At 53.9% G+C, this 55,880-nt stretch overlaps 6 protein-coding genes across 6 annotated transcripts; 3 read left to right on the top strand and 3 right to left on the bottom strand.

The window, feature by feature from the left end:
* Positions 1–6,375: 6,375 nt before the first annotated feature.
* On the bottom strand, positions 6,376–21,720 carry CSUI_002984 (uncharacterized protein). Its single transcript, XM_068063182.1, has 14 exons — positions 19,117–21,720; positions 17,748–18,218; positions 17,164–17,275; positions 16,508–16,620; positions 16,099–16,168; positions 15,145–15,272; positions 14,658–14,727; positions 14,294–14,412; positions 13,472–13,549; positions 12,908–13,052; positions 12,301–12,461; positions 11,672–11,755; positions 9,957–11,234; positions 6,376–9,528 (listed from the first exon to the last, which is right to left on the bottom strand). Exons 1-14 carry the CDS (start codon positions 20,200–20,202, stop codon positions 7,510–7,512), a joined length of 5,934 nt encoding a protein of 1,977 aa, XP_067924847.1. The 5' UTR covers positions 20,203–21,720; the 3' UTR covers positions 6,376–7,509.
* Positions 21,721–24,635: 2,915 nt separating this feature from the next.
* On the top strand, positions 24,636–28,186 carry CSUI_002983 (rhoptry protein rop12). The gene is made up of 5 exons (XM_068063181.1): positions 24,636–24,793; positions 26,004–26,827; positions 27,012–27,053; positions 27,516–27,711; positions 27,911–28,186. The coding sequence occupies exons 2-5, from the start codon at positions 26,350–26,352 to the stop codon at positions 28,155–28,157; spliced, it is 963 nt and encodes a 320-aa protein (XP_067924846.1). The 5' UTR covers positions 24,636–24,793; positions 26,004–26,349; the 3' UTR covers positions 28,158–28,186.
* A 1,087-nt stretch (positions 28,187–29,273) lies between these two features.
* On the bottom strand, positions 29,274–31,589 carry CSUI_002982 (60s ribosomal protein; the record flags this gene model as incomplete). Its single annotated transcript, XM_068063180.1, has 4 exons — positions 31,401–31,589; positions 30,418–30,678; positions 29,808–30,038; positions 29,274–29,548 (listed from the first exon to the last, which is right to left on the bottom strand). Exons 1-4 carry the CDS (start codon positions 31,417–31,419, stop codon positions 29,274–29,276), a joined length of 786 nt encoding a protein of 261 aa, XP_067924845.1. The 5' UTR covers positions 31,420–31,589.
* A 130-nt stretch (positions 31,590–31,719) lies between these two features.
* On the top strand, positions 31,720–39,980 carry CSUI_002981 (presenilin). The gene is made up of 5 exons (XM_068063179.1): positions 31,720–33,799; positions 34,529–35,732; positions 36,572–36,626; positions 37,418–37,540; positions 38,455–39,980. The coding sequence occupies exons 1-5, from the start codon at positions 32,665–32,667 to the stop codon at positions 38,488–38,490; spliced, it is 2,553 nt and encodes an 850-aa protein (XP_067924844.1). The 5' UTR covers positions 31,720–32,664; the 3' UTR covers positions 38,491–39,980.
* A 713-nt stretch (positions 39,981–40,693) lies between these two features.
* CSUI_002980 (subtilisin sub1) lies at positions 40,694–46,946 on the top strand. Its single transcript, XM_068063178.1, has 8 exons — positions 40,694–42,058; positions 42,337–42,503; positions 43,052–43,205; positions 43,660–43,808; positions 44,196–44,507; positions 44,692–44,848; positions 45,229–45,501; positions 45,789–46,946. The coding sequence occupies exons 1-8, from the start codon at positions 41,686–41,688 to the stop codon at positions 46,064–46,066; spliced, it is 1,863 nt and encodes a 620-aa protein (XP_067924843.1). The 5' UTR covers positions 40,694–41,685; the 3' UTR covers positions 46,067–46,946.
* A 5,333-nt stretch (positions 46,947–52,279) lies between these two features.
* On the bottom strand, positions 52,280–55,858 carry CSUI_002979 (snare domain-containing protein). The gene is made up of 5 exons (XM_068063177.1): positions 55,814–55,858; positions 55,266–55,325; positions 54,164–54,264; positions 53,386–53,442; positions 52,280–52,720 (listed from the first exon to the last, which is right to left on the bottom strand). The coding sequence occupies exons 1-5, from the start codon at positions 55,847–55,849 to the stop codon at positions 52,339–52,341; spliced, it is 636 nt and encodes a 211-aa protein (XP_067924842.1). The 5' UTR covers positions 55,850–55,858; the 3' UTR covers positions 52,280–52,338.
* Positions 55,859–55,880: the final 22 nt, after the last annotated feature.

Here is a 55,880-nt window from a genome sequence, read left to right as displayed (position 1 = left end):
CTACCCCGCAACTCAGTGGGGATGCCCCTAGTAGTCACCCCGCAACTTATGGGCGGGGATAGCAAGGCTAACGCTGCAGCTCGTCGCTAGCTAGTACCTCGAGCGACATCCTGTCTGGGTATGCAGACTGAGAGTGGCTCCCTCGGGGCAAGCGTGAGGGCTCAACTACCCTCTTCATCGCCTTTCGGGGTCGGTGTCACCACACATCAGGAATCTTGGCCACCGCGGGCTACAAAGGCGCCGCCTTTCCAGTGTTCGATACTCATTTGCCGAGCACACGTCCCGGTCTCCGGAACACCAAACGCGGCAGCTGGTGCACGACATGAGACGCACGATGTCAACCTTCAGCGAACAAAACGATCACGCTAGACGGAACAGTACCTTCCTTGACATTCACGTGCAAATCCAGTTACGAAGTGTTGCTCCGCGAGTGCAACCACCCATTAAAACAGAGGCCGCAAAAATAGACGCCCGCCATGAGCGCATCGAATGCCCTTGTAGTCCTCGCCGTGGTCTTTTCCCTGAACGCGGCTGCGTGCCCAGCACCGGGTCCCCGACGGTATAGCTGTTGCCTCAAGGATGCCGACTTTCGGAATGCCCCTTGATCCGGCAGCTGGACCGAGGCCGGAGTCGAGAACAGTAGTTGCATAGACCTAGTGTACAAACGTAAATCCAAGGCTAGTGTATGCAGACAGACACCACGTCCGTGACCTCCAGTGACACCCACGAACAGAAAATCACTTGCATGGGGGACACAAGCGAGGGTGTACACTTACCAGCTGCTTGGCACAAATGCTGCCCGCGCTCACACGTTCTGCCGTTAGGATCCTTCGAATATCCACCGGGTGATGAAGTGGTGAAGACTTTTCTTGTAGTGTATGCTCCTCACACCCAGGTGATCACCAGAATGTGTGTTGGATGGCGCTATGTGCGCCGCTCACGCTTGCTGATAACCTGTGCTCCGTGAGTGGCATCCAACACGACATTTTCTCAAAAACGTCGCCGTGCATGTTTTCCAACAAAAGGTTCAAAGGCTCGAAGATTGCGACGCAATCTTCGAGCCTTTGAACCTTTTCTCTGAGGCAGTTATGCGGGACTGAAACACTCTCGCCGCCCGGCCCAGCCCGTCCGGGCATTCCTACCATGATGTACCACCCCTCACCGTATTCATGGCACTGGCGTTGACTCCTCGGCTGTCAGTCGCGCCATAAGCGGCAAGCCTGTGACACCATAGCTGGAGAGCAGTGGGTTTCCGCGCGGTCGGGCACCGTGGGGCAAGGGAAATTGGTTTACTCCGGTGCTGTACTCCGGGTAACGGACCAGGGGCATCGTCGACTGTGTTAGGACGCCTCTGCCCAGAGCAGCCGCGTAGTTGTGAGGATTCAAAATTCGACGCAACGCGTGGCGCGAGAGTGGCCGCCCGTGCGCTCCTACGCTGGCCACTAGCCAGGAGCGCGCAAAACTCAGACGCCGAAGTAGCGGCCGCAGTGACAGCCTGTAGTCCCCAGAAGAACCGAAGTAGTACCCAGTTGGTTTCTTGAAACCGGGAGAAGCAGACGCTGTCGTCGTATTCGGGTCTCCCGCGGGCCTCAGCACACAACGTTTCCAGTTTTAGTCGGAGAAATCTGTTGAACTACGGAAGTCGTATGTAATCCTGGCGTTCCCTCCGGACCCTTGAGAACCAAAGCAACCCCGCGAGAGGAAGCAGCAGACCGCCAGCTGCTGCAGCACCGGTAACGCGGGCGTCGTGTGTGGCTTGGTGAACAGCAAGTACCACCACGGATAAGACGACGAGCCAAGCTGTTATGGCAAGACCCCGGAAAACATAGCGCAGGTTTCGATGCCGCCTCCTAACTGATGAACTAGGTGACAGGAGGGGCGAGCGCTCATCACCAGGAAGCAGAGTCTGCTCAACCTGTATTAGACAGTTTATCGCACGTCTGTCCGCGGCTTCCCTCGAGTCTTCCGCTCGTGGCCCGGTTTGTAACACAGCCACTCCCCCCGGCGAGACCAGGCTCCCCGCGTTGCCAACCTGCGAGACGTGGATCCGGAGGAGATTCTGTCGCGCGTGGCTTTACGCACAGTTGACGCTTCCAGACAAGAAAAGAAGCGGACTGACACCACGGAGATTAAGAATATGCCCAAAGCTGTGGCAGCAAGCACAGCCTTGGGAATTCCAAGCAGAGACACAGACTTCGGGTGCAGTTGGCCAGAGCGCTTTCTCGTGCTTTCTGGCTTCCTACGCCTCGCAGAATTCACTCCGGAATTATCCCCACCTTCTTCAAGAGGACGATGAGAAGAGCCCGCGTTCCCACTCGACCCAGAGGAATGGAGAACAGTTGTCCTCTCCTCTGCCATTCCCTGGGCGGGAAACTCTGCTACAGACGCTGCCATCTTGAGTGCGTGAACAGGACGCCGCTTTTTACCCGCGCAACCTAAAAACTTGGTCAGCTGCTCGATGGAATATAACAGGGGGAGTCACCGAGACTGTGCAGCGCGCCGGCACCCCGTGCCATTGCAAACGCTGGGTGTCTCTCAACGGGGACCGGATGCCCGGCCGCCACTGGGGCACGCCCGGCTGGACGGCCCTGCTGGGTACCGAGGGAGGGACAGGCGGGCCGCTTGAGCGCGGGGCCACCGTACGGACGGACATCTGGACACCCGGAGACTGGAATAAATGCGCATAGCCAGACTTTTTACGTCATAGATCTCCCTGCGCAAGCGAGAGGACGCTACGATTCTTACATGTCCTCAAGGCTAGAGTTGACACGGATATAGCTGCTACAGGAGCCGCGGCCACTGAAGCACATTCAAAGGGCTGCAGCCTGTGATCCGAGAATCTAGCTGCGACTTTTTGTCCCTGCAGTTCAGAAGCGCCCACCAGTGCAGAAATGTCTAGCTACTACCTTACCGAATCTGCTAGAGTCCATCGGATTTACAGGTCACCACATTTCTATACTGCCCTAAAAGCAGGGCCGCGTCTGAGGGCCCGGTCTCAACAACGGGCTTGTACGCGAATCCAGTTTCGGTTTCACAACCGCAGTACAGCAGAGAGACACCGTGCACTGTTAGCAACTGGTTGCCTCCCACCTCTGGATCTCCCTGCTTGCAGCGCCGTCCGGACACTGCAGTCCTAGTCGCCTCTGCGGAGTTATACACACGAGATTCTACCCATATTCCTGTAAGCAAGGATGTGCCACTCAACTCATCGGGAGTGGACACGCAAGCCACGAACAAGCTTGACGACCGTAGGCGTTCTCGCAAGCAACGTGAACATTTGTACACACAGTCCGGAAGCAGCCCTCCAGTCGAGGACTGTCTAGCTATTACCCTACTGAATGTGTAGAAGAAAACTGACCAGCGCCGCAGGTTGAAAGCTGTAGGTCTCGAGTGCACAGTTTTCTCCAGGTAGGCCCTTTATGTCTCGATCTCCTCGAAAAGCAGGGTCCGAAGGGTCCTCCTTTCCATAGAACCTTCTTTCGTAAACCCGGTTCCTTCGTTGCTTAGGCACAGTCAACTAGGATGCGTAACACTTAGGAGCATGTCGGGCCCCAGCACAAACCGCCGACTTCAGTGTCTGTAGTTATACGAGAAGCGCTTCATATGTTCTTTGTCGATGGCCCATACTTCCTCTGTTTTCGAGTACCCCATGAAAATACAGTTCACCAGCTGCCCTGCCCTTCAGGGGCGGCAGACCGGAGTCCGCGTGTGGTCACGTGAGTCGCCAGGACCGGACTAGCTACTGCTTGGCCGCTCACCCCTCTGTGCCGCGTGGGGGCGATGGCTTTTCCTGTGAGGGATGCTCTGCAATGATGTTCCGTGGCGAGGCTGTTTTCTGTTTGAGCAAACACCTTCGCTACAAAGCACTGGACACGACGGCGGGAAAGCTAGATCTGATCACGGCATCAGGCCACCCCCCGGCACATATACCGCGAACCTGGAGGACGAGCAATATCCCGCAGTGCTTTTCTGTCACTCAGCAGCAGCGTCCGGGCTCAACCTGGACATGCCCTGGACAATGGGAGCGGTTTGCTAGTCAACCATCAGCTAACAGGTTTTCACGAACCGTTCGCTGCCGCCCTCGCCTTCCAGATGTGTGTTGAAACTGGACACCGTTGTCCGCCAAAGGCCGAACATGCGTCAGCAGCATTTCATGTCTCTCATCTAGAGGTGCAGTTCAAAGCGTACGACCTGGGTTACGGCGTTGTGAGACGCTGTCGCGCCAGCAGTGCGGTGATGTCCTGAGCTAGTCACGGAAACAACGCGAACTCACATACACACGATGCGGCCGGCTGGAGCCGGATTTTGCATTCGAGCAGCACCATGAGATGCACTCAATAGAACTGTCCGGACAGGAAAAAGCAGGCTCAGTGGCGCTGACTCTGGCAACCGCCGGAAAAGTAGGGCAGGTTGCTGAAAGGCAGGTCTCCCGTGAGACAACGCTCGCGCGTGCAGATACAGTTTGAGGAGACGCAAGCAAGCCCGGCCCCTCCCAGTTGCACACGCTCAGACAGAGGAAGTCGAAGCACACCGTACCCTTCGCGGATTACTTATCTTCCTGGCCGCTCTTCCCCGCCAGCTTGTACGAGAGAGCATCTCGGCACATTCAAGTACCGCCCATCACGTCCCCTCACCGCTTCTCGCCTTATCCAACCACCATCTTGTTTCTCTTGAGAGGCCATACCTCTCTGCCCCTTCTCTTGAAAAGAGCACCACAGAAATGGCACACAATGTCGTTTTCGCTGATACCAAAACAGCATACCCAGCACCAGATGACGGCTCATGCTTTCACTCTTCACCAGGGTGCGAATCCAGACGCGGTCACACGGTTTCTTCCACACTACTTCCCGGCCCGTGGCCCGAGTATACGGGCAACTCCTAAGCCGCCCGGATATGTCGCGTCATTCGGGAGATGTCAGGTCTCTCGTCAGCCGCAGTGAGACTGTCTTACGCCGCCCAGCAGCGAAGTCGGAACTCCTTCCCGTGCTCTCACCGCTCCTAGACGAGTAGCTGGTGCCTGGCCTCCGAAAAAACCGAGCTCTTCTCAGTACCATGGATGTCCCGCATCGCAAGAAAACAACTTCACCCTTAAGCAAGCCTCGGCCTTCGCTTGCAACTTGCTCTCAAATGCCTACAAGCACTCCTCTTTCAAAATGACAGATGCGGGGCTTGCCACAGTAATGCCAGCACTGTCTGGGTCCGCCTATCATGCAGCCCCTGTTGCGACAGAAACGGTTCGAGACCCAACTACATACGTGAACGAAGAAATGCTGAGGTAATCCACCTGCACATCTCCGTAACACACACACCACATGTGGCGACGTGCAAGGGACTTTCTGCAATCCTCTCCCACAAGCCAGCTAGGAAGAAACCCCGTACAAGTGTCTGTTCTGATATTCAATGGTCATCCGTCTGCGACAACACGCGTGCCCTCCTGAGGCAAACAGCAGTCTTCGAGAACCCACAATCCACTGCACACGGCCGAAGACAGCAGCAGACCCCCCCCTTTCCCCCCCTCATCACTAGCACACATTCTGTAGGGCACATGCGAATTCGTTCGTAATCGTTACGAGCAAACGTCGTAACACCTACTCAAAGGGCGCCGGGGGACAGCACCAATCACTTGCTCTCCCACATCCCAAGAGCTTATCTCTGCAATACGCCTCACATCCTACGGAGACGCAAGATGCGCTCAGCTACGGCGAGCGAGTGCACCCACCTCACTCCTCTTTTCACCTATGCCTCTGAAACGGCTGGGAAGAGGGTCGGAATGAAGAAAGGTAACAATGTGTTACAATGCGATACCACATAGCTACCGAAGAGGGACGACGTCTGGCGGGGATGGTCTGCATCGCCTTGCCCTTTACTCTCAGTACGCTGACGTTCCGCGTAGGGAATCTATGATCAAAAAAGGTGTGAAGAAATGCACACGGATGCTGCAAACCTCTGGTCATGACGTATGCAGTCCAATTTTACCTACGCGAAAGTTCACCGAAACTGAAGCGAAAGCCCTGCCGCGCATGCCAGTCCCCCAAAAGTCGCCGACAGCTACTCAACTATGCCGAGGCACCGCGACAACGGCCTCCGACGCCCTACTACTGCAACCGGAAAGACTGCCTTCGCGTCAGGGTAGAAGAACACCATTCCCCTAACACTAGCTACCTATGTATGTGATCCGGCAGCTAAAAACGTGCATTTCCGGCGACGCTGACACTGCAGCGATAAACGCACAAACGGGTTGGTATTTCTATGCCAAGAGGAGAGAGGCTGTTTGAGAGAGCCGCCTGTGGGCTTCAGAGGTCAGCGGCTGGAAACGCAGAATCTTGAACGTGGCTGTTCAACGTCCTCGGCTGGCCTGTTTCGCCGGTCACTCACTGCAGCTCCGATGAGTCTCGGTAGTTCCAGTCCCCTTACATAGCCACAACCACCGCCGTTCATTGGCCGAGGAACGGAGAGCATGAAGACACGCTCTCACCAGGAAGCAGCTACCACACACTGGGCCTCTCTTTCTCNNCCCCCCCCCCAACTGAAAGTCTCCTCTTCCACTCGTCTCGAAAAAAAAAATCTGTCCCTTCGAACATCCAACGCAATTCAGCATCCTTTTCTCTCTTCGCTCTGCGTCACATGGAGGCCCGTCCGGCTTGAAACAAACTGCGACACGAGAGCCGCTTCTGTCGCTGGTGGAGCTCTATGAGCAGCCCACAATCGTGGCATCCCCCCGACCTGAAGGCCGCTGATTCACTCCAAGCAACTTCATTCCTCTTTTGCGCTTTGTAAAGGCTCTTGCCAGACACGATGGCTGTCCAGAGGCGCCCCTGATCATATCTCCCTCTCCTGCGGTAGCACTCATTGACTGTCTGTAACTCTTTTCGTCGTGGATGCCAACGAAGAAGTCTTCACAACGCATCCATCCGCCGCCCACATTCTTCGTTCATCTTCTCGCATAGAGGACCTTCCTCTGTCTGACTCTTTCCTGACCCACCACCACCGGGAGCAGGAACCTGCCCACCACGCGGGAATTACTTTTCCTGACGAATCCGGAAGAAAGGACGGCCAGGGGAAGCTTTTTCCAAGCGCTGATAAGAAACAACAGATGCGGTTGACTCCACGCCAGTCCCCGTATGGTCGGAAGTCACGTTACAAGGATGAGAATACGCAACAAAACTACAAAATCCTACCGTTTGTTTCTCTGGCGAGACCGTCAGGAAGGCGCTTTATAGTGTTCGATCCCTGGTGAAAAAACAACGATTCACGCGCCCTTAGGCAACCCGTGCGGAAAGCGCTTGCTGACCACGACTATCTTTTGGCTCTCCGCAGCAGCTTCTCTCAAGTAGCGAACCCACTCATAACCCTTTCCAGACCACACCAAAGGAGATTCTTCTTCGCCCTGAATGGACGCTCGGCGACTGCACCGGAGGGAGCTGCCCTGCACCGCCATGTTTACGAAAATGTGCCTGCCCCGCCTCGGCGGGAAGTGTGAAAGCTTAATTGGCCCTTCCTAGAGCCGCTTCACTGCAGGCGTTGTTGCTGACAATGTTGCACTGCAGGCTGCTGCATTAATGGCTGCTGGTGGTCTTGCTGGCGAAGTCCAAGCAACACTGCTTGCTGCTGCTGCTGCCCTAAAACACTTTGGCCGTAGCACCCTACGAACTTGTCTCCTTCACTACGCCCCACTCCCCACTGCGACTGTTGATGCTGCAGGGCTGCTGTTAGCTGTTGCTGGTGAATCTGCTGCTGCTGTTGTAAGTGCTGAGCTTGCAATGCCTGTTGCTGCTGTTGTTGTTGTGCAGCTGCCAACATCTCGGGAGTCGGGACCCCTCCTGAAGGTAACTGTTGGTCATTGCGGTTCAGTTGTCGGCCATCAGCAGCTTCCGGTGCAGAAGACGGTTTGAGCGGTTGCTGAGAGGAGTTTCCTCCAGTCGTTTTGTCGCTCATCTGCTGGTCTCCCTGCAGTACCGCCACTCCATCCCGTCCCACTGTCTGTTGAGGAGACGTCATACTACTGCCCGCTGCTCCCTCGACTACGGCGACATTACTTTGGCCTGGACCCCCTGCTCCTAGAGTAGCTGCCAGCGTACCGACTCGGCCTCCCAGCATTGAAGGAGAGGAGGTATTGAACTGTTGCTGTTGCTGTATCTGTTGCTGTTGCATCTGTTGCTGTTGCTGCTGCATCTGTTGCTGTTGCTGTTGCATCTGCTGCTGGATCTGCTGTTGCACCTGTTGCTGTTGCATCTGCTGCTGCTGTTGCATCTGTTGCTGTTGCATCTGCTGCTGAATCTGCTGTTGTTGTTGTTGCTGTTGCATCTGCTGCTGTTGCTGGGATTGATGCATGAACTGCATGTGCTGTTGAATCTGCAAAATTTGCTGCTGATCCTGCAGATTTCTTTGCTCAAAGTAGAGCTGCTGCACTTGAAGTTGCAAGTGCTGCAGCTGTAATTGACGTAGCTGCTGGACTTGCTCGGCGGTCATACTCATTCCGCTCGGCCAACCCGGCCCCCCGGTCGGATTGGAACCCCCGCTGGCTGGGTTGCCTCTGGCAACGACCACCTGCTGCATCTGGAGTTGCAGCTGCTGAAGCTGCTGTTGAAAACGAACTTTCTGCTGCTGCAACTGCAGCTGAAGGCTCTGAAGAAACTGGATCTGTGATGGGGTCATATTCTGTTGTTGCTGACTTAGCTGATGGACTTGCATGCGCAGCGGAGCTAAAAGCTGTTGTCGTAGTAGTACCTGCTGCTGCAGCAGTTGCATCTGCTGGTCTGCATTAGCAGCGGGCGCGGCTGTTGCAGCAACAGGAGCAGACGCTGCTCCCCCTAGAGGGCCTGAGCTTGCCCCCGCGTTGCTTAAAGTGCCTGTTAGGTCAGTACCTATCAGCGCCGGTGTCTGCTGTGGTAACTGTAATGAACCCGGCAGTGGAGCAGTCTGCGTAACGGCGCCAAACTGAGAGCAAGGCGCGTTAGAGGCAGGCTGGGGGGTCGCTTGGCTTGAAAAAGTAGACCCTGAATTCATAGACATCGACACATCTCCTCCAGAGCTGCTTGACGGACTCTGGCGCTGGCCGCCTGGAGCTGAGAGCACTCCGCCGTAACTCAGGTTAGATGTCTGAGACAAACTCGAAGCACCGGTCTCACCAACCCCCCTTCCACCTGAGGGCATTGCAGAAAGATTCCCGTCCTTTGGCTGCTGCGAACCTAGACGGACTTCATTTTCCTCCAGTAAGTCTGCCCCTGCCTTCGCGACCGTAAGCAGAGCAGGCGGCAATGAGACGCGTGCATCAACGAAGTCCTTAGCAGCAGTGTTCATTGAAGTCTCTCCATCTGCTGGAGATGATGTCTTGCCCACCTCAGCACCTGCTGATCTGGTTTTACTCTCCACCTCGCCACCTGTGGGCAACGAAGTCTCCTTCTCACCGAGGGCGGATGGCTGCTCTCCTTGCATGGCGCTTTTTTTCTCTGAGGATTCACCTGACAATCCTGAGGTCCCCTCTGTCTCTAAGCGAGTCGTCGACAAGGTTTTAAAGAATGACAGAACCTGAGCAAACAGTCCAGCCCACAACATATCACCTCACAACTAACAGTCTATTGATTGTCTTTGGAATCTCCTGAGCGAGAAAAAAATAGTGCGTGCCTGCTTGCATGGGTACCTTCACCATGTCATCCACTAATCACGTTGATCTCATCCCCGCAGAACCGCCATAACACAGTTCAGCATCAACCGCCTGCGATGGAAGGTCAACAGGTCAAATGACGTCTGGCCGAGGGCTGTCGCACTGGTATACTGATTACACGGGAATAAGGAACCACAACGGGGGGATCGATTTCCTAGTGAAGAAGCAACGCAAGTCGAATAGATAACAGAGCCGATCGAGCTCGGTGCCTGTCGACCGAGCATAAACTGGTTCATCTACTTTGACTAGTATACTCATTTGCACCACCACTACTTCGGATGACTAGACGTACATCGTAAGCAGTGAAAACGCGTCGTGAAGTTCGTCCGTTGTCTCCTCCAGGGTCTCCTTCCTTTGACGACTCGCGAGATGCTACGGTGCTTTCTCCTTGTTCCCTGTGCTGCTGAACTTCGTTCTTCCCTTTCGTCCCCCGCCCTTCCACGGCAGCATCTGCTCCGCTACCTTCTCCCTGGGAAGAACCGCCCGAACTGTTCACTTCCCTCGTCCTTTCTCTTGTTGTTGAGTCACCACCTTCCGCTCCTCTATTAGAATCACAACTCTCTCCTTTTCTACCGCCCTCATCACCTTCTCTTGTCCCACTGACACTCACCCGGAGTGCCTCCAACTGACTTAACATACCGGCGACGTTAACGAGCTGATCCTCGACAGCCTCTCGAATCTTCGCTGCCGCTTGTCTCCTTCGCCCCCCTCTGTCGTCCTTCTCCGGACTTGCCTCATCTTTCATTCCAGCATAACCCTCCGAACTACTGCCATCAACCGGAGTCGCCTCATCCAACTCACCCGCTTCTTCCTGTCTAACACGGTCAGTCCCTGACTCCTTCACTTCTTCAACATCTCCTGCTGTCGGACCCTCTCCTTGTTGGAGAAGCTGAAGGGGAGGCGCCGGTGGTGGAAAGGTCATCAAGGCAAGATGCATAGCCGAATAGACAGCATTACCAGCCATCAGTTGTGTCGGCCCCAAAGGCACCCCGGCTCCTGCGTTGGAGCCCCACAAGGATACCTGCTGCTGACTGCCTGTACCGAGTACACCCGCTGCGCCGCCACCGGCTCCGACAACAAAATTTCCTAGCATGCTTCCGTACTGCTGTTGAATAGCAAATGTAGATAGAAGAAGAGGACAGTGAGGTAGTAAAGGAGCAGACACACCCCCTCCCCCTGAAACCGCAGCAGCTGCGCCCGCTGCCAGAGCTGCAGCTGCAGCCGCTGCAGCCGCTGCTGCTGCAGGAGTTCCTCCTGCTGAAGACATCCCTGCAGAGGATGCTAACGCCAATGCTGATGACAGCGAATAAGGAGGACCAGATGTCGTTACAGAGGAAGAAGAAGAAGACGAAGGAGTGGGTCCGCCTGTGACTTGCTGCTGTTGCTGCAGTTGTTGAGGAGCTAGTCCACCAGGATACTGAGACGACGGCACAACGGTCGTACCAAACGGTGACGCGGAGAATGGATGAGACGACGAACCAGACAAGGATGGTAAAGAGGAATAGTCGAGGGAATTACCGGTGGACGATGCATCGGAGCCAGCTGTTGGGTGGCATGCTTCGAGTTGTTGCTGTGAGAGAAAAAGAAAAAGGACCTAGGAGGGGTATAGGCTTAAGAAGTCGATGTGACACCGGGACGATTCTTGCCAACAAGAACCGGAGGTGAAAACACACCGGCATGTCGTTGCGTCTGCCTACCACTGGAACCTTGCAAGAGCTCCGCGTAAGAGCACTCACGAAGAAGGCATGGCTATATGTGACACATGCGATTCGCCAGTAAAGACCATGCCACCTGAAAGAAGCCTCTGGGGTCCACGCATTACAGCCGCAGCCGGTCGTGAACAAAGAGACAGGAGGACGCGATTATGCCTGGAGCTATGGCCCGTTGTAGAAGGTTCACTTTTCAAAGCTATGAGTGAACGCTCATGACACCGTAAACTGCGGGGGTGACATACAGGAAGTCAGCAGAGTCTTGAATGACTGTGTGATCGCTGGCATACACGCTTACCATTTCAATGCGTTGATTACGAGCCTGTAGGCGGGTTCCGCGATCTCGCGGTCCTCGAAGACGATTTCGCATCATTATCCGGTACTGGGGACAACCAAACATGGGAGCGACCCGACTCGTCATAAGCATAGGAGAGAAGAGTATCTCTAACTCCAACGTACGCGAAGCACTACTGGTAAGAGTGCATTTGCACAGACAGGTAGGAAAAGAAATGTTTCTATCCCTTTATGTTTGGATGCAAATTCCGAAGATATACGTAAGCGCCCACACACAAACGCTCACAATGGAACAAAGACCTACTACTACAACAGAGAGAACCAGGAAATGTCCTTGCACACAAACACAAGCTGTGCGTACAATCCCCTGTTCCACAAAGACATCAGCAAGTCTCTGAGAGGGGGGACAGCATATCACCCGGCATGATAGGAACACGTCCGGCTCTTCGAGAGACCCTTGAAGGACAGAGTTGATCACTGGATAATCAGAGGGAGTAAACGAACAGAAACAGTTATACGGAGTGATGAGGCATTTCCTCACAGACACCCCCCACGAGTATAGATCACCGCGGGTCTTCGCTTCACCCAAAATCCGGCTGCAAGAATGATTTCATGAACAACACCCCCGCATACCTCAATCGGACAACCACTGGCTTCTGCCGTGGCGCCTACATCTTCACCCCCGGGTGCTGTGGAAGTGCCGAGAACAGACAAGCCCCCTGATGCGGTCTTTGCTCTTAAGGCGGACAAGGAGCCGTCCACTCCTGACGCAGACGCCGCTGCAGCCGCAGCATCTGACACAAATAGACACAACACCCGCTGAAAAGAAACAGTGGCCGTGACGACCTTCACTTCATGAGTCTGCCGTCCCACATGCACTCGTGAACGGGTCGAAAGGTGAATGGGTTCAGAGAAAATACCGGAAAAGCACCAAATCTTTGAAACACCGGCTCCACCTCCATAGGACTGAATATGAACGTCCGTCGCTGCTAAGCCATGCAGGCAACACGAGACAGCCCACTGTTTTCGACAGATGCCGCACGTCTCTCCTCTCCCTGAACGAACTAGCAATGCAGGGACAAATTCGTATAGGCAAGTAAACCACAATCCCGGGAAAAAGGCAGTGGCTTGCGAGTGAATGCAGGCCTGCAATGTCTCATAAGAAAACTGACGAACGCGCCTACAACAGACCGTTCAACCCTCCTCCAGAGTCTCATAGAATGCGCACACCGTTGCTTACCTAAGCGTCGTTGCATCGCCTGCTGGCGCTCCTCCTGCTGTTTCTGTTGCTGTTGCCGGACCATATGGGCTGTGGCTGCAACTCGCAATTCCTCAGCCTGCTGTCGTAGCAAGGAAAGAAACGTCGTGTCTGGTTCCGCCGCCGTCTGAACAACGACAAAGCAAGTCAAAATGTATAGAACACCAGGATAAGTACACCTGCAACAGAATGAAAAACCACCGTATCTCCCACGCACCCCGACAAAAGCAACATGCACGAACCTTGAGCTTGTACAGAGTAGTCACTGTGGTATCTGTCAGTTTTCTCTTCTCTACTCGACTGCTGCTCGACTGTCCTGCAGTTCGTCTTACTGGCAGTTGGAATCAGGGCGACACCAGAGTTTCTACTCTCTTACCCCAGTCAGTCAGTGCAATCGAACAGGTTAAAATGTATATAGAAGCCTGTAATTTCTCAGTGCGAGGGCCGGGGAGGACAGAAGAAATATCCTCAAACGTAAGAAGCAGCCCAGGTAACGCCGACATGTGCACGGCCAGGTACCGTGGTCATCGCACCAGCATGACCTACCCTGACGGTCTCAATGAACTGAAGCAGCTGCTGCTCTGTCGACGCGATAAGCTGGTAGCGTCCTTCCCGCTGATCTTCCTGAGAGAGAGGTTCAACAAAGGAAAGTAGACTCCGATGGCACAACACGAAGCAGTCCAAAACCTCTCTCCAGTCTTCAGTGTATCCACACAGTCAGCAAGCGACCCCGCACACCTGACCCTTGAATGAAGTACTACGGGTCTAACAAGCACCGAAGACAAGAGATGTTAAGAAGCGAGCAGCAGCTGACTGGTCCGCGCACGACTACCGCAGCACGATGCGTCGCATACATTTGTTTGAAGAACCTAGTGTAACAAAAAACCATCTTGGACGGCTTTTGAAAAGCCGGACAGGGAATGTGAAGAAAGCGCTACACGCGAAAACTACGGATTACACACATCTTCAAGTACTATCGCACACCGTCTGATAGCCTCGAAGGGGGCGAAAACAACATATCTTCTCTAGATACCCCCCGCGAACAGAAGACGAAGAAAGGAAAATCACAACGCATGTACAGCTATATCAAGACTTTCATAAACACCTGCCTCCGCACAGAGAAGGAGATCAAAACTCGAGTACGACTCTGCATACACATACTGCCAGCTACACACGGGAGAATGCAAGATACAGCCGAGACCACTACATGTAGGCCGGACTCATCACTGAGGGCGACACTCGTCATCCATCGCTCTTCGGCAGCCACTGTACATACACCTCAACATCTCCTGAAATATGTACGCCTCGGAGTAACGTGCGCAAACAGATTTGTGTTGAAGATGCAGATTCAGTTACTTGACAGCTTACACGATAGAGGCGGAACTCAGGGGAATTCGGCTCTCGTATAAGCCAATAAACCAAGCCTTCAGGATCGACGTAGAAACACCCATCGCGGAGTTCCGCCTGGACGGTTGCGGGAGAAGTCTCTGTGCATTCAAGAAGAAAACACACAGTCTTTCGATTGCCGGCAGAATATCACTTGGTACAGCAGAGATAGATACCTCCTCCAACAGGCATGCAACTCGGCCTCAGGGAAAGAAGCTTCCCTCGGTCTGGCTGATGCAACCTGTGTAAGGCGCAGGAACGTGTACGCGCTTAGAGATAGATAGATAGATAGCGACCAACGGAGCCAGAAGCATGTGCCGAACATCTTCGTGTGCAGATAGCTTACCCACGTAGTGATGGATCGCCGTAGACTCGCCAACTGCACGGTTGACTAGGAGTCGCAGGACTCGAAGTCGCTGCAAATCATAACAAGGAGAACAGCGGAAGATGAATGAAGTGGACGTCCCTCGTAGAAAACGACGCCGCTGTCTCATCACAAAGACTAACACTCTACTTAGCGAGTAAAGCAGACGACTTCTGTTTTCTTTCCTCCTCCCTTCACATTGTTTTTGCAGACCTTCCATGAGCAATGTACACGCAGTCCGCAAGCACCGCCACCAAGTCTTTTCCCAAGCCGTGCTCTTTGAAAAAGCCCCCTAAGCCTGTAACTGTTCTTCATTCGTCGCCTACTGGTGTCCCTCCTGTGGTCGCAGATCATCTCCGCGAGCCTTCTGCATGAGTCAACATCTCTTTCAAGCTGAACATTCTATCATGCCAGCTGTCCCCGATGCGCAGCCAATACACTAATAGAGATACAAAGACACGGGCCTTACCTGGTAGGGGCGAACTTGCTCCCATGTCCTGACAGTGAACGGATTGATTTCTAGAGGAAAGAGCGCGTTGAAATCTGTCCCTTCTCGCTCATCTAATACCTTACACAAGAACTTTACAAGGTTATTTCCTAAAGACAAAACATACACCGGGCACGCCTTAAACTCAGATACATTCACTACCTATAAGATCACATAGCCTCATGACCCCACCATCACGCTGGCATTCAAACTGCCTTCATCATAAAGGTGAATGAATACATACACCTCTTTGAGACTGATAAACGACGTAGGCACAGACCTCCGACACTTCCTGTCCGCACATAAACAGATACATGAAGATATACACACATCATATCACACAACAGGAACGCGAAGTCCATGAACACACAGAGTTGTTCACCATGTACTTGGTCACTCGTCTGCTCCTCTCGAGAAGGCGGGTATATGTACTCCTGCACGTATACAGAGCAGCATGTAACCTCAGTGCGGCCAGTTCAACCTGTCGCTTCATGGAGTACGTTTAACCGAGGCGAGAACAGACGTATTACCACTCCGACAGGGGAAGATTTCTCAACGCTGGATATAGTCACTGTGATTCAATGGAGTGTTCACGCTGCACGTAGGGAAGACGCGTCTGTAATTAGACTATTATCTCATTTCTGTCCAGAAACCGTACTTCGCCCGAGGCAAAAGAAGCGTAGGGGAGAGAGAACTGAAGATGCCTAGTCTGTAGAAAGACAGAAAGTAGGTTATCGTAGCATCTAAATCGTCCATGTATATGAGAGGAAGAAAGGGTGAAGAGATCTGATGGACCCACAGGGGTAGCCCTTGAAAAAGGCGGAAGCAACAGCCGGATGAGTTAGCACGCGTCGACAGAAACAACGCAGTTGCCCACCGACCTGTCCTGACCGAGAGGCCGTTGTCCTCACAGCTGACTCTGCCGAAGAAACATACCTGGGGTGTATCTGCGCCCGAAAAGAGCGGAGAGCCGCGAAAAAAATCGCGCGCCAAACTCTGTCAGTTCCTACAAACAAACGCCAAAAGAAAGGCAGCCGACTATGCGAGGACAAGAAACTTCATACTCTGCTGGTGTAATCCTTTCGCACAGTCTACTAAGTACGTGGGAGGCTCGTAACTCCTGGGTTCTCCTCGGCGAAAAGATGCGCGTAGCTCGACACCCGAGGCTATAATGATAGCACGCGGATACATGTGGATGACGAGGCAGCCATCGTGATGTAAGATAATGCATCAAGAAGCGACAGAATGAGACCTGCTAAGACACAGTGCATTCAGTATTGTGAGCGCATGAAGGCCAAAAACGACTGTGAAGTGAGAGGAGACGCAACAAGGAAAGCCGACTTACAGCTGTATTGACCATCTCTTCAAGAGCCGCAAATGTCCACTCTTCCATGCCAATGACAAGGCCAAAAAGTGAAAGAAACCGACAGATGATAACCCAGTGAGGATTCTCCTCCACTGCAAGAAAGCAAGCCAGCACAAGGCATAGAACCACGGGATGACGATCCTATTTCCCCCTGCGTAAGGTCGGAAAGAATCACTTTAGTCGGCCTTGTAGTTTTTCCAAAGGTATACTGCAGATTCCACGCGGCAGGACGTCACTGGTACAACATCATCGCACTTCTACAGATCGGAATGTCAAGAGCAAAATCCACAGGAAGAAGAAGGGCTTTTACTTGAAGAGATCTGAAAACCAAGAGGGTCTCGAGAACAAGACATAGTGTTGTGTGGACTTTACATAGCTACGAGAACGTGCAGGACTCTCAAAAGCCCGGGTGTACTCCTGACGAACAGAAACCTGAGAGCAAGCGAGATTTGTTGCACGCCAACTACGTCAAGCATGTGTCTGGCTCTGGAAGACGTCTTTTCTTCTTCCCTAGAATGAAACACGACTAAGAAAGATAGATGCATGGATACAGAAGGGATCTTCCGCAAAAACAGTTTGAAGAGAGAACACAACAGACTGAAGAAATCAGACAACGAGTACGTATGATGTCATACCTGAAATCCTTGTATCATCAGGGCGGCGCTGAATGCCATTGGGTAGATGCAACGGGACGTGCATCTCTTCTTCCTCCTCAAAAGTTCCGTCATAAGGCTCCAACAATTGATACTGCAAAAAAAATAGAAAAGAGGGGTGCACACGAACACAGTCGACAAGTCTGAGTTGAAAATCATACCCGTAAATGAGATATCAAAGGCAGTATAACATAGACGGATAGATGATCCATCAATCAAAGATGAGCAGCAGTAGTTGGGGCGGACAAAGAAACACAGACAAGAAACAACCTGCGAAGAGACCTTTACATTCTTCTGATAACCACAGACAGACAGCGGATTCCCGGCAAATGAAAACAAACAAAAGACTGTCATACTCACAATAGAATGATACAAATGAAACACTTAAAGAGACCGAGGCAGAGACCACCATCGATACACAGACTGATACGTTAAGTAGAACCACACGGGCCAACAAAAAGCCAGACTGAAGCGTTGATATCAACTTCCTTCGTCGTACTCAGAAACACGCAGACATTTCCTCAACATCACCATACACAACTGATACTATGTGTCTTGTATCTTACCTGAGACCCGTCTCCTTCCCCACCTCCCGAGTCCTCTAATTCTTCCTTTCCCGAAGCATCAACATTTGACCCGACTCCTGGCTTGTTTCCTTTGTTACTCTCCAGCTTAGCCCCCTCCCCTCCTGCAATCCCATTAACCGTTTCTTCTCCCTCTCCGGTCCCTCCTCCTCCGGGAGGAGAAACTGCAGAGTCCCCGCCAGCCTCAAATCCAGAAAGCTGTGTCTCTGGAGTTGTTGAGTCAGCAGTCAACTCCCAGGCAAATTCATCTTCAGGCCGAACAGATCGCAGGAGTCGCCTCGGGGGCTCGACGGCAGCAGACGTATCCTTTCGCTTTCTCTGTCTACCGCCTGAAAGCCCAGGCCCCCCCCCAGGAGTGTTGGACGACCCTCCTTCAACACCCCCTGCTCCAGCGTCGTCTCCTACATGTCTCTGCACTTCCTTGCGCCACAGGTTGTAAGCAACCTTATCACGCTAAAGAGGGATAAAAGATAAAAGGGCAAACGCATGGACTGCGGAGCTACAATCTCGCTTAACGCCGGAACAGCAGAAACCCTCCCTCACTCCATAGCTGAGTCCCTTCCGATACACGACAAACGTCGCAGTGCACAGCAACGCACACACCGCTTTCAAATCTCACAAACGCTCCCGATATATAGCCGGACGTGAAAGAAAGGAATCTGCTGCATGTCAATAACGTCGCCCACGGGAAGAAGCCGGCTACTGAGCCGACAATGAAGTCCCCCCTCAGCTCCTCTGAAGAAAAAAACCAGTCCCTTGTGCTGCGGGCACCTCCCGCGACTACGACTGTTTGAGACCTCACCGAAGTTGAGGCCCGTCCCCGGAGGTTGCAGAAGCGCTTCCTCACTGCTGCAGCGGAGCTTGAGTGCAGCTTACCGGCTCCCGAGTCGCCAACAAGACAGGCGAGCGAAAAGTGTAGAGAATAGGAGGTAGAAGTGCACTGAGCACATGTGCTGTTAGGGATCCTGCCGTGCAGGCAAGAACTGCAAGACCACCTCCTGAATAATGTAGCTGCAGTTCGCACGCTCCTGAATCACTAGACCACTCTACGGGAGTTGACTGTGCTTCGCCTGTGGAGTTGTAAGCCCTCTTTCTATGGTCACGGGTGTGATTAAAGTGCAAGTACGTTCCATACACGAGCGGGTCAAGGCATAAATCACATAGCCGAACACGCCCGTGAGAAGAGTGAATGAAAACTGTAGGACGCGAGCTCCACTGTTCCCTGTGAAAGAAGCCTCTCTGGCCGCGACTGCTTCCCTTTCTCTCCCTCGCTTCGGCGAAAGAACATTCCTGCCTCTATTGATGCTCTTCCATCCTCCAATTTTGCGGCCCTGCAGGCACGCGAGCTCACCTGCAACAAATACGCGTAGAGTTTTCCGTCTGGGGAGAGCCTCCACTCCTCGTTCGCGTCGAGAGGCCGAAGCCGCAGACCCTCGCGCTTCCGCGCAGGTCTTAGTCTCCACCTTTCTAGGGAAGCAGCAGCAAGGGGCGACCCTGCAGGATCATCTACGCCCCTGTTGGTATTAGGCCAACAAGATGTCGATGGAACGGCTGTTGAACTCGCCGGATCTGTCCCAGCAGGCGAAGGTTTCAGCAGCTCGGCATCCCCGCTGCTAGATCTTAAAGCTGGACACACGGGACCGTCTGCAAAGACACCTACAGAATCGTGTTGTTCTTCATCTGGTGCGTCCTCCGCAGTCCCTCCCCCACCGTCCCAGTGTGTCCCCAGACCCCCACCAGACGCGGGTGTGACAGAACCCGACGAAGTAGCGTGATCTGACACATGAGACCGGGCAGACAGATGGCACACAGCCCCTCCACCACCCAACCCAGATGCGCTGGATCCCGGCTGCCCCGGTGTCTCTATAGAAGGAGCTGATGAACAGGCCTCTGCCACATCTGTCTCTGACGCAGCGTCAGCACCGCGTGCAGCGCCGCCATCCTCGAGAAGTTTCCGACGAGAGCTACGGCTCACGCCGGTGTAAGTACGCTTGTAGATATTTTCCTGAGATTTGTTAGCACGACTGCCTCCACCACGAGTTCCACCACCTCGGCGCCCGCGCGTCGACGTAACAACAGAAGCCGTGTTGGGGCGAGACGGCGTGTAAAAGTGAGCAGACATTTCCTGCAGCATGTCAGTTGGTGTGGCGTTTGATTCCTGTGGAAACTGGGGCTGCTGTGTGAATTCCAGCCCCGTCGGGGGTTGTAGCTTAGGAGCAGCACCTACGGACATACCATTCTGCAAAGCACCTCTCTCGCGTCCAGTAGGCGGGGGTGAAGTCGGGGAAGTGCCACTGCTGTTGCTGCTAGCTGGTGAGGGACCTCGCGGCGTCAGCTGTTGAAGCTGCATGTGCGAAGGAGATTTGTAAGTGGGAAAAACCCGGTCTTGAAAAGGCTGCTGGAAACCCAGCTCCTGCTCTTCCGCCAGGTGCTGCATCTGCGTGCTCGCGCGCGCACACGCGCAGTGCCCCTAAGTGGTGGCGCCAAGCCGTGAAGCTTTAGTATGGGCTTAAATGAAGAGGTAGTCTACATGTAGAGGCCTGCACGCCCGCTGTCGCTGCTTGTATAGGTATCGAAAGAGAAGAACGTCCTTGTCGAAGTTCAGCGGTTCACCTTCACCCTGTGCGAGACGCTGTCAGAGAGGCCACGTGGATCTCGCGCGACAGCGAGGACCAGTTAGCGGCTCCGATCTACCCCGCAGCACGAGTTCGGCTTGTACACTAGGTAATCTGCTGAACTGTTTTGTCTCTCGGTCGAAAGAACGAAGGAAGAAACCGGGGCTTGAGCAAGGGGCCAGGGTTTCGCCTACCTCAACCCAAAGAGCAGGGCAAAGAGAAAGGGGACAAAACAGCAAATAAACACTGTGACTAAGCTTGGACACAGCAACACCACACCGGACAGGCGACGCATAGGTCGCGTCGTAATGACAGCCAACAGCGCGAGCCCTCAGGACGTGCCGGAGGGGCTGAGCGATGCCCGGCTCCACAGCGTTGGACAGTCTGACTCCAGAGGACAGCAGGGGGGCATGCGGCACCTAGGAAATACAAGCTCCACCGAGCAGAGAATAGTATCAGAACACCAGTAAAATGACTGGCGAGACCTCAGGAAAAGCCCAGGGGAACCAACCACTTCGATCCGATACGGCAGCGGAGAGGCACGGCCCCGAGGACAGAGAATCGAAGAGTAGCATGTGTTGGAACAAAAAGCCGGCGACCTTAGGAATCAGACTGGATGGTGCCATTTCAGACACACTGTTCACCAAAGAAAAAAAGGGGGCTTCCAGTACGCGGCCACGCAATTTTGCCGTATTCGTCGGCCGTCAAAAAGGCGCCGCTCGGCACAGAGCGAGCGCGGCTGAGACGGAGACCACTTTCGCCATTAGCAGATGCATCGGCAGCTCCGCTCCTTGTTGATCGTCGCTGCGTCTGTCGCGCGTTCTGTAAAGTGTGCATGAGGCGGGAGAGAGTGGGAGACGTGTACGGCGAAGTTCAGAAACTGAAGCTTTTAGGGGCTTCAACGAAAAGGACACGGGAAGACGGACACAAGTGGGAGAAAGAGGGACCTGGGCTTGGGATTGCCAAGTTCGAACCTCGCGCCTAAACTACGACAGAGAAGGCACCGCGATCATGTCTCCACCAGAACGCCGCAGCGGTCGTCCTTGACAAACAGTCAGCGATTCCGTGCTTCAGTGATTTTCCCTGAAATGTTTCCCGGGCACGGGGGAGATAGATGATGGGGGGTGGTACTTAGCGCTGCTGACCAAAGAAAGCTTGACAAAACAGACTGGAAGCAGGTTTCCACTACAGATGCAGGACACTCCGAGGAGACTAGCGGTTCCAGGAACAACCTCGGCAAAATGTCGAACACGACACAGGGTGAGCGAGGCCGGCGCATGAAGAAGCGCCTCGCCCTCGTCTGTTGAGACGGGACGAAGACTAGAAGGGAAGGACATCCGCAAACACCGGGTGCGCGCTATCGTGGTGATGACACAACTGGTCGTTGGTAGGCCTGGTGGGTGTTCCTTGCGTAGTTTAGCGGAAAGAAAAGAAGCCCGCGCAGCCCTGTAGCCTCACAGGTACAGATACCAACCACCTGGGAACGACCTGGAGCCTCCGGTTACGCACTTGCCATCTGCATGCGGTTGGCGAGCGCAGCAGCGAAACGGAGCGGCACAGAGTGCTTTTTTTTACCCATTCTCATGCTGCCGTAGGCAGCCACGCTGGTTTGCTAGAGAGACTGTTCCTAGCGTGGCGCCATTACAGGGCGGATCACGGATGATGGAGCGATTTTGTCCACCGCGCGCCACGGGCGCTTCACGAAACCCCCTAGTGGAGCTGACTCCTGGCTGCAAGTACGCGGCTAAGGTCTCGATGGCCGCCGACGCCGGACAGATGCCATGGCGATTGGGCCGGACGGGAAGGTATTTCCGAGAACTCCTGATCGTTTCGACTCACTCGTATCGCAATTACAATGCAATTGGTGTAATGAAACCTCAAACAGTTCGGTTAGATCTGTCCTGACGGACGTCAAGGCTCTCTCTCCCGGGCCGCTGGTACCGTCCGACGCGCGGTGGGGCGGTGGCAAGATGCGGCTCATCTTTAGCGAAGGATGCGTGCCAGAGAGCTGGCTGGAGCACAGTTATTGTTATAAGGCGAACTGGTATTGCTGCCGCTGATCAAGTGCTGGTAGTCGGAAGCAAACTTCGCTGCAAAAAACTTTGCTTGTGTGAGGGAGGACCGCGTAGAGTCCGGTGGTCGAGCCGTGCCGCCAGGTCGTGATCTGAAAGCTCGCGGTGTGCCTTAGGAACACTCCGTCCAAGGGAGGCTCTCTGCGTCCTCTCTTCTGCGTTGGATGCGGTGCAAAGCCCAAGCGTCTAGTCGTTCCTGTGCCCCCTCTGACCGGGCGGCCAAAAAATGTGCCAGCCCCGTTGTCCGAGGAAGGTTTTGTGTGGGGGGTTGGGGAGTTCGCATCTCTTGCCTGCGTGCTAGCGTTCCCAAGGTATCGATGCACCCGCAACCTATGCCGGACGGCCGGAGCACACCCAGCACAGCGCGCCAAGAACGCCGCGTCAGCACATTGCACTAACGCACAGCACTGGGCAACTCCCAAGCATCAGCGCTGCTCGCGGAACGACTCAAGACGGGGTCCCCTCGAGGAGCGGACCAGACGTTAAGCTGCTGCCGGCGGTACTGCTGCGGGCTAGCCAGCGCCTCTGCTGCACAGCAGCTCCGGACGACAGCTCAGCCGTTCCTTGGCTTGCTTTCTCAACGCAAGGCGCTAATCTACGTTCCTTGGCTTGCTTTCTCAAGGCAAGGCGCTAATCTACTCCAGCAGCTTGCAGCTGGGAACCAGCTTCCTTGGCCGCCACCTCTGGGTAAGCGCCCGAAGAGACGGTGCGGTGGTGGTTCATCGGCTGGAGGATGCCCGCTTTTACCAAGTGAACGCTGCTTGTAAGGGGACATCGCCGCGGACAAGCTCTAGTTTTCGTGTTATGTCAGGTCAAGGACGGTCGTGAATTCACAGCATACGCACGTAGCCGACAGGTCGTAAAATTGAACGGTTCTCTAGCCGGCAGCGTACACTCCCCCGTACGCTTCATGCTCTCTAGGGAGACACGTACGAAGTCAACAATCAGGAATCGGTGATAAGCAGAAAAAATAGCTGGTCAGACCTCCACTACAACAAGGAGTCCTAAGCCTTAGCAAGTCTGTCAGCGAGCTAGGCAGCGCGGCAGTTTTCGGGCGAAACTCACGGACAGCTGGTGTTGATCAGGGTCAAGAAAGCGGTGTCCGGGCAGTGAAAATTTGCCAGTCCAACTGCGTTCCAGATGTCGCGGAGCAGTCTAGTTGGTAGCAGTCGAGAGTTCTGTTTTAGGATCTGTGCAGGAAGTAACAGTACAGAGACTCCTCAAAGGACCTCGGTGTCGCCTCGGTGAGCTCCTTGTTCGGCATCGGTCACGCAGCGAACGTCTGCACGATAACTTGCAAGGTCGCATCAGCTACATACGCAGCTCCCGCGTAACTGCCAGGGCCATTCAAGGTGAAGGACCACTACGTCGGCGGTCTCAACAAGTAGGAACATATGGAGAAACGGAGGCTGATTCACAGTTTCGCACAGGGAAAGCGGGAAGCGAGCAGCAGATAATGCGGGGAAAAAAAGGAAAGAAAGTAGGCGAGGCCTTCTATGTAGTCATGTTCGCTGTCAGCCTCGACGCTGAACTGTGCTCTGTCTGGGAACATCTAAGCAGGTCGACTGTCCTGGGGGCGCCTAGGAAGTTCAGCTCGTCTGCCACCAGTTGTTTCTCCGATTGCGCATCACCTATCTCGGTATCAGCACACGCGTACACACTGGACAATCAAGGAGACAATAATATTGTCGTAGCTCGAGGCGCCCCAGGTTCTCCCAGGCCCGTCGGACTGGTGGCGCGGCGGCACCCAATATCGAAAATAGATACCCAGCAGAGGGCTGGGAAAAACGGATATCAGATCGTTCTTGATAGGCCTTGAGAACGAAGTTGCTGAAAAAGGGTTGCCACCCGACCTTGCAGCCTCTCCGCCGGGGCTGCCCTTCCTCAAGCTTTTCTGCCTGAGTAAAACTATGCCAACCAAAGCTGTCAACATTTCCTGAGAATTATCCGGTTCTCTTGAGACACTTTCTCCTCTTCTCCTGCTGCACGAGGTTAACATTCGTCAGCTTTTACAAGCTTTTCTGAGGAGCCTCGCGGTCAAAACAGAGCCGAGTAAGATAAGTGAAGCTCGCTGGGTGACAAACTTACCCTCACCCAAACGCGTTTTCAGCTGGGGAAAGACGGGAGCATCGAAATTGAAACCGATGCTCATCTTTTCGACCCATAAAGTGCTGCCACAAGCAATGCTTAAAGCCCCAGCTTCGGAAAGTTCCTCTTCTCTTTGTTCAGTACTTGTGACTCTTGACATGGACATCCTGAAGGCGCACTCGACTACGGGCTCGCCACGCCGTGCAGGAGGAAACAGGCTTGTGCAGATACGCTACTATAAAGTGGGCGCGCGGTGGGTACGGCTGGAGTAAACGATAGGTCAGAGGCGCGACAACGGTTTCACTTCAGTGAAAGTCTGGGTTCCCCGTCAAGGATAGTGGGGGGGCAAGCACACAGGTAGCTTTCGCGCGGTTTCAGGTTGCTCGCAGCCTGAGCGTTTTTCTGCACTATGAGGCCTAGTGAGTCCAACCTGCATGGAATACAAACAAAGCGCGGGCCACCTGCTAGCCGACCGACGTGCATCTTCTCTACCCCTTGTCGACGAAGCTTCGGGTGGTTGTCTTCTACACCGAACACTATCCTGTCTGCCATTACGGAGTGAGCGGCGGGTTATCCAACGAAACGTTACTCGGGGAGAAGGGCTCGCGCAGTGATCGATGCGCCGCTCTTCTCCCGCAGATGTGTATAGAAGTTGCAGATCTGCAAGCAGACATGGGTCACCCGAGGCAGTTCGGACCGGAAAACTCGCATTGCCTCCGTACTGTGTATACAGCTCAGCAGAGTTATAAAATCCATTATACCAGCGTCCTGAAATAACTTCAGTATGCACACATCCAGCGCCAGCGATCCAGGACAAGCGTGTGTCGGGTGAGCTACGAAACTGGGCGACGTTGGCGCTGATCCCCCGAAGGTTACCACTTACTACCTGCATCAGTATTAGCGGTTACGACGGGTCGTCAGAGCTTGTGCTCCCGACAACAGCCTTGCTGAACGTCTGAAGAAACCGTCGTCTCGTGATCTCGTCGCCTGCCCGTACGTCCTGCACCAGAAGATAATGTACGTGCCTCTAACGAAGATAGAAATCATGCCTAGGCGATATGCGGCTATTGTCCAGCTGGGTATAAGTTCTTGCGTTGTTCTTTAAGGGATGATCCGCCAATGGTCGGTTTTCAAGCACGGTAAGGGAGTGCCGGGTGAGGGTCACAGTGTCTTAAGAGCCATGGGGCGGTTTTCGACGCTCAGCACCTCGAAAGCAGGCAATCCCGACGCGGTGCCGATAACACACAGTGGAGGTAACTGAACCTGGTCAGCGAAGAATCACAGGATCTGCTCGGCGGCAGACGGGCAGATTTGGGGTGCGGAGCTATAGCACCTGCTCGGGGCCGGTCTCTTGAACGCGCGTCTTGCGGGTGACTTGGGTGGCTAGCTACGGGCGCCGCTGCTGGACGGCTGTCTAGCGGGGATACTCGGAAAGCATGGCGGCGCTTGCAGCTATACGTTCCAATGGTTTCACCGCATTCAAAAATGCTTCAAGAAACCCTCCTCTTTACTCCAGTGTGCCCAGTTTTTGTTACGTGCGGTTGCCGCGCACTAACGCCGTATGCGGAGGAAAGCGAAATTCCAGTGTGGGCTTGAGAGTCCCATTGACCTGGCCAGCGAAACAAGACACGCCCATCAACCTTAGAACCTTCGCGGGTTCTTGTCGCAAACAGTGTAGACAGGCTCTTCTTCCTTGTAATTGATTTTGAACCACGTTTTCTCTCACTTTGTCCTGTTTGCAAATTCCGGGGTTCGCCCGCCGGTGGACAGATTCCATACCTTGCTTCGCTGGGTGAACGACACACCGAGATGGCGAAGTTTTTTTCTGTCGCATTAGCAGTCACGTGCCTCTTCTGCATTTTCAGCTGGAGTCAGCATGGCTTCGCCCTTCGGATAATGCAGTCAGCTCCGTCGGCGTACTCGTCTGACGAGGGCCCCTTGGATGAACGAACAGCCAAGCAGGACGCTGAGCTCGCCGCTGACGCCATCAACCAGGCGGCCGCCTCGGAGGCTTCCGAGGCAGGAAATCTGCCCTCACTTGTCACTGCGGCTGTCAATGCCGACGAAGTCCAGAACGGCGAACAGCAAACCACTAGCGTAGACATCACAGGTCTTCCCGGGCGGGCAGTTCCTCTAGGTGTGGAACTGGACAGTGACAGCCTGCAAGAGGAGGAAATGGAGAAGGACAGACAGGGGGAGGAGCCAATTCCTGAACTCGGAGTCGGGCCGGCTCAGTCCTCTGAGCCCATTTCTGCTGCTCCTCCTCAGATGATCAGCACTTCACCCGGTAGGCAAGCAGGCAACGGCCAGGATTGTGCCGCGCCTGTATAAAGACGGCTGTGTGGAGCTAGGCTCGAGTGGACATGATGCACTGGCGTTGTTACAGTCTACGAATCACTCACGAGGGTCATACGCGGTCTGTCCTTGTGACCAGATTTCAGGCAACCTTTAATGTGTGCGTAATTTTTCAGCGGACGCGGTGACTTCAGCTGTGCTCGCCCAGGCTTTACAGGGTAAGCATTAGCACAACAGAATGCCAGATGCTCTACCTGCGTAGCTCGAGAACCCTCGTGTGGGGTTCTGCGTGGGCGCACGGCATGTTCGGTTCTCATCCGTGTAGAGAGGCGACGCGGTGTCAAGTGTACCCATAAGCTATGTTTTAGCTGTGATTGTGGCAGGGTAGTGGTACATTTGCTTCCTCTCCAGAGGTTCCCAGTCGAGCATTACAGTGGTTTTTGTCAGTCGCGTGACTGAAGCAAGCCCGCCGTCGGCTAGATAGATGATCTAAACACTCGTACTATCAGCAACTTGGCCCAGGTCCATCACGGACCAAAGCCCCAGCGCACGTGTTGGCAGTGTTGCCTCTGCTAGGTTCCATCACGGACCAAAGCCCCAGCGCACGTGTTGGCAGTGTTGCCTCTGCTAGGTTCTGTGTTGACGGGAGCCCGACCCACACTCCTGTGGTGTGCTATCAGCTGGTGCCTCCCCTGCGGAGTCGGAGCAAGTTGCGCAGGCCGCTAACGCTAGCCTCCGTCAGATTGGGGCCAGGGCGCGGGCTCCGAGTCTCACCTTCGGTCCAGTAAATGCCGCCGCGTACCGTGGCGGCCTGTCTCCCGGGCGAAGAGTCCCCAGAGCTTCCCTTCCAACAGCTGGTAAGTGCACACAGAACCGGTGAGAGCTCCTGTGTGGTCCTAGAGGTGGTTTCTAATCTGGCACTCTTTGCTGTGGAAAGCCCTCCGTATTCTAAGATACTGTTCGCCCGACTCGCCTTTTACCTGGTGCGCGTACCCTGCTCACGAGCACTCCGGAAATGCAGGAGAGGCACAGCTGGGATCAACTCTGTGGCCTGGTCTTGCCACTGTTGCTTCAGGTGGAGTCAGGACCATCAACGTGGTGGTGCGCCACTATTTCCCTCAAGGAGTACCGGTTATTCTTCATCGCCCCTTCGTATCGCGATATATCCGAAGAAGGCGCTTCTTCTAAAGACGCATCACTTGTACCGAGCCGGCTGCTTGGCCTCGGGTACTACTGTCATCAATATCCCGGAGATCCTGGGGAAATCGTTTGAGTGGGTACGGCGTCTTTGGGCGTCGCCTCGAGAGATGCCGTTTAGTTAGATGTGTGTGTGCCGCATTTCCTTCGTCCCTTGAAATCAATCTCTGCTCGATAGACTTAAATCTGTTTCTGGGTGCGCCGCTCGCCGTTGTCCACGGTGGGTTGACATGAGGTTGAGGCTCTGCGGTAACTCCGCGACGTATCAGCGACTACACATTACAGCCGGTAACGTCCCTCTGTCGGAAAGTTGTGCCATAGTAATTGATTCCCGCGCTGTCATACCTATATAAGGGACTCCGTAAGCCCTAGAAACGAGGCCGGGCCGAAGGGGCGGCCCAATGCGGGCGCCTGACACGTGATACACACTTTCTCGGGATTGCGGTACGAAGAACGCTCAAAAATAATCCAGCCTAAGGAGCCAGAACAACTTGGGATGCTCCGGCGGTAAGCTGCCTCGGTTCTACATCGAGCTGAATTCATTCTATTGAAGAGCCCCGGGTACAAGGCATCATGGCCCCTGGTCATATCAACGCCATCGCACAGCAATGGGAGCTGACGATGCTTGGTTGGACGCCCATACGTGTCGTCAATTCCAAGCCGCCCCACCAGCAGTTTAGGTCCCTGTAGTGCGTTCCGCCAGGATTGTGGTCACTCACTGCTGCCCGGAACAGCCACGACGGCCCACGGGGCCGCCTACGGATCTGGAAATCCCGGTTGTGAGCTAAAGTTTCCGCAACATTGAACAAAGGGGACGCAATGCTTGCGCTAGCCGCAACTGGTTAGCGAAGAGTGCCTACACATCGACCCCAGACCTGCCGCAGTGTTCTAAACCCGTCACAATAGTATCCGTGTTGTGGCCTGGTATCGAGAAACGCGCACTGCGAAGGCGCCGAAGCTTGTCAGTTCGAGAAGTGCGGGCACGCGTCGACCGAGGATTCAGGGGTTGTAGCTGCAGAGCAAGACGTTTGCTCTTGATTCATGGAAAAGTACAGAGTAAAAGTATAAACATTTCTGACGTGAACTGAAAGCTACCTCGCGCTTCCACAACCCGCCTGCTCCACTTGTGACAGTAAAGCTCTGCTCGATCGGGACCGAGTGCTCCTGTCCCCGCCACAGCTTCTCCGGGAGAGATGGTAACGACCAGCTTCCAAAAGCCGTTTGCTCCTGAGCTACTCCGCTTACTGCTCTTGCGCCTTGCCCGCCAACTTTGTCTTGCGACCACCACGGAGCAGACCGGTTCTGCGCGCGGCAATAAGACCGACCTTCTGTCCAGGGGGAGCCATACGAGATACCGTCGAGGGGTGCCCGATGTGCTGGTGGTTACCACCACCATGAGGATGCTCAACGGGGTTCATTGCCACACCACGCACCTTCGGCCAGCAGTTGCGCTTCACCTTGTACTTGTGGTAAGCGTTTCCTGCCTTCAACATTGGCTTGTCAATACGGCCACCGCCTGAAGAGACACATTTCACAGCGCGGTTCGAGTCCGAAGGGCTCACACGGGCATCATCCACCAAAGCCGACTCTCATATAACAGGACACAGATCTACCTACCCTAACCGCATAACTACGGACGCGTTTTCCCGCTAACACTTGACTTTCCGTAGGGGAGAGAAAGTAACACCCATTCCCACCCTAGAATGGTTGTGCAATCCAAGGTTCCACTCACGCGTGCTCTGCGGCCCCCTGTCGCAACGGTGAGCTAAGCTTACCAGCGACGATGCCAACCATGGCACGAGCACGGCCGTTGATGGTCTTCCTCGCACCAGAAGGAAGACGGATACGAGTCTTCGAACCGTCGTCGCTGTGGCCAACAATCGTGGCGTAAGTTCCGCTAGTTCGCGCGAGCGTTCCACGATCGCCTTCCTTTTCCTCTACGTTGGAGACGACTGTCCCTTCGGGCATCTTGTTCAACGGCAGCACATTTCCGATTGTCAGGGCGGCTACGAAAGACATCGAAACCCGTCAGACGTGAGCTATGGCTAGCGGATTCTGCCATGTAATAGTAAGGACGGGACGAAATCTGGAAAGACATCTACTCAACACCAGGACTGACTCTACTCAGTATCAGCGCGAATCAAGGAAGATCCGTACAGTTCACAACCTAACAATGAAGTGCGCAACGCTTTTCAGCGAACCAACCACTCGAGCCTAAGTACATGAAGACGGGCTCTCAAAGACAAGAAGCATGCGCACTCGGAGTATACGTCTTTCCAAGTCTGAATCCCACAGTAATACTCCATGGTTGATTCGTGAGGACACAGCATGCACACCGGAGGTGCGCCTGTTCTGACCAAAGTTCTTTTGCAGTGAGGTGCTTACCGTTCTTTCCGCAGTAGATGAACTGGCCAGTATACATGCCCTCAACTGCAATCATGCGCTCCTTGTTCAGCTTGTAACGGTAGGCATCCCGAAAGGAAACCTCAGCCAAAGGCGCTCCACGACCCGGATCGTGAAGGATGTTCTTCACCAAACCCTTAACGTAACCACGCCTCTCCGCATAGTCGAGCGGTCGCAGTTGTGCTGCTCCCTTGCGTTTGTGCGTATGGGCACGGAAGACACTTCCGCGACCTTTACGCTGAGCTGAGACGCAAGAAGGAAAGACAAAGACAACGGAATGACAGAGTGACGATACCGAACCACCGCTGGCTCCAGGCTACGAGGTGCTACGCAGAAGATCAACTACCCGCCCGCTCTGTCGAAGACAGGCACCCTCGCGGAAACATTTGAGAAGCTCGAGCACGGTTCTCGAGAAAAGCTGCCGCAGCCCGTCCCTCAATCCTGGGACGGACAGGCAGTGGAGACTAAAAGGGGGCCCGGTACACTGCAAGTGAGGCGGAACCAAACATGTTAACTGTCTTGCGAAACTACGAAAAACACCTCACAGACATTCCAGTCGCCTCGATAACGCGCGCAGCAGGCACGCTCTCGAAGTGACGACAGGCAACACCATGTCCCCTCGTGTACCGACTGCCAACTGAAAGGATTCCCTCCGCGCAAAACACACGCAAATCTATAGGCATTTTGCACTGGTTCGAGGGGAGCGGCATCCTTTACCGCGAACACGACACAGCCGCTTCGAAACCCCACACCATCAGAAAAGAAACCAGTTGCCGGAGAGGTCTGCTGGACCGCTCTCTATTAGCGGTATGCCAAGAAGCAACAGCGTCCGAGTGACGAGAAAAATGGAAGAGTTCACTGAAAGAGACAGAAACCACAATAGGGTGTCCCGAAATGCCGTGAGACTCACTCCGACCAGAGAAACGCACGGGCCGAAGTCAGTGTGAAGCTCTCCTCTCCCTTACCTCTGATGACGCGCCCCATTTTGCCTTATTGTGCTGCAGCTCGCTGTAGAAAAAAAGGCACTTTTGTCGACCGCAGCGACGGGAACAGATTCGACGATAACCCTTTTCTCCTCGCCCTTCAGGCGCCTCGCCGCCCTACAGGGCGCTCCGTGGGGTGGTCAAGAAGTCGGGAAGGCATGCTGTTGGTTCTGCCGCTACTGCTACTACCAGGGTGCATGCAACACTGCATAAGCCGACAAAAGGAACATGTCATGCTCCGAGCGAAAGCTGTTCCCAGCAGCTAGACACGACGATTCTCCTACCTCCAGATTCTTTGGACATTATGGACAGGAAGTTCGCGTAGGGGCGCTTTACCCCTTTCCTAGACACGCTTCCCCCGCTAGCCCGTGCAACTGAACAGCTATTCTCTGCGACTTGTCACTTCCGATCTCTTTCTTTAACGAGCGGCTACACGGAGACGCGACGAGCTAACCACACGGCTCAAAGCACGGGCATGCAAGTAGCATTTGCCGAGACACGGAAAACCTTGCACTTCTGAAGGAGGATAATGTTCTTAACGTTCTCTTTTGCTGTACCTTTCTATAATGAGAGCGTAAGAAGGCTGGAAACTGCTTGGACAGTCGGTTAAGTACACCATTCAGCTGTGCCTTTATTATGTTTGCCCGCTGGTCCGGGAACGACATAGGTTGGACACTTCGTGACAGTTGCTTGGGCAAATTTGACAGTGGTTTCCTTTCCTCTTCCTCATCAGCGAGCAGACAGAAATGTGGAAGGTCTTTTGCGAGCCGTCCTGGCCTTTTGTGCAGGCACTAATCTAGTACCTGCGCTTTTAAATTCTCCACGTATTGAAGAGCGCAGGGAAGGAGTCACTACCTTTTCGTTACCTTGTGTCTTGCTGATGTGCGATCTTACGAAGATTCCACGTGGATGGGGTTTTCTCTTAAGGGCTGCTGGTTGCGCGCATAGCAAGCATTGCCACCGCACCGACGTCCTTCCCGGGGCGGTGGTGAGCTTTTTTCGGGCATGGTATAACTTCTCTCGTTCCCGGGTACTGTTTCTGTTTCGAAAGAGTGCTCTGTTTCGCATCTGCACGCGAGTCTGGCTTGGTATGCCTGCGGTGGAACGACCTACAATGGGCGTTCACGGGAATCCCTCCTTGCAACGGGACTGGAATGCTACGCATGGTTATTCTCAAAGCGCTCGTGTTGACCCACATCATGAGCTGTACCTTTTTCTTTCATAGGCTTTCTTTACGTCTCGAACCATGGAGTGCTCGGCTGAGGACATGCTCCATGGGGGAGAATCGTCCTCCGTCCTCCCTTCCAGTCCTTGGGCATCTTCAAGTGACTCGCCTACTCAGTTCCATGGAAGAAGTCAATTACGCTCTAAATGCGAGCCAGCACCTCGCACATTCCCGTCTGAACTGTCTTCGTCCCAGGCTAGTGGTCCACTGGTAAGCTGTGGCTGGCGCGAAGGTGACTCTCAAGCGGCTTTTTCACCGAACTCTGCTCATTCGACAGACTGTGCACGACTGAGAAGAGAGGCTTTGCTTCTACTTTCTGCCCTCCGTCTTGAAACAAAGAGATTCGCTACTCTGCTTGTCAGAGGTCTCCTTTACCCAGTTGCCCTTTGTATGCTCCTTTCGGTCATTACGTCTTCGCTAGTTCTTTTTCCGGCTTCGGTTTCTTCTCTTTCTTCTCCTAGCTCAATTTCATCGGCCTCTCTTACTACGGTTCCTGTCTACTCGCCTCCGTCTCAACTTCGGTCATTCCGGAGCTTCTCTGACGACTCTAGAAGACTCATTAAAACCCTGAAGGATAGTGGGACCTTCCTTTGGCGTCTGGCTAGTAGCTTCACGCTGGTGAGCGCTGCAGCGCTCGGATACATTGCGATTTTGACTTTTTTGCTTGCCGTAGCCATCCGTCGTGGCTGGCATAGACCCCTGTATATTCTCGTAGCTGTGAGTTCTTTCCTAACGGTTCTCCTCGCTTCCGGTTCCGTTGCTTGGAGTGTCTCCTGTCTAGCGTCCCAACGTCCTCAGTATGGAGTGGACGGTGTCTTCTCGGGACAGTCAGGAACACCCAGGTCAGCAAGAAAAGGTGTATCGAATTTCGGACCTCTTCTGCCATCCTTGGACTTCTCGTTTCTGAGGGTGGATTGTGTTCTAGTCGGACTTGGGGTATGGAATCTTTCAGCGGCAGGAGCATTCGGGCTTCTATGGCTCGTGCCTGCTCGGGTGAAGAAGGGGATCTTGATTGCTATCGCGGTGTCGGCTTCTCTACTGCTTCATGGTGTACTCCTTCGTCTAGGAGGGACAGGGGAACAAGATGAAGGAGGACGAGGTAGCAGCTTGGTCACGATTCTGCTTCTTGGCATGGCCGGGTGGGATGCTTTCGCGGGTGAGACGACGACAATCTTGAATGCCTCGAGTCTCTAGTTGGTGCGTTACATTCGCGTAATGGTAGAAGCTGCAGGCGCCGCTGCAGCCAGTCAACTGGTGTCAACACCTCAGTGGAAGGTTCTGGTGTGCTGGGCCTGAGAGAGGAAGCGAGAGTGAGAGTAGAATAGTTGACGTACTCGGAAGCTACCAACACTGTATTGTGTCTGCTTTTTACCTGGGTGGCGACCTTATCTGTGAATTGCAGAAGGAAGACTGGATATATTCGCTGGACATGCGGCTCGGCGTATAAAGTGTCTGTCTGTATCAGTCTTAGACGGCATGCGTTTTTGTAGACAAGAGAGCTGCGCGAGTTACATGTTTCAGCACACGTCACAGGTTGTTTTTTGCTAGGATGCCTGCGTACTCGTTTGCCTCGGTTTTCTTCACGCAGACCGTGTGCCCGGCTTGACCGTGCGGAGTACCTTCAACTCTGCTGTATCTCATGTAGTGTGGAATGTAGGTACGGATTGTTTTCCCTCGCCCAGCTAAACTCTTATCATCTTCTCTCTGGTCTCTATCGTGCCGAGCGTACTCGTTTGTGCAAAAATTTGTACACATGTGACTCTGTTTACCGAGTTTTTGTGAACCCCCCACGCAAGTCGAGGGCTGGTCAGACGGAGCAGACCGGGGAGTATCTGCATAGGCGTACCTTCGCTTCCGCTGTGTATGCATCATTTTTTCCTCGCAGTCCTGACGCCTTGCGGTCCTCTTCGGTGGATTCTCGATACTCTACGTACCCCAAATGCGCGGCCGTTGCCCCTTCTCGCGTATGAAGTCAGTGCCTCGTCCTTATATGCTCAAAGCTCCCGGACTGAAAGTCTCCGCTTTTTTTCGGTGCGCCATTCAGTCAATTCGTCTCCCTCATCTGTGGAACGACCTGCTTCTGGCATGACGGCTCAGCAGCAGGCAGCCCGAAGACGCCCTGGTCTTGGTTCTACATCCGATGTGACACGGACTGAAGTTATCTGTCACGATCGAGAAGAGCATGACGAAGCTTCTGACTCAGTAGACAGAAGGGGTCGTGCGAGGCCTGGGGAGTCCCGGGAAGAACAACTGGTGTCCGATGCGTCGGACCGGGGGTACAGCACGGCAGACAACGAAGCCGGAGTGCGGTCCGTGCAAAGGCCCGGAGGGCGCCGACGCCGTGTAGGGACTCCGCAGGACAGAGAGACTTCACTTCCACGTGTGGGCGTCGTTTCTGCCGATGCTGAATCTTTAGTACCCAGAGAAACTGGTGAAGACCATGAAGGAGCTGTGAGGTTGCTTGGAAACAGGAGGACGAATTTGGGCGCGGGCGACACAGGCGCGAGCGAAGAAACCCTGTTGGAGCCTCTTTCGAGGGGCTTTCTTCTACTTGATGATCGCGCTCTGCGGGCTAGGGCTGCGCAGGTGCCAAGACAAGAGCCTCGGATGACTGGCCCTGCGGCGCCTTCCGTTTTGCCGGACACTTCCCCGAGTCCAGCACAAAATTCTCGGCCGTCCACTTCTTCTTTGCCCGCCGTTCGCCAACAACTGCTCTCCCCACTAGTCCTAAGTCCAAGCGCCACGAGTCATCCTGCTCGACATGGACAACAGAACAGAAGACAGAGGCGAGACGCTGCCCGCGAGGCTCTTGCGGTAGCTGCAACGGTGCGACGTCTCCCTCCTCGTCGAGATGTCATTGCGGAAGTCGGCGTGGAGCGTTCGACCGAAGAAAGGAGCGATGAGAGAGAAAATCGGCAGGCTGCGAGCGAAGAACAGCGGACATTGGCAGAGGAAGATCGCGACGAGACAAGGGAGATCAAGGCGGAGATCGAGACCACGAGACGCCAGCTGCGCCAGGTCCGTAGCGGGGCATCGCACGCGCTCCTCGGACTAGGGGATTTTGTCTTTTATTCGCTTCTTGCCTCCAAGTGGGTCCCAGAAACTTTAGTTCCTGAAGTTGCGCTCTGCTTCTGCAGAAGATTCAACCTTCCCTCAGCGGACACTGCCCCCTCTCCAGCGATATAGAGACTGTAACCCTAAAGCGTAGAGATTGTACGCTACGAGTGACAAACCCAGGAGCCAAATGGCTTCCTGTCAAGAAAGTCCGGTTGACGGGGAGGGCCGCTCTTCTCGGGATGGGCGTCAACGACGGCACACTCGACCCCTTCTCCCTCGGCGAGTTTTTTGAGCTCAAATCTAGGTTATGTCCGTTGAGTGCGTCCTTCTTTGGTTGGTGTGACGGTCAGTTCAGTGGAACTACCTCCATAGGCGTACGGTTCATTTCCGTTTTGGACACCCTTACTGGGGCTTAGGCAAAATGACACAACAGCATGCTTTCAAAGTGGCTGGTGAACATGAGGCCTGACAGACGGACTAATGTCGGACTGTTTACAGGCGAAGTTCGACTTTGCCTCCAAGAGTAGGGCAGACTACTTCACGGCAATGCTTTGTACTGCGGAAGTGCAGGCGCACGTGCCTGCCGGGAAGGCTGAGACATTCCGGAAAAATCAGCGTACGGTGGATCGGGTTCCGAGCTGTAGTTTGTCTCCCGTTGTGGTGTCCGTTGATACTCCTTTTAGTACTTAGATCACCGAGGGGAGTGTGGCAGGTGGGTGTCGTGCATTTTTCTGAGGCTTCTGTATTGTAAAAGCGTGACGGGGAAAGACTATGTTTCTGTCTTTTTACGGCAGAAGGGCCTTCCACAGTCTCGGCAGTTTTAGCGACCGTGTCATGCGTCTCTGCACCCACTCGCATGTGTACTTTCCAGCGTCGCAGGTTGGAGTATTGAAGCGGCCTGCTCTAGTAGTTTCGCGGTTTTGGCGGTAAGCCGGCATGCAAACCTCGGAGCGTCCTCTGCTTGTGTTCGATTAATGCTACGGTATCTTCCTGTTGAACCGGGCTGCTTCTTGTCTCACGTCCAGTCTGCGCGACATCTGAAGACGTACATTTGGTGTCCACGTACCCTTCAAAGGTGAAGCGTGGCTTACGTTGAGTATGACTTAGATGTTTCTCAAACCTCGTCTGTGCATTTCACGTGTGGGAGTGATGGACATGCGTTCCGAGGGACTCTTGGAGAACTCCGCTGTGACTGAGGTGCGTTCCGACAAACTGTGATTGCCGCGAGACTTCCTGCCTGATCAGTGCTTATCCTTGGCTTCTCGTGTCCCGTATTCCGCTAGTGATCCGCACCCCCCCATGTGTCACTCTCCCCTGATGAGTCGAGAGAGAAAGACCAGGAAATACGCGGCGCTGTTTCATGCGCTAAGAACAGATAGCTAGGAGATTCACCGTACTGTGGTGTAGGAACAGATAGCGAGGACATTCCGTGTACCGCGGCGTCGTCTGGGGTGCTAGTCCCTTTTGATCTCTTCTGAGGTAAGTAGGCGTGCTGCCTGCTTCAGAGTGTCTTTCGTACGCGATGCCCGTATCGGTCCGATGTCTGGTCTGACGAATCATCCGGACATCATTGCCTGACTCCTTTTTGTGGTCTCGTTCCGCACTCGAATGCTGGTTTCTCCGAGGTGACCTCTTTCGCTATCTGTCTAACCCGTTGGAGCTTCTGATCTCAGTTTTTTCACAATCATCTTATTGGCTGTCGTCTCCTTCGTCGTAGGGTCTGTTGGTCACGTCCGCTGCGACCACTTTCGGGCGCTATCCGTTTCTTCCGGCATTGCCTCTCTCCATTCTCTCTGGTTTAGGCGTCGCTGCTGGGGTGTACTATCTGGTTCAACCACAGGTATGGGCTGGGAGTTGAAAGGAGACGCGTCGCCAGTTTGACTCCCACAAATAAACAGCACTGCTTGTTTGGCTGTTGCACGCTTGGGGTGGTTGTCTGTAATCTTCCTCTTTGCAGTTTTCCGAATTCAATCCTCGGGTCGTGGGTGGACTTCCAAGTCTCGAGTTCAAACCAGTAGAGCGTCAGGTGGACGGCATCCCTGTGTGAAAGCAGCCGTCCGCGCCTCCTACTCTTGATTTTCCTCCCAGTTTTAGACTTTTGGCTGCTAGTATTGTAGGCCTGAAGAGATAAGTGCGGTGGCCTACGATCTTTCTCTCGTATGCCTCTAGCCTACCTACATTTTGTGCGCAGAAGGCCGCTCGTGTGTACTCCTGCTGTCGTCGGGCCCTGCGGGTGGCAGCCTTCATGGTTCTGTTGTCCTGCGACTTCTGGGAGATCTCGCCCTGTGATCAGATGTGACATCAGTAGTGCCGCGAGTCGTGACATGTGAAGGTACAAGAATTGGAGTGCCTTTCCAACTGTGTCCTGTTTGTCTGTTTGACTGCCTTTTGTGGCACACGCCGAAGTTGAATCTACATGGGTTTTAGACTACCGCCTAGTAGGGGGCCCTACGTTGATCTTTCTCTCGGTTCCAGATTTCTGGTTTGTGCTTCGACTCAGAGACAGCAACAGTATGTTCGTGCAGATGTTGCATATGGTGCTACGCTCACGTCAAAGCAAGCGTGCTATGTGGTACATGTTTGGATGCCTGTCTACCCGCGATTCAACGTACCAGGAGTGGCAGTTCGCACGATATATTGAACAAGCATTGATTCCGTAGTCAGGTTTTCTGCTGTACGTCGTTGCCTCTGCGACGAAATGACGGCAATGTCTGTTCATCGCTGCCTTGATGTTGTGAAACTGTCTCTTTCCAGGCAGCGTGCTTCATGCGTGCTGGAATTGTTATCTAACATCGACATCTTCCTCACTGACTTGCCGGAGGTGTCGTGCTACGAAATTTCTAGGAAACGTTTTCCAGGGCAGCGCGAACACAGGTTTCTATATTGTACCGCTGTGAAAGAGAACTCACAAAGCTAGTGAGCTGGTCTCACTTAAGGTGAATTCCTGGGCTCCCCGGATACTGGGTAGCTTCCGGAGTGGATTCCGCACCACCGCTGCTTTGTTTGAATGTTCCCGGCCGCTTTGGTCACGAGCACATACCTCCAGGGATCCCGACGGAAACACGAAGTTGCTGCTCTAGCGACCCCACTGGGTTGTCCGTGATCAGGTATTTCGTTGACAGCTATGCTGGTGTGAGGGAGGGGAGCCAGGCTCTTGCCAACTAGCTGCGTCTCTGGTGTAAGACAAGTGAGACAGGCTTCTTGGGGTTTCTCCTGGGGGGCTCTGCCACCTCTGTTTGTAGTGAGAGTTACAACCGCGCTTCAGCGGTTGGGGTCATCCGTCGGCCCTCCCACAAGGACGGTTGCTGTCGGAGGACTAAGAAGGAGAGCGGAGCTACATCATGTTCCCACGATCTCTCCCAAGGCGGGGCCTTTCCAGTCCGAGACTGGTAGACGACAGGCCGAGGCCACAACAGCCAGTGGAGCGATACTTGCTGACACTTGGCGCTCCTATACATTCGAACCTGCAGTCCACCTGTCGAAGTCTAGTTACGGAGCATATGTATGAGCTGATGAAAAATCTCTCAAAACTCAAAACCGGCCCAGAGCAACGGCGCCAGGGTCATTGCTTCACCGTCTGTGTAGAACGACGGTGAAGCAAGGGACCGTGGGGCCGCGTTCGTGACCGATGGCGGGCGGGGGAGAGCCGTACTGACTCGAGAAAGCTAGGTCTGGACCGTGCAGCCGTCGTCCTGCACTTGGTGACACCGCCAGCTGCGTCAAGGGTAAACGCACCGGATTATGGGAGGGCGGCGCGAGGAACGCCTAACAGGACCCAGGTACTGAGCGGCGGAGCGGGATATGGCCGTATTCTCTAGGTAGACATCTCACTCCTCCACAATCCCGGGGAGGCTCCCACCAGCACGCTACGCACCGTCCGCCCGCAGGGTCGGGGCTCTGCCTTGCCTCGTCAATCGCAGGGGTACGACTTCCTGGGAAGTTTCAGCATAGTCGGCTGAGACATTGTCGAGGAGGGGCGGACCGAGGCCGTATCAAGAGAATGGCTGGCAGCGTTCTTCCCCAGGCAACATCAGTTTCAACAGCAGCTCCGAAGGCGCACGCAATAGGGAATCAAAACTGCAGTGTGCTCACAGAAGTCGTGTGACAAGTATCGTCAATAACTATGGCGTGGCGGGTTCGTCGAGTTCCATCACAGAACAAGCGGTCCCGAGTAGTCAACCGAAACCGCTCTCTGGAACTCCAGGGGAACCGGCGTTCCCTAACCTGTTCTCTGTCTTCCCCATACACCAGGACCGCGGGCTAAGGAGACCCAAAGTTAAGTAAGCAAGCATCCGAGACAGATCTGGTGGTCCAGCTGGGTGAGGTCTTCCCTGACAGAAACTGCCGTCAGCGTTCGACCCTGTACTCCTTTTCCGGCGACTTATGGGCTGTTTGCTATGGACGTATCACAGTGCTTTCCCTTCTGCCTTAGGCAGTGAGCAAATGAGGGGGCGGGAGCTACACCCATGCAGACAGTGCTGCCTGCGGTTCGCACCGCAGTGCAGTTCCTCCGCAGGGTGAAGAGCCACGGGGTGCCCCTGCGGCGTGTCCGAGCTGCGTAACGTTGCCAGGAGTTGACTACTAACCAACTAGAGCAATCTGAGCCTTCTCCAGTGAGCCGAACAACGAAAAGGTGGAGTGCGCCGTCTTCGAGGAAAACTGTCTCCCGCCGTAAGGAGTGATTAGTATTTGCCGGTGATGGAACTTTCCCCGCTTTACCGCTTGTTGTGCCATGCCTGCCAACAATCCGCCACACTACCCGGGAGACGACACCGCTCAATAAGAATTCTAGGCAGCTCATCCGCTACAGTGGGGCAAGAGCTCCAGGCTGAATCATCTGCTAGAGCTGCCCTAGCAAAGACCGGATCTCGAAAATCTGGAGCAGACACATTTGGAGGCCCAGCCCTGCAGAAAAACAAGAGAACTTCGACGCCGGCGCCATCCTAGCTAATACCTGCTCTGTAGGTAATACGCGCTCTCTGTTTTTTTGCAGGGTATACGGAAATTCGAACCTGGAACCACTGCGGCTGTCGCGGCTAGGCTATGACCAGCTGGAGACAACGTGCGCTGTGATGCTACAATTGAGTGTCCGTGGACACTAGCGTCCGTACCGCGGTGAGTAACGGGTTGTCTAACTCTGTAAGCGTATCCGCTTTTGCCTGCTTTTCAATATGGAGACAGCGGCTAAGCATCTTATCCTGCAGCACTGTCAATGCCACAGTTGCAGTCTGTTCGCTCGCAGAAGACAGAACGAGCTCTAATCTAAGACCCTCGCTCCTGCAGAACCGCTAGCAAAGACCACCCTTTTCCCTCGACGATGCCTTTTCTCGAAAGGAGGTCTCGCCTCAAGCTGGTAGCGCAGCACCTTAAAGCGACGTTTGCAGCTGCGCCCGAGGGTCAACAGCGCAGCCTTCTGCTGGAACCTGCTCTTCCAATTTGTCGAAGGCCGTGCCACGCCACACGGTCACCTCACCACGTGTAGTATAGCGGATCATCCGCTGCTTTCTCATCGAAGGCTCAAGCCCGAAGCCACCTGTCTCCATCTGAGAAAAGAGAATCCGGGCCCGTAGAAAAGGTGCGCTCTGATACGCCTGCTCGTCTCTGGAGGCGCAGCGGGTCTCAGGAAGGTCGGTCCTACCAGACTTGCCAACACGTGCGTGACGTCTGCTTGGAGGACGTCGCGGAAGGGCGCTACTTGGTGCTCTGATTGCCGTTTCGGACCGACAGCAAACTTATTTTCCGGCACTCAGTTCACGCCCTGCCAAGGAATTTCGGTGAACTGTTGCGACGCGACAGCGGTGTCTCACACTTGTGCTTCACAGTGACCTCGCCTTCGTTTGCACTGGCAACAGTTTTCCAAGTTCATTCAGCTCACCGCTAGCCCTCGATGTAATAGGGCGCTTCAAGTTTGGGGTGAAGGGGCCGGCCTTGAGAGTATTCCCGTTTTGAACGAGCGGCGAAGGGGATGATCATATCGGAATTGGAATGCGGGTAGGGGCAGACCGACAACAATCAGATGCTAGTCCGGGCTCCAACGCCGAGGACCGCCATTCCATTAAGTGTACCGTTGACTCGGTGTGCTTGCTTTTTTTCCTTGCCGCGCGGCCGCACATGGCGCGACTACCTTGTCGTCTTCTTTTCGTAGCTGCCGTGGCGTTGCAGTTTCCTGGAGGAGAGGCTCTTCATCTCCGCCGGGACCTGGGGGACTTGCAGAGCGGGAAGCTGCAGACGGAACCGGCAGTCAGCGACACTGATCAAATCATCGCTGGCGTCCGTCAAGCGGCCAAGGAGTTTACAGAACAGGTCGAAGTGGTCAAGCAGGCACGCCAGGCTGGCCGTGGCCACGACGAGTATGCCGGTAAGCCCTTTGTGATGCAGCCTCCACAGGGTGGGTTTTCGGAGCGGGTCTGAGGTTGCTTCATCGCCAGTAGCGGGACGAGAACCTCACCCTCACAGGATTCTGCATGGCATTCACGGTCGTGTGCCCTACGACCGAACGCGATGCGACACGGGCACCTGTTTCATTTCGCGGACTTGGGGAATCTGCCCCCTAAAACAGTTGCGCGTGGTTCAGAAGAGAGAGTTGTTTGTCTAAGTCATCTTTGATTACTTCTGGTGTGGTGGTTCGTTTTCCAGACGACAACATTGCACCGAGTTTGAAGGAGACGCCGGCTGTCTCTATTGCTTCAGAACAGCCAACCGCTGAACTCGTACCTCAGATTCCGGACCAGGAGCTACCTCTCAGGCTCTTGATCGTCGATAGGGAGTCTGATGACGACTCACCAATTCCGTCTTTCGTAGAAGTAAGGGATTCGAGCGCGGTCGGGAATCGGGTGTGTGAGAATCTCAAGGTTCACTCGGGCGCTACTGAGGGAGGTGCTGAAGGCCTGATGTGTGTTGGAGTTTGCTCCGTGTCTCGGAATTGTGTAAGACGGTGAGGCGCCATTCCGATGGTGCCTGTGTTTGAGATCACCTGTTCGGTGCTCATACGTTTCGGGGACTATTCGTCTGTCTAACTCACTGCCTTGTTTGTGCACAGTGTGAGTGGATGCGCGGGAGAGTGGAATATGTGTTTTCAACAGCTACGGGAGTCTGATATTAAGGGCTTGGTCTCAAACAAGGCACCGCACTTCAGCGAGGTAGCGTAAGCTCAGGTGACGATCATCTGCAACCGCACCGTGTGCTGGGCCGTAGTCCTCGGTTTTGTTAGGTGACGCACTTGCAGTTAACTTGGAAACCCTTTCGCGCTGTCCGGCATCTGTGCTAGATTGTAGTGCCGGACCGCCAGTGTGCCCTGCGTCTGCTCGCGTGCTTACGCAGAGTTGTGAGTTTTGATTGCTGATTTTTCCAGACTGCAGAGGAATCTGATGTGGCGGATCATGTTGGGAAAGAGCTCGGGGGGAGCCTGAGGACGTTAAACGAGACAGGCGTGGTCGTGATAGATCTTCCATCCAACACAACGGATGCGGAACTGAGGAATTTGATCGATGACGCGAAACGCCGAGGTGAGAAGGATGAGCGCTTCACTGTTCGCAGTTGATCGTTGACTTGAATCTGGTCCGACGAGGACGAATAGCGTTGTCCAGCACGCAAATGGGTGAACAGAAGAGACATACTTCTACAGTCGTCATGAACTGCGGCTTTACTGTCCTTCCGTGCAGGATGATGCCGGTCACCTTCATACGTTGTTGTCTCGTGCACGCAGTAGTGGTCCGTATGCTTGTCTGACGTAGTTCGTTGTCTAGTGGCGTCGGCGACACTCGACATTCGCCTGCCCTGGGGCCGGGTGTTCACCTGACAGTCGACCTATTGGAATTAGCGTTGTGCCGAGTGAGGAGGGGCTACCATGCCGCCTCGAGTCTATCGTCAAAGATGTGAGTGTTTTTTTCCTTTTCTGCAATGCGGACTGTTCCTGAACAACTGATGAGGAGTTTTGCTTTTTTTTTTTTTCTGACGCAGGTGGTTTGGTGGAGCCGGATCATGTAGTTAAGGCGTTTGACACCTCTCGGAAACTATCGGACGACCCGTTGTTACCCCGCCTCTGGGGTTTCGATGAGCTTAATGTGAAACGCGCATGGGATTTGATGACTACTGCCGACGTGTCTGAGGTACGGCTTTCAAGCGTGGGCGTGTGAGCTGCCGCTGCAGTGCCCATTTTGCTGGTTCTGTTGGAATTGTCGGACGCTTTCAGTCCGAGCGTATCTTCACCTGTGACCATTCCTATCGTTTCTCTGTTTCTTCAACCATGGCTTGACTGTGCCTTTTTTAGAGCAGAACACAATAGGGTTTTTTCCTCTTTCCTTCTCAGTTTCGTATCTGCTTTTCCACTTGCAGAGGGCGCCCCTCACGGCATTGCCTTCGTTTTGTTTCTTTTCCCTCAATATGTGTGGGAACCACAGAGCTACCAGGTGTACAAGGCGTCTAGCAGATCTGTGACCGGGCGTGTCCTGCCTCGGAGATCAGTGCTCTTTTTTGTTTTTTGATGCTCGGTATAGGACAACCGACCTGTGGTCTGCGTAGCCGACTCCGGCGTGGACTATCTCCATCCGGATTTGAAGAGTAACATCTATGTGAACGAAAAAGAGCTAAACGGAACTCCAGGTGTTGACGACGATGGAAATGGACAAGTTGACGACATATTTGGAGCGAACATGATCAGCCGGTCCAATGATCCGCAGGACGATCAGTCTCACGGCACCCACGTTGCGGGCACGATCGGGGCTCATGGCAATAATGGCATGGGAGTTACCGGTGTTGCTTGGCGACCGAAGATCGTTCCCTGCAAATTCATCGGCGCCGACGGCACAGTAGGCACTGTGAACAGATTCTCTCTTCTTTCTGGTCATTGTTCGGTGTGTCAGTTTTGCTGTTTTGACCTGTTCTGCCCTGATCTCCGCCAGGAAAGCCTCCGCTTTCCTGTCCCTTTTTCCCGAGAGAGCGATAGCAGATGATTCAGATGAAAGTGTCTGCCTGTTTATGCTGTGTATGCAGGGCAGTGTTTCGGCGGCGATTCGTTGCATAGATTACTGTGTCAGGAGAGGAGCAAAAGTGCTGAATCATAGCTGGGGGGGACCGGCGGGCAGCGTGGCTTTATTACGCGCCCTGAACCGAACAGCCGACAGTGGTGTTGTCCACGTCGCGGCGGCAGGTCAGAATACAGTCCTTCTCCTAGGGGCCATCAGTTTCTCGTGATAAAAGATATTCGACCAATGTAAGGTGTAGTGGTGTTTTAGTGTTGGTTCCCCGCCTTTTGAAGTCGCTATTTGGATCATAGGTGGCAGCCCGAGGTACAGTACGCGCGGTCGGTAAGCTACCACCTGAGATCTCTTCTAGTCAGATGTAAAACGAAGGCACACAGTTGTCCGGTGTCGGCTTTATGTCTTGACGTTGTTCCGCCTCTTATTTGAGACTATCCCGTTTCGGGTCACAGTTTGCTTCCGCTTTTCAGCGTAGGGAGTAGGCTGCATGCCGCGGTGTTCATTTTTGAACTGCGATTCTGTATCTCCGCCGGTGACCACGTGTTTACAGGGAATGAACGGACGAACATTGATATTCAGGAAGTGTATCCTGCGGCGTACTCTAGGACCCTGGACAATGTCATCTCGGTGGCGAATGCAAAGCGTGTTGGACCGAGCGGACCCCATAGCTTGGGCTTAGCTAGATCAAGCAACTACGGGAAGGAGAACGTTCAGGTCGCTTGCCCCGGAACTGATATCGAGTCAACTGTTCCTGCGGTTTATTCACCTGCGGGACGGTACGCTTCGAAATCTGGAACGTCGATGGCTGCCCCAGCTCTTTCAGGTAGGTAAACTCACAAAGTGTACGCGACATGCGTTTGGGGGCTCAGGTGAAGTACGTTCGTTGTCGCTAGCCGCTGCAGATGCCTTAACGGCAGGAAGGAAGTGTAGGCTCCCCATTTTCGGCCCCTAGGAAGAAAAGTCCATTTTTGGAGGCACGTCACTGAGTGATAGCCTCAGGTTCTGCGTGTCTTCGTAGAGTTATGGCTGCCGGTCGATGATAGCATGTCGGCCGCAACAGACTGTTTTCTGACGGTATCATCAAGCAATGTGCTGGTGCTGTGATGCCAGGAATCATCGCCCTGATGCTTGCCGCGAACCCGGAGTTGCAACCACATGAGATCAAGGAACTTGTGCACAGGAGTGTCAAGGAGGTTCCCGCTCTGGTGGGGAAGGTCGCGTGGGCCGGTATTCCTGATGCCAGGGTTTGCGTAGAGGAGGCGCTGGCAGCGAGGGGGGTCGAGAACACACCACGCCCTGCGGAAAGAGCAAGTGGCGGCTCTTTTTCGTTGTGCGTGTCGACCAGCGTACTTCTACTTTCTTTGTCTTCTTTACTTCTCCCCATGTAAACTCAGTGTAGCCTCACTAGTCTTGGAAGCCTAGTCAGCGAATAGAAGGTCCGTCTTGTCGGATGTGGGACTCCTCATCAAGACGGATCTTGGCACCGCGCTGCAGAAGGCCGCGTGCCCTCCTCAGGGCTCTTTGTCCGTCCTCTGTCGGTTTCATATATTTTTGGGGCAGGCTCGCTGGTGCGTTGTCTATCAGTAGTACCTTCTAATATCCCTGCAAGTTCGTTGACCTAGCTTACGGCGGGACGCTAACTGAGTGTATTTGTGAATACCCGGGTGTCAAGATATCTGGGCTTGAGTGGGGGTAAGGTCAGAGCACGCTGGCTAGGGCGCTTCTTATCTTCTGCCCAATGTGCTTGCTTCAGTTTGTTGCCCATTTCCATTCTGTTGTTGTCTGGTTACCGAAACTCCATCTGCAGGATATGGGTGCTACTGACAATCGCAAGCCCAGCAATGCAGCGTAACGTTTCGTGTTCGTTTGGGACCTGAGTGTCTGGTGAAGGTACGCTCCACCGTAAGGAGTAGGCAGTATGGGGGCCGTTTGTCAAGTTAAGACGGGTATTTTCCCTTTTTTGCAGACCCTCGCTCTTGCTTTCAAGAGCACAATGTCGGGTGGGAAAATAGGAATCACCCCCATGACTGGCAGAACCTTTTATTCTAGTGCATTGCGGATGCGCCTTCGGGAGAGTGCTGTTGCGCGACTGGATTAACGACTGCCGGCTACGATGCGTTGAGAGTTAAGGCCTGCGCGGCCCTTTTTTTCTGTGACAGATTTTCAACAATTTGCGGTGGGGAAAGCGCACCCTACAGAGCACGGAACCCGGATCACTTTTTTGTTTACATATCCGAAGAGAATCAGGACAGCCGCAGTACCCGCACGCGGACTGTAACAAGCGTGTGTCCGGGGTGGCAGCAGTAGGTATTGCAATCATATTTCTTCACGTGGCGTCGCACTCCGGCAGCCTATTGTGACAGTTTACCGGCCAGGAAGACTTCACTTCCCATTCGTAGTTTCACGCACAGTCGATAGCAATTGCTGGGCCGCAAAAATCTCCCCAGCCATCCCGGTGGACGCAATGACCTCGGCGACGTCTCCTATTAGCTGTTTGTCTGGCTGCGACCGAGCCAGAAAGCCGAGGCAGCAGTGCAGCATTGACACGTGCGGACTGCCACACAACTGGAACTTCCCATTCCGTGTCTTGGAAACCCCAGCCTAGTCAGAGGAGGGAGGGTGGCAGTCCTTTTGTCCGTCAATGGCAGTAAGAATTCTGCCGCTTGCGCAGACAGGAAGTCAACGCAGTAGAGATGTAACGCGGGCGGGCCTTGACACTCTAATTACCGATTGGCTTTGGTTATTGCTTTTCTGCCAGCTGTGTTATTACGATTCAATTCTGATAGTGGTAGGCCTGAGACGCTCTTGACGCAAGAAACCATCAGACTCCTGGAGGACCATTATGCTGGTCATGGGCTCAGTCAGTACCATGTCGCTAGCTGTGTAACAAGCGATCTGCAGAAGCTTTCGTGTCAAGTCTGATGCTTCAGATCTTGTACTGCCGCTCTCACAGAAGACTTTCTAGTACAGGGCTGAGTGCACAGCGGGAGCCGCCGCCGTGTTAACTCCCCCCAGGTGGCTGCAGCCGTGTGGAGCAGATCTTACCTGTCTAATCGAGCTGACCCATACGCCACGCTAGTCAAGAGCTGTTTAGACATCGACGACACTACAGGGGACTGCGGCAGCGTCGTGATGGGTGGCAAAATCGTACTGTCTAGAGACAGCACACTCGGTTGGCCAGTTCTGCTCGGCCGTCCGCGCACTCATGGCAGGGGAGCGCGGGTTCGTCAAGCGCTGGTCACTGGGAACAAAAGTGAGCAGAGTCAACCTTCTCTGGTCGCGCAAATCATGACTATGCTCTCCGATTGTTTATCGCTTTGCTCTTAAGGTCGTGACGATATTTTCTTCGGGAGAAACGCACGTCTTCGCCTCAGCGCATGTAAAACTTTCAGTCCGCGTATTGGCTTGGAGAAGACACCTCTCGGCGTGGCTTTTGAAACCCCACCGCGAAGACAATCGCCGAATGCGGAGATGACTGCCTCGCGACTCCTGCAGTCTCGAGCGCGCCGTGTGCGCCTCGCGGTGCTGTTGGTGTCTTTCCTTGGAGTTAGCTCTGCCCTGTCAAGCCAGCTGGAATTGACGCGCTCGGGTAAGCCATACTTGGGGTCGGCCGGTGGTCAAAGGGCGTGGGTGGCTTCAGTAGACGCTGACGCGGACTGTAAGGGCACTGAAGCCGCTTTTCTTGGTTTGCTCCGGCGTTTACTCCAATGATGGATCCATTCCAGAACACCCTCCCGGACGCTTTTTGTTCTGAAGTTCGTTCAGCAGTCACCAGTTGAGACTCTCTCTGTTTTGAGATGTGTTTAGCAGTCAGTCGCCGAGACTCCGTCTCGGGGCAAGCACTTCAGTTCACGTATACTTTACGAACCTGCCATTTCGGCGTTGTTCGCCTCTGTCGTGCTGTTGTTTTGGAGACTGGGGTAGCGGACACGTTTAGACCAGACCGCACCTTCCAGTTGGCCAGACCGATCTTTCTGTGTGGGCACCGTGGTGGTCCGGTGCACTCGTGCTGCCTGCACTTGCAGCACCAAGACAGCTGCTTGGTGGGTAGTTTGGTCAAATGAGAGGTACGAGTTCACCCCCTACTTGGTACAACACTTCAGAAGACAAACCCGTTTGTAGTTTCATCGTCATCTGCTTGTGGGCAGTAATCAGAAGTAAAAAACGTGAAGAGGATTCGTTCTACTCCCATTACGCAGCAGCCATACAGCGTTTACGATTCCCTGGTTCCGACGGAGACAAACCGGCTTCCTAATACCTGATGTCAGGACAGCTGCTGCGCGCGTTTTACTGGCCAGTGATTCTCTTACAGCAAACAATGAAGCTGTCTCTTCGCTGACAGCTTTTTTCGATTCCCGCGGCTAAGTAGTTTGTCGCGCCGTCTTTGGTAGCCACTTACTTCTCGTCCAGCATGACTTAGGCTTTCAGAATGGCAACCACACCGCGAGGGTCTGGCTAGCCTAACTAAAACCAACTGGTGGTGTCACGTCTGACTTGTGTTCGCAGCACGATCCTCACGAAAAGGACAAAGTATTACCAATGATGACAGGGTTCCCGCTGCGACAGGTGAGCGGTCATCTTCGTGAGTGTCCTAGGTGTAGGCTGAGGCTCCGTGTTACCGACGTGGTGGTCCTTCAAGCAACCAGTAACCTTCCCATGCTCGGTTCGTTGCAAGCGCGTAGTGACTTCCACCGGATAGCCCGCGCCTCACGTTTTAGTGGGTCAAAGACGCCAGAGCGCGCAGCACCCGCCGATTGCTAGAGGAAAGTGGCTGGCAGCGGCCGGCCTGTACTGTGTTACACGGCCACAGGCCACTCTGCTGTGCGCGCGACTACCACGGGTAAAGCACTGCATCCAACGGCGGGTCGCCTCTGCGACAAAGCTCGCTTCTCGGCACCTCAGCCGTGGCGGCTGTCTCCTGGAGTGCTCGTCAGCGTGACCCAGTGGCGATACCCAGGTATAGGTGACTTTGCTCCACCTCGGGTCACCTTCTCTGCTCCGGCGTGTGCTTTGCAGATAACACCAAAGAAGCTCGGCTTGAAAGTGAGCTTGAGCGGCACATATTTTGGCGGAGCGTCCTTGTTCCTTCTGAACGGGAACAACGCGCAGCTTCACTCAGTACAGAACAATTCGTCTGCTTCGTAGTCCCGCTCCTGAGAAAAACTGCTAGTTTACGGCCTGCCTCGCGCCCACGGCAACGCATGAGTCGACTGCTGCGCATCCTTGCTCAAGAGTGTAGGCAGAATGTTCTGGTTCTCCGAAGCTTCTCTCGCAGCCCAACGCGGCATCAGTGTAGTTTCCGGGCTCTACTTTCCCTCTCGCGAGCAGGTTGCCGTTGCCAGTGTGGCGCAGAAGGCTGTTTTTCGCAGCACATCTGCCAACGGCCCTTCGGGCTGTCCGTTCTGTACTCTGATGTGATGGTCGCATGTACCGTCCCCGATGCCATGCTTTGTACCCGTAGTCGATCGCCCGGCGTCCGTCGATCCCACGCCCATGGTGGAGATGGAGAGGCATCCCGGCCGCCCCGAATACCGCCCCGAATACCAGGCAGCACAGAAGAAAACAGGTACGGAGATGGCAGTATTCGGCGCTGTCATCTTATGCACGGTAGGCAGTCCTCATCATCGTGCCGTCCGGGACCGGGACTTCGCCGGTCGAAAGCGTTACCACTGCAGAGAGAGCGACAGGTGGCCGTTCCAGTTCTAGTATAGCGGGACGGCACTGGTTAAGGCTGCGTCAATACGGGTCTACCCCGTCCGGTCTTCGGCTGTCTCCGAACCGTGCTTGCTTGACCGGGGACGGCAATCCCCAGAGGGATGCTGTCCCACCAACAGCCAAATCTGCCAAATCTTGAGGCGGTCTGTCGCGTGTGGTGTACTCGGCGTTACCTACAGATCAGCATCAGACGACGTTCGTCAAGGTCCGGGAACCGTCGGAGGTAGCCACTACCACTGCAAAGAGCACACCTCAGGAACCGGTGTCCCCTAAACCCAAAGCCCCTAAGAAGGCGCGCCAACAACGCTGAGGCGAGACCGCGATCGACAAAAAAGAGTAGACACTTCGACCGGCTGCGGCCTTCGTTGACTACCTACGGGTCCAGGAGACCACAGTCGCCGGAGTCTGGTGGCAGTCCAGAAGGGCTTGGCCTGGGTTTGCGGAAGCCAGTTGCTCTGTCAGCTGCGAATTTTTCCTGCGGGAGCTTTTTCGTGTCTTGTCTGCTTCGACCCCATACCGATATCGTAGGAAACCCTACACTGCTGGTTGCTAGACTGTTCCTGATGCGGTGACAGGGAACGTGGGGAGGCCGGTTGGCCGACAGTTTGGCGCAGCAGAAAAAATTTCGCGCTATCTTGTGAACGCGTAACAGTCCAGGGGCGCTTCGGCGCGTACACTTGCTTTACGCTACGGCACACCCAACTTCAGTCTACAGTGTCCGCAGAAGCTCATGGTCGCCACTGTGGCATAGACCGCTTGAGAGGGGGTGAAGGGTGTTAGACTCCGAGGACACCGCGTCGCAGGCTTCGCACACCGCCTCTTGAAGCACTTTGTTACTGTTCCATATTGCAAGTATCCTACACCCTAAACCCTGCGTACAGAGCTCGGCACCTTGAATCATAACGCAACAGGGGCCGATACCCGCCTGATCCCCGACAGATACAGGGACCAGGCGTCCCAACAATGACGTCTTTAGCCTTTTCCCATCTTCGGCGGCGGGACCAACCTTTTGCAGTGGCATGAAAAGTTTCCATGTACCGGAGAATCGCAAGCCCTCGGCGCTTCCGTGTGGTGTGGCTGCTGCAGAAGCTTCCGACTGGTCTTACTCTTCACCCCGGCGACTGCCCTCTATCGAAAGAGCTCCACTAGTACCGCCTCCCCCGTACTGTAGTCCCATTCATCTTCGATGAACACCTACACAGCGCCGGAATCAACATTTTGAGTGAAGGATCCGATGGTGCGCAGCCACTTGGGCACGCTAATAACTAGCACACTACAGGCACCAGTAGCGTACCCGGGCCAGACCCGAGCCTCTCGACTGCAAGTAACAGACCAGGGTTATGAGTCGACCCGAAGTACCACCTGCATAAGCTATTTTCGCTGGAATCCTCATCTCGCTCATTCACCCATCCGAAACTGTGATGTCCTAACGTCGTCGCCGTAGAAACCGATATGCGAACTCCGTTCTGCAGTCACGTATCACATGACTAACACGGGGTTGCATCAGCGCGAAGCTCCCTACCAGGAAGCGATGCATCCAAAGCGCGACTCACGATCTGTGAGACGAAAGTAAAAAAAGTCTTCGAAATCCGCCAGCCATAAAACAGAGAAACCCGGGACTGACAGGGACATATACACTCTCAGTCAAGCAATATCTAGGCTTTCGCGCCAGACTTCTGCAGTTGCGGATGCCCAATTTCCCGTCTGATATTAATCAGAAGCCCTTGAAATTCCTCAGTAAACACCCACGGGAGGGGGCAACGGCTGAGACAGCCTGCGGAGGAGAGGAAGGAAACTTTTTCAGCAAAGTAAGTGAACGGATTCTGAGTCCAAACAAACTGTCAAGCACTCACGCCGACACTCAACCCCGCCACAACTAAGGAGACTTCCCCTTCCACGTCTATGACGTAGAAAATAAAATGCGGTCCGTCCAACTCGAACGCACTCAATTTGGAGGGTGAGGCTTGAAGGTACGACTCAAAACTCCGACACCACCAGGTAAAACAACTCTTGGACCTCCAGCACTCATTGGCGCTGCCTCGATCACCCGGCCAATAGCCGAACCAACGGAAAAGCGAGATCCTAGAGAGTCCTGTTGGTCTGTCGGAGAGGAGGCATTAGGACTGCTCCTCCCTTCTAGCGAGCTGCTCTCTGCTGAACTTCCATCTTGACTCGACTTCTCTCCCGGTTCAGAACTAGACGGGGGATTTAGAGACAGCGCCACCTGGGGTGTGTCCTCCGCCCGCTGATGAACAGTGGACACCGACGAGTAGAAGTAAAAGAGAAAGGAAATAACCGCGAAAACCAAAAACAGAACAAGACAGCGCCTGCAGAGAGCAATCACACCCGCAAGACAGGAATATAGAGAGGGTATGATCGCTGTCAGGAGCGCCAGGAAGTTTTATGAGCTGATCACCCGGTGATGATATGAGGGACAACAACACACCTGAGTCCTCGAGACGCCAAGTGAAGGGAGTTGAGCTACTGCACTTTGCAGTGCTTCCCTCGTCCACGGGCTCTCTTTTTGTGTACTAACTGAGACCATGGACACGGCAGGCGAAGACGAGAGAAGAAAAAGAGAAAGAAGAGAGGTTCCTAGACACTCTATCACAAGAAAATGAACAAGGAAACACCCTGTGATGCAGCAGAAAACACATTATGAGTGACACCCTCGGTACGTGTGACACAAAATCGCTTCAGCGAGAGGAAGCACCAAATGATGGTGAAGATGGTGACTTGGCGTTACCAGTTCTATGCACGGATACTATGATAAACACTCAATGCACCCAGCAAACTAGTAACTGAACACCCACCCGACGCAAGGCTCGCGAACTAGTACAAGCGCACCAGTCTCGCCGTCACCACTATGCACACAATTAGAACTTCTCATGATTATGTCAGAATTCACTGACTGAGTTGCATGCTATACGCATCACCGCATGTGGAGCAGAACAGCGCAGTGGCGTACACTCGCTAGAGTGCCCGGACATACCGCTGGCGAGACCTCCGTTGTACTTGATGGGCCTTGTAAAGCTCCGAAGCTGCACCCCTGTGACGCAAACGGAACACGTCGTTTTCTTTCTTAAAGCCAAGTGAAAGAAAGGTGATTGTGGTTTAACCTGACTCCTGGAATGTATGGAGAAATATACATGAAGAAGACGATGCTTCAAGCCACCGATCATCTGTCCGTCTACTGAAGGCTGTTTGCAGTAGCTTCTCCGATGGCTCTGTAATTCTACGCACCAGCTGTGCCTGCCACTGTGTACCGGAGCTTTGAGACACCAAACCCCGTAGCGAGGTTTGGAAGGAGGTACTGATGGTAGTTGAGTACGAACGTCATTTGCAACAGCTCTCTTGATCCAACATCTCCCTCAACCTCTTGACACTATGCGCTTTGCAACACAACCCTGGAAATAACAAACACGTGCATATAAAGATATATATCTCTCTATATAGGTGTATATATACACATATGCATACAGAAGCGAAGGTACAAATGAGGAAGCAGCTCCGTCAACTGCGTTGTTTCCCAAAGCGACCCTGAAGAAACAAGTTAGTCCATGTTACCTGCTACAATGAGAAACCTACGAGCCCGTGCATCACATCAGACACCACCTCTCCTTCTTCAATTCCCGACCCGCACTACGCGGCGCGGCCCCTTCCTAACATCCCTATGCAAGCTGGCCGCGTGCTTGCACATATAAATTCCCGGCGCGAAAAAAGTGTCTCTGCTTTTTCCGAAACCTCCCTTTCACCATTCCTCGACCTACTTGATCTGACTGTGGGCTGACTGCATCTGCGACTCGATGCTTTCGATGCTCGAGCCTTGTTGAAGGACTAGCTGCGCCAAGTCTTTGAAGATTTGATTCGCCTGTAAAGAGACACCAAAGAACACCACTGAGAGAAATATAAAAACGAAACGACAATATATGCAACAACCACTCCTTCAAGCCGTGATTCATCCGCCGAGAACAGAAGGCTCATCTCAGCAATAGAGGAAGCAGCAAAAACGGAATGAGAAGAAGCCGTTCTCTCAAATCAGCTGAACAATCTCTCTCTCCCAAGAACAGTCTCAAAGTCGCAGCTACAATAGAAGTGACTCTATACAGCCATCCGGTTTGAAAGATGCCCAGCCTCTCGTCAGGTGTACATGTTAGAAACCTTCTACTGCAATAGTCGATCAGATCTCCGTAAGCGTCTGGTGTAACGGCCTCAAGATGCTGAGGCAGGTTCCTAGTCTCAAGCTGATGCTCGCATGCTGTTGCTTCCTCACGACAAAAGAAAGGTTTTTCGCTTGTCGTGTTTCGTCACCACAAACCGTGAAAGTCTAGCTTAGTATTTCTAGAACTTCTTCTTCGAGACAGAAAAACAGGGTCTCCCCATTCTACCCTGCATTCTGTCTAAACAAATCTACTTTCTGTCGCTCTTCAGGCGGACGTTCCTCACCCCGCTCCTCTATGTCCGCGTTGTGCGAGCACCCGACAATACCTCACTAAAGAAAGATATAATCCGGCTTTCTATTTGAGTCTCAAATAGAAAGCCGGACGATTAAGATCACATGAAGCTTGTAGAGAAGCCAACTTCGTTAACACTTATCCCCCTGTCCTTCACCAGTAAAAACTCACGACACCCCCATCTTCTCTCTGCCACGAAGAAGAAAGAACCTCTAGCGAAACTCTCTCATGTTATCATTATGACACCTGTGTAACTTTCTCTGGTCGCGAAATACGTCCACGGTTAGAGTACCTACTGGATGCCTCTAAGCCTATTACAGTTTGAGCGAAGAAGGACACACCTGTATCTATACTTCCATTCCCTCGCCTTGAGACAAAGAAATCTCTCTTCGAATAGAAAACAGAACTAGTAACGTACCTGCTTTACTTGACCATGAATCCGCTGCAGACCTTTGTGACGTTCATCTGCCACTGTCCGCTAGAAGAGACAGCAAAAACAACGACACGCAAACAGAGACACCTCGTGGGGCTACTATGCATGCATCCGCATGTCCGTCTTGATGATGAGGAATCAGAGCTCCTATGGAGAAGAGACGCTAATACACTCGCCGGATATATATATTATATAACCACATACAACGACATTCAGAAGTAGAGATGGCTATAGAAACTCCAAACCCGATCACCCGTCTCCGCACATCACACATAACTACCCCAATTTACCTCGGCACCTTCGCTCCCCTACATCATAGTAGGACGGGGAGGGGCCATACGAGGAGGTTCCCAGTGTCTACGTGACTCAGCCATACTAATTCTCGAGGGATCTACACTTTCTGTACGATGTGTCTTGTCCGCTAACCTCGTGCCATAAAAACTGCTGACTACGGGCACCTGCATCTGTTCATCTTTATGTATCCTAACTCGACAGACAACCACTGCTGCCTACCGATAGCACCTCCTGCTTACCTGTAGAAGACTGTCATGCTCTGCAACTTCTTCCATTTCGCTGCGACAAGAAGAACGAAAACAAAAC

This window comes from Cystoisospora suis, assembly GCF_002600585.1.
Source record: "Cystoisospora suis strain Wien I chromosome Unknown contig_1255, whole genome shotgun sequence".
NCBI lineage: Eukaryota > Apicomplexa > Conoidasida > Eucoccidiorida > Sarcocystidae > Cystoisospora > Cystoisospora suis.
This window is presented reverse-complemented; position numbering and strand designations above follow the sequence as displayed.

What these genes read in the sequence shown, in the direction of transcription:
- CSUI_002979 (XM_068063177.1), bottom strand. Translation starts at nt 55,849, where the DNA reads ATGGAAGAAGTTGCAGAGCATGACAGTCTTCTACAG. An exon ending in AGCATGACAGTCTTCTACAG is followed by an intron (nt 55,326 to 55,813) that starts GTAAGCAGGAGG and finishes TGTCTCTTCTAG; the next exon opens with CGGACAGTGGCAGATGAACG. An exon ending in TCAGCCCACAGTCAGATCAA is followed by an intron (nt 53,443 to 54,163) that starts GTAGGTCGAGGA and finishes TTTGCGTCACAG; the next exon opens with GGGTGCAGCTTCGGAGCTTT.
- CSUI_002983 (XM_068063181.1), top strand. Translation starts at nt 26,350, where the DNA reads ATGGCGAAGTTTTTTTCTGTCGCATTAGCAGTCACGTGCCTCTTCTGC. An exon ending in GATGATCAGCACTTCACCCG is followed by an intron (nt 26,828 to 27,011) that starts GTAGGCAAGCAG and finishes GTAATTTTTCAG; the next exon opens with CGGACGCGGTGACTTCAGCT. An exon ending in GCTCGCCCAGGCTTTACAGG is followed by an intron (nt 27,054 to 27,515) that starts GTAAGCATTAGC and finishes GTGTGCTATCAG; the next exon opens with CTGGTGCCTCCCCTGCGGAG.
- CSUI_002980 (XM_068063178.1), top strand. Translation starts at nt 41,686, where the DNA reads ATGCGGGTAGGGGCAGACCGACAACAATCAGATGCTAGTCCGGGCTCC. An exon ending in TGGCCACGACGAGTATGCCG is followed by an intron (nt 42,059 to 42,336) that starts GTAAGCCCTTTG and finishes TTCGTTTTCCAG; the next exon opens with ACGACAACATTGCACCGAGT. An exon ending in CAATTCCGTCTTTCGTAGAA is followed by an intron (nt 42,504 to 43,051) that starts GTAAGGGATTCG and finishes TGATTTTTCCAG; the next exon opens with ACTGCAGAGGAATCTGATGT.
- CSUI_002981 (XM_068063179.1), top strand. Translation starts at nt 32,665, where the DNA reads ATGGAGTGCTCGGCTGAGGACATGCTCCATGGGGGAGAATCGTCCTCC. An exon ending in CGGGTGGGATGCTTTCGCGG is followed by an intron (nt 33,800 to 34,528) that starts GTGAGACGACGA and finishes TTTTCCTCGCAG; the next exon opens with TCCTGACGCCTTGCGGTCCT. An exon ending in TATTCGCTTCTTGCCTCCAA is followed by an intron (nt 35,733 to 36,571) that starts GTGGGTCCCAGA and finishes TGTACTTTCCAG; the next exon opens with CGTCGCAGGTTGGAGTATTG.
- CSUI_002984 (XM_068063182.1), bottom strand. Translation starts at nt 20,202, where the DNA reads ATGCAGCACCTGGCGGAAGAGCAGGAGCTGGGTTTCCAGCAGCCTTTT. An exon ending in GGGAAGGAGACGGGTCTCAG is followed by an intron (nt 17,276 to 17,747) that starts GTAAGATACAAG and finishes TTTTTTTTGCAG; the next exon opens with TATCAATTGTTGGAGCCTTA. An exon ending in GGCGATCCATCACTACGTGG is followed by an intron (nt 14,413 to 14,657) that starts GTAAGCTATCTG and finishes TTGAATGCACAG; the next exon opens with AGACTTCTCCCGCAACCGTC.